The 66,449-nt window shown below is 32.8% G+C and overlaps 1 protein-coding gene and 1 long non-coding RNA gene across 2 annotated transcripts; one reads left to right on the top strand and one right to left on the bottom strand.

Annotated features, from left to right (window-relative positions):
* Positions 1-15,248: 15,248 nt before the first annotated feature.
* LOC25491869 (autophagy-related protein 3) lies at positions 15,249-20,254 on the bottom strand. Its single transcript, XM_013599914.3, has 10 exons — positions 20,006-20,254; positions 19,547-19,617; positions 18,598-18,714; positions 18,339-18,505; positions 17,001-17,074; positions 16,797-16,848; positions 16,345-16,410; positions 16,114-16,241; positions 15,819-15,920; positions 15,249-15,582 (listed from the first exon to the last, which is right to left on the bottom strand). The coding sequence occupies exons 1-9, from the start codon at positions 20,164-20,166 to the stop codon at positions 15,824-15,826; spliced, it is 933 nt and encodes a 310-aa protein (XP_013455368.1). The 5' UTR covers positions 20,167-20,254; the 3' UTR covers positions 15,249-15,582; positions 15,819-15,823.
* A 19,479-nt stretch (positions 20,255-39,733) lies between these two features.
* LOC112421377 (uncharacterized) lies at positions 39,734-41,337 on the top strand. The gene is made up of 2 exons (XR_003011667.2): positions 39,734-39,829; positions 40,420-41,337. It is a non-coding gene; the product is annotated as an uncharacterized lncRNA (long non-coding RNA).
* Positions 41,338-66,449: the final 25,112 nt, after the last annotated feature.

The following is a 66,449-nucleotide window of genomic DNA, read 5'->3' as shown; positions in this document are numbered from 1 at the left end:
AAAAATCAGAGTACGATTTTTGATCAGAATTGACACTTTCCTCACGTAAAAAATCGGAGTCCGATCTGAAAAAATCGGAGCACGATTTTTCGCTGATAGAGAAAAAACAAATCGTATTTTTGGGCTTGATTTTGTTCCTTTTTATGAGGGATGCTTTCCACTATAGATATAAACCTTGTATCAGATGAATATTGTGTAGAAAACAAGGTTTAGAAGCCAACATACAAACTAGGGTTTATAGAGAATTTCTCTTGGCAACAACACTAGGGTTGGGATTGTTTTGATTCACCTTGAACAAAACACTATTAAGATTGAGTCTCTTGGTCACAGGAAGAGGCTGAGAATTGGGTAGAATTAGGTTTGAAGACTGATTCTTGTAACTCAATATCTCTTTGTAAAGAAACTCATATCATTATAGTAGAATGGAGAGCTGCTCTCTCCCCCATATTAGATGAAATGTTGTCTAAAAATTTGTTTATAAATGGAGGAAATCCTCACCTTATAAGCAATGTTATTGATTAATCTTGTGCGTTCTTGCTATTTCTTAACCATAGAGTCGATGAATTTGTTTTTCTATTAAAAAAGACAAGACAACTTCATTGATAACTAATGGTTAAGAATTAATTAACAACATTACTTTTTGATTGTCGGGAGTAATGCATGCTTGAAATTGTAACTAGTATTTTTTCTTCTTCAACACATCAATATAAATATTTTCATCTATGTGGGAAAGTTTAAAGATATCTCTAGAAATTCATCATTTCAACAATTTAATATAAGTATTTGGAAATTTGGTCTCTCATAAAGAGTTAACTGTGGTTTGGAGATTGTGAAAACATTGACTTCCTACTTAGGATAACTTACTAAAATGATATGTGATTGATTCTAATAAAAATTCATTGTGTAAGTGGCTGTGGTGAAGCAGAGTACCAAGCCTTGATATCTCCTATGTTGTAACAGATGCAACATCAACATTCTTATGATGAAAATGAGTTATAAATCCTGGTAAAAAAACTGAACCACCACAATCGTAGACTTTAAGAACCACTGCTTCGTATATATGAAGATTCCAGGTGTTCTGGACTGAAATTGAACCAAAAATCTAAAATCATCAATCGTAATTGTTCTAAAACATTTTAACCCTTGGATTTTGAAAAACATATAAAGCAAAATCGAGCATGGAGCATATTTCACAATAATTTCAAAACCGAGCAGAAATTTGGAGAATTGGAGCATGCTGAAAACGAAAGAATGAATAAGAACATTGATCAACACTGAACATAAATTGCGAGAATCTGATGAAAAAGGAAAATTGGAATAATGAAGGCAAATGGTACATACACAAAATAAGGTCCGGTATGTCACACCTCACATTGATGAGGAAGTGGTGATGGGGAAAGAGAGATGAAGAAAAATGTTCATGGTTGAAGGTTATCAAACAAAAACACATGGATGAATTTGAAGGAAATATATGTGGGGTATTGAAAAGTGGATATAGATGTAGTTCCATAAATTGATTTTCTAGTGGGACGATTAAACAGGTGGGAGGGAAACATAATATATTTTTTTCAAGATTTAGTTCAAAAAAAACATTCAATAGATTATATAACATAGATGCTATAGAAAAATGAGGGTTAATGTTATCTGTCCCACATTGAACAAATATTTATTTGAAGATGTGTTTATATGAATAGGGAATATCTTCATCAATTAATGTTGTGTATTTGTTCTTAGTTACTGAGATATGAAAAATATTTCTTAAGACTTTTAAGAGATATTTCTGAAATCTCATTGATTAAGAACTAATTCATAGTATTTTTTTTTTTTATTGTTTAGTCTAATGAATAGTATTAAACAATTAATCATTTGTTCTTTGTGTTTTTGCTAAAGTTCTTACTCTCACAATTTTCAAAATATATTTGGAATGATATGATTAAATTAAAGTAATAAGTTTTAATTAACAATGTGTTTTGTGAAGGTCAATTTGAACACTTTTGTTTTTATTTTGTTAATTAATTAACGAATAAAAATAAAACGGGAAATGTTAACGAATGTTTTCATGACACTTTTTATAGATTATAAATAGAAAGTTTTTATAACAATAGAGAGTTCAAAAGAGAGTGTTGTTAGTACTCCTTTATAGCATGGTAAATTAAACCTTTTAACTTTTTAAATAATAATTACTTAAATTAGAATGTTTAAAGAGTTCTCTGGAACACTTGTTAACAAGACTTAAATAAAATTAAATATGAAACATTGCACCTTCTAGGATTCAAACTTAGGATCGACCGATGAAAGAGTGAGCCTTGTGACAACTTGGCCATATTAATATTGAGGAGTGCTAGCAACACTCTCTTTTGAACATTTTCTCTAACACTCACTCTTTTATTGAGTAAAATCAATGTAGGACCTACACTTTGAAAATGGAACCCACATAAAGTGGTGGAACATACATTGATTTCACCAATAAAAGAGTGAGTGCTAGAGAGTGTGCTCAAAAGAGAGTATTCCTAGCATTCCTCATTAATATTTGTTGGTTAACTATGAACAAATTGTTAAAGGTTTTGAATGAAATGGACCTGGAAAATATTGGTCCATGTTAGACCACTTTTGTCAACTGTTAGATTAGATTAGACTATTATTTTTCTCATCTTATGTGTTACTCGCGCGCCCTGTTTTATTCTGAAAATACCCTTCGGATATTATAATCCGAATCACGTTTGAATTATCAAATTCGAACACACTCAGTGCCGACAGAACTAGACAAAATTGCATGTCTTTGTGGATTCATCCTTTTTTTTTTTTTTTTTTTTTTTGAAGATATAAAATTATGTAAATGACAATTATGATAAAATTATACCAAAAAATCATTATATATATATATATATATATATATATATATATATATATATATAAAATCTAATCCGCCCAAGATCTATGCCAATATCATCATAATTAAAGCTATCTTCCTTTTCAATCCTCACACCATCACCAGCCTTCTTCTCAGTGACAACCTTATCTTCTTGATCAAGATTTTCAATAATATATAAATCTTGGTTATCTCCTATGACATCAACACCCGCCGCTCGACATAGTTCATTACAGTCAGTCATCCGACTGATATATCTATCAAGCCAGCTTTTGGCATCATCACGAGCATGTTGTCTACATAGCGGGCAAGTGGGAGGAATATGACAACCATCCATCAAATATATTATCATGAAATAGTTGTCGTTCACATGTGGCATACACATCAAGCGCTATGTATGTGGTGGTTCACCGCATAGAGGAAAAAAGGTTTTAGGTCGCCCTTTCTCAATGGATAGTAGAACAACGACGTGATTGTATCTCTGTGCAATGAGGACACCCATATCCGGCATGGTCATCCATTTATCAAGTGGTGCATGACCAATACTGCAAAAGGTTAGAGTGCCTATGACCTCTTTATACCACCTATCATCATTAATCATCCGTCGATATCGAGCATTTTCTTCATAGATAAGTTGACTGAAGAGTGGTCACCAATAAAGCACAACGAAACATAAATGACATGAAGCAGCGATCTAAAAGTATGTTAAAAAAAATCCTCATTGTATTCCAGAATTGTTTCTTGGACCGTAAATATTTTATATTGATAGAGTTGGGATATAACTAGACTCTATGCCATGAATCCAAAACAGCATGTATCTAAGGCCATAGGTTCACAACGATTTTCCGTTGAAGTTCCCGTGTTCAAACCAGGCAAGATGAGTCGACCAAAGATCACACAAGGAAATGCATGGAGAAATCAACATCACTCAACTTCAACATCATCCACGGTCGAACCCAAAACATATATAGCCGCTGAAAGAAAAATGAGTTGTGGTGCTAAGAGTCCCCACATTGGACAATAAAAATTGAAAATGTGTTTATAAATAGATGAAGTATTTACCGGACAAGTAATATTATTGACTAATATTATGTATTTCTTCTCAAGCTCTTAATGTTCCATTATGATTCGCCACAATAATCAAACGTATCAATGATTTTCTTCATCGCTGTTCCATGTCGACATGGATGAATATGCATCCCATGTGGCTGATGGAGGAAGAAAGTTGAGAAAAAGGGTTTATGGGTGAGGGTGTCAAACAAAAACATGTGGAAGAGTTTGGAGAATTTGTGCAAAGATCCCAGATAACTGGTATTGAAAGTGGATATGGAAATAGTCACAGAAATTCATTTTATACTGGTCCGAGTAAGCAAGTAGTAGGTGGAAGGGAAACATAATTTTTAAAGATCGCTGTCAGGAGGATTTAGTTTTAAATATGTTAGTACAATAAAGCTACCAGTTAAAATAAGAAAGGAGAGTTTCCGGTAAAAGTCTCACATTGAATATAATATGCTATGTAAAATGTGTTTATAAATGAGAGCAATTCTTACATAACAAGCAATATTATTTATACATATATAATCGGTGGCGAACCGTGTGTCTTCATAGTGAAGTGGAAGATGGCGGCGAGCAATATTGATTAAAAATTAATCAATAGTATTGTTTTTTATTTTCTTTATCTAGAAATTTGACGCCTTATAGAATTCATTGTGTAAGTGGCTTTGGTGAAGTTGAAACAACAAATCACTTGTTCTTAATATAGTTTCACATTATATGAAAATAATTTCTTTCACAACCCTAGGCATTTTGGACACACCTACGAATTGATCATCTTATCTCATTCGGATTTTATAATCCTAAATGTATTTGATTCTCGAATTATGAACTATGAACCGTGTTCACTCAATTTTGATCAAATTCAACTCAATTTATTAAAATGATATCATTTAAAGTGACATAATAATCACTATTCAACATCAATGTTTCAAGTGCAACAATTGTTTTTTTTTTTTTCTTTTTCTGAATTATTAATTAGTGCTACTCAAATAAGTAATCTCTAATAAGTACTATTGAGGAAAAAATGGATGGTGTTACCAGAAGTTGTGTCTGATAAGAGAATCACACGTACATCCGAACTATCACAAACAAAAGGTTTAGTTGTCAACTTCAAGCTTATCAATATCAACATATATGGATGAATATATGCATGTTTCCCATGGCAAGTAAGGGTGGTCCTTAATTGTTACTGTCCTGCATCATTTTAAGTTCGAAATAACATATTGACACAAATTGTAGCAAACTATATAAGTGTGTCCATAATCAATTGATGTGCCATATCTCACATTGGAAGTGGTGATGGAGGAAGAGAGATGAAAAATGAGTGTCAATGTTAATTATTGACCAATCTTAAGTGATACACTTAAGCTCTTATATTCATGTTATTATAAAGCTTGCTTATTAAATTAAGGAAGCTATATAGTTCAATGAATAAAAGTTAATTAATAATAATACTTTTTATTTTCTTGGTTCAATTATACTTATTTTTTATAGTTCGACGAATAAAAGTTAATTAATAATATTACTTTTTATTTTTTTTTTCAATTATACTGGTTTCTTTCATAAATCGGGATTAGTCCAATCCCCTTGTACTTTCAAGTGATTTCACTATAATCACAAAATATTACAATTGCTCAAGCACACAAGTAAGAGACTTCGAATGCTCAAGCACCTAAGTGATAGAGATTAAAGTGAAATTGACAAGTGCAACAAATTGTATAAAGTAATAAAGTAGTAAGTTAATCGTCTCAACAGAGATTTTCGTTCAACTCCATAATTAGGGTAATATGTTTAGAAAAACAAATAAAGGAAAAGATTTAAGAGTGATTGCAGGGTTTTAATTGTCCTGCCCAATGCGAAATTAGGTTTTGTTGGCTTAGATGTTTAGCAGCGATTAGAGAATCATTCAATCCCTCCTTCGTCTTTGTTGGAAATTAGATAAATAAATCATTCGTCTATAACTTGTCTTATAATGCATTTAAGAAAGTAGAACATAACCTCGTGATGAATTAGTCAAAATTTATTTTAATCCCCGCAATTCGACCGTTCAAATTGTGGGGTTTCCCTTAAGATGAGTTATAGCCCTAAGTTCACTACTGTCTTGTTCGAGTGGAGGCGAGGGTTGTCAATCATAATATTGCTCCATATAAGATATGGTATAGAAACAGACATATACGAATTAAATTAGACTTTAGATTATAAACTGAATAAAAACTTTATTAAAATAGTCCAACAAATAAGAAGAACCGACATCAATACAAAATATTAGAAAAACATACCCTAGAAAGAACAAAACGAGGATGGAGATCCTATGCCTTGAAGATCCTTGATATTTGACTCTTGCCTTATACCGCTAACTTTCTGAATGAATAAAATAGTACGCAAGAGTCTCTATTTATAGTTTATGATTACTTTGGCGGGTAAGAGAGGTAAAATAGAGTTTTTCCACAAGAAAAAAAATTTTAGAGTTCATGATTACTTAGGGGGTTAAAAGAGTTAAAATATTGTGTTTCCACGGAAAACGGATTGGAAAACAATAATGCAACACCTCATGCCCGTGTCCATGCGTAAGGCGCATGGTTTGGTGTGCAGGGGCGCATGAGGCAGTAGAAAATACTTTTCCATAACCAGGGCGCATGACTTCATGTTGTTTTTTGAATTTTCAAACTGTTGTATTTTGATTTCCAAATTCTTTTTTTTAAAAAAAAAGAAAAAAAGAATATCTACCGAAGTTGTTACTAGGTTGAGTCACGACTATGTCGCTCTCTTTAAGACGTTTCATGGCACTGCCCAAAGTTGTGAAAGGGAGACTATCAACCACGCAGCCTCCAAAAAACCATTCGAGATTTACACCCTCAAATATGGTACTAAAACCACTCTTTAATACCGAAACCACTTTAATATGTTATTGTTATCAGTCTGTTATAGTGCTGATACTACTCAAATATGGTGTTACCACCATTCTAACTTTAAGTTCTCAAAATATCAATATAACACTACGACCACTCAAATATGGTGATAACACAATTTCGACTTTTTTAATTTCTTCTCAAGTAGAAAAATATTGAAAGAATATTTATATACTGTTAAAATCATTCTTGATTTCGACGGGACGTTATTGTTCCAAAAGGCACTATGATCTTAAAAGTCATATTTATTTCGAAGGGACATACATTATCGAAGGGGCTATGTTTTTAAGACCTTTCTTAATTCCGAAGGGACATTATGCCGAATAGGGACTAAGGTCTTAAGAACACTCTTATTTTCAAAGGGACAGAAAAAAAGATGAGGAGAAGAATGGCTCATCAACACAAGCTGGAGGGAGAAGAGATAAAGATTTTTCGACAACTCAATAGAAACTCTTTGGTGTGTTTTTTGAACTAAGTGGAGTCCTGTATTTATATAGAGATTTTGTAACTGTATTAGCAAAAAATTTCGCAGTAGTTACTCTAATGGATAAGATCAAAAGGGAACTTATCCATTACACTTGTGGATAAGATCAAAAAAGAAACAAATCCACAAAAGTGGAGGAAACAAACTCATTGATTTGAATGAAGAAAATATAAGAAATTTCAATTGAATTCTTATTCTTATCACAACCACCATAAGCTAAATTATGGGAAGTGATATTCACGAATAAAAATAATAATTACTATTATTTTTATCATTATCAAGTATTTAAAATTAAATACCGCAATTTAAACACTATTGATGTGTGTGTTCTATTTTATGTGGGACCCCCACACTCTATTTTTTCAATTCAAACATTAGATCAAAGTATAATTACTTGGTATTTATTTTTCCAATTTTTCTTCCAACATCACACCAATGTTCCAACACTTCATGAGCAGGGCACATGAGGCAACCCCTCCTGCGTGATTTAGGCAGCTTTCGGTCCTTTTTTGCCCGTTCTTCCGTCTTGTGATGCATTGGAACTTGAAATCAAATTTGTTCACTTTGAATTGTCTTCAAATACCCTCTAAGAACCATTGAACTTCAATCGTCTTATCCTTGATCCTTCACGTGATGTCTTGATTTGCCAATTTACATGATTTCTTACTAAAATGACTCAAAACACCTATAAAATTGCATGATTTATAATAAAAGTGATTTATTATGAATTGAATAAAAACAATAAAAAAAGGCTAAAATATGGTTTTAGTCCCTGCAAATATGCCTCGTTTTGGTTTTAGTCCCTGTAAAAAAAAATTGTATTTCAAAAACAAAAAATTTTGCAGGGACCTTTTTTAAAAACAAAATATTTTGCAGGGACCAAAAACTACAAAATTGGTTCAGTTATAATGTGCCACGTATGCAAATCATCACAAAAGTGGGGTCAGGGACTATTTACAAAAACAAAAAATTTTGCGGGGACCAAAAACAATTTTTTTTTACAGGGACTAAAATCAAAACGAGGCATATTTGCAGGGACTAAAACCATATTTTAGCCTAAAAAAAATCACCAAAACATTGCCTACTCCTCTAATTGGCTTCTAATTTGCCCTAAAATATAGAGAAAATAACTAAAAACATGGCTGAAAACATCATATGTTATTCCATCATCAACAAACAAGAGACTTCTAATGCTCAATCACAACTGAAAAAGACTTCTCACAATCTAACTTAATAAGATAAAACATTGTTTGGTTTTACACTTGATATTAATTTAGATATGTAAACAAAATACAAAATCTTGTGGATGCGAGTTAGTGCGTGCGAGTTTCACTGCTAAGTTTTTTTTTAACCAAAAAATATCTTGTGGGTACATAATGTAACTATTACAAAATCATGGTAATATAATGATGAGGTATGCCCATTTTATTAACAAGAGGTATCGTTGGTGTAACCTGTTTTGTGTTATGTTAGGCTAAGTTTGTCTAGCATGACTGAGGTGTGTTGGCTTATATAATTGCTTTTTTATTTTTTCCTTCTGCGGTTGTAATTTTTCTATCTAATATGGAATATAGTATTACAAAATTAGCAGCTTGTTTTATTTCTTGTATTGAAGGATTATGAGCTTATAAATTAAAGGATTCTCTGTTTTTGAAAGTGTACTTTAAAAAAATCAGTGTGCATTTCAATTGTGTAAATCCGCACTTAGGTTGAGTGTTAAAAAAAATTCCCAAAATTGTGTTCAAATTGAAGACAAAATATATAATAATCTGAATTACCTTAGTAAATTGCTGGAATTACCAAGATCAAAGTCCGTGGTGTAATCATACTCAATTGTTGGAATTCCAGTGGCCATAAATTTCAAGTGAATAATATTAGGAATGTAGTGTCATCATATTAGGTTAAGCCATACTAAGTGGGACTGATTTCAGAAGCATTAAATGTGGATTGAATTCTGAATGAATGAATACTTGCATGTTATTGAGTAAACCAAGTCATTCATATATGGACTGGTTAACCTCTACAATAAAAAATAAACTAAAAATAACTCATGTTTACAAATGATAATGGAGGATGTCAAGTGACCAATAAGGCTGTCAAACTGGTTATCAAATCTAGATTTAAATTGTGAATCAAAAGACCAATGTTCTGAATTGTAATAAAATCTTACTATGAATCGTAAAATGCATTACTACTAAAAATACGATATTTTTAAATAAAATTTTTTGTAATACAAAATATTTTAAGCTCATATTTCATCTACTAACCTCAAAACAATTAAACGAGGGTTTGTGTTATCAGTCCCATATTGAACAAATATTTATTTGAAGATGTGTTTATATGAACAGGGAATATATTATCTTCACCAATTAATGTTGTGTATTTGTTCTTAGTTAGTGGGCCTTTGTTAGTTTGTCTTAGGACTTCTTAAGACAGATTTCTGACGTTCATTGATTAAGAACAAATTCATAATAAATATTTTTTTATTGTTTAGTCTAATGAATTTTAAACTACAAATCATTGTTCTTTGTGTTCTTGCAAAAGTTCTTACTCACCCAATTTTCAAAATATATTTGGAATGATACAATGATTAAATTAAAGTAATAAGTTTTAATTAACAATGTGCTTTGTGAAATTCTCATCCTACAGACATATTGTGTATTCTTGCATAGTTTTTCTTTCTTAATCAAAAATTTGTCAAAATTTCCTCTTTTAGAAGAAAATAGACGAGAAAGTTATGGCAAGGAAGTGATTAAAAGTCAATTTCTTTTAATTGTTGGGTTTAGTGGATTTTAAGCTACAAATCACTTATTCTTCAACATCTCAATCTTTTTGTCTATTCAAAATAGTTTAAAGAATTCTCACCTTAGAAGCAATATTATTGATTAATTTTGTATATTCTTATACATGCTCTTATTCAACCGATTTTCAAAGCTCTCTTCAGGAGATAACTTCGATAAATGAGTGATTAAGATTAAATAATAAATATTGTTTGTATTTTCTCAAATAATAATAATAAATAATAATAATATTGCTCGTAGAAAGTTTTTAGTGAACGGTTGTATTGGAATTTGAAATGAAAAATTTGATATTCTAATGCTATCGAATGAGTATATAGTGAATGAAAGTGACAAATAATATTTGCACGATCATATGTCTCTATGAAGACGACTTGCTCATTTTTTATTTAAAGATTCATATTATGAATTATGTGAAATCATTGTTCATCAACAACATTGATAAGAAAAATCTAGACAAAGGTGAAGTAATTCTTGGTTTCAAGATTACTAGATAAAAAAAAAAAGAGAACCTTTTTGATGAAACTCACAAAGTTGAGAAGATCTCAAGGAAATGTTATTATTTGAGTGTAAACTTGTAAGCATATATTATGATCCAAGTGTAAGAACACCTGAGATGAAGTTAAACAAACAGAATATGCGAGCATCATTGGCAGTCCTTAGGTAAGTCATTGAATGCATTAGACCCGACGTTGCTGATGTCGTGAAACTCTTGTGCAAGTTTATTAGTAGATGAATAAGAAGCATTGCCATGCTATTGAAAGAGTCATGAGGTGCGTTAAGAAGACTATGACTCTAAGATTAAATTATGAAGAGTAAGCTATTGTACTTGAATGGTACAAGATACAAAATAGAACATCCTGCAAATGAGTCTTAAAGCGACCAGTGACTGCACATTGAGCATCCTTGTAGGAATTGTTTGTTGAAACAAATAATATTGACTCGGTCCACTATGAAATGTATCTGGGGTGAGAACACTAGAGAAAACTAGTGAAGAAGCAAGTTGATAAGATGCTTGCTAGCTGAGAACCCTTAGTGGGTGAAACCGTTGTCCGAAGTGTTAATTTATTGTGATAGTCTGCAGCTATTACAAAAATTGAGAATCGCTACCACAATGGTGAGAGACGGTAATTAAGGCACGAACACAAAATAATTAGAGAGCTCTAAAAGGAACAGTTAAAGTATATCATGCATGTACTGATAAAGAATTAGTCAATCCTTTGACGAAAGGAAATAATAGAAAGAAAGTCTAAACACATCCAATAGGATGGGACTAATACCCAAAGGTCACAAGTGATGGTAACCCGACCTACATGACTGGAGATCCCAAGAAATAGGTTCGATGGGTAATAACAAGTCACAAGTGATAGAACATGCTATGACAAGAGTAAGAAACCATGATTCCTGCGGTGATAGAAGGATGAGATAATAGAAACTCTTAATGAGATCTATACTCTATGTTGAGTGGAGTACATAGCTACAGGAGTACTCTTGATAAACTCACCTATACAAATGTGGAATTAAGGCCGGTTCATATGGTATTCGGGGCAGAATACCTAGAGCGTTCGTTAAAACTGGGATAAACATGCAAGCCATAAACGCACCGGCCTTTAGAATACACCTTAAAATAACGTTTGTGTGCGAGTTATATGTCTGAGATAGAGTTCAATGCTGTAAGCAACTCTTGTAAATCGGAATATTATCCACTATACAAAGGTTCAAGTTTTAGGCAACACATTTGTTTATTAGCAACCTTATAGAAACGTTTTGACGTTATTATTGAAACCATTTTTTAAATTCAAGTGGGGGATTGTTGGAACATTAGTGTGATGTTGAAAAATAAATTGGAAGATTAAACCCCAAGTAATTATACTTTGATCTAATATTGTGTGAATTGAAAAAAATAGAGTGTGGTGGTCACACATAAAAAAGAACTCACACATTGGTAGTGTTTAAATTGCGGTATTTAATTTTAAATACTTGATAATGATAACAATAATAGTAATTCTTATTTTTATTTGAGAATATCACTTCCCATAAATTTAGCTTATGGTGGTTGTGATAAAAATAAGAATTTAATTGAATTTCTTATATTTCCTTCATTCAAATCCAATACTTTGTTTCCTCCACTTTTGTTGATTTGTTTCTTTTCATCCTATCCACAAGTGTTGTTGAACTGATTAATGGATAAACTCTATTTTAATCTTATCTATCAGAGTGACTTTTGTCGCAATTTTTGCTAAAACAGTTACAAAATCTCTATATAAATAGAGGACTCCACTGAGTTCAAAAAACCACAAAAAAGAGTTTCATTTAATTGTCGGGAACTCTTTCTCTCTTCTCCCTTTCTTGACTTGTGTTGACGACTCTTTCTTCTCTTCTTCTCCTTTTTCTGTCCCTTCGGAATTAAGAGTGATCTTAAGACCATAGTCCCTTTTCGGTTTACGTCCCTTCAGAATTAAAAGTGTTCTTAAGACCATAGTCCCTTTTCGGTTTAACACCCCTTGGGAATTAAGAATGGTCTTAAAAACATAATCCATTCAATAATATGTCCCTTTGAAATAAAGAGTACTTTTAAGATCATAGTCCCTATTTAGAATAACAATGTCCCGTCGGAATTAAGAATGATCTTAACGGTATATAAAAATTATTTCAATATTTTTCTATTTGAGGAGAAATGGTGGTATCATCATATTTGAGTGGTCGTAGTGCCATATTGATACTTTGGAGAAATTAAAGTTAGAATGGTGACAACACCATATTTGAGCGGTCTCAGCACCATAATAGAGTGGTAACAATACCATATTAAAGTGGTTTCAATATTAAAGAGTGGTCTTAGAACCATATTTGAAGGTGTAATCTCGAACGGTTTTCTACAATGCAGTAGTTAACCACACAGTTGTAGCTGAGCTTGTTTTATTCTAGAGGCGGAGTGGTTGATAGTCTGTCTTGCACAATTTTATGCAGTGCCACGAAACGTCTTAAAGAGAGCGATCTGGTCATGACTCAACCTAGTAATAACTTCGGTAGATAATAGAATTTGAAAATCCAAATACAACAGTTTATCAAACAAATAAATTTGGAGACATGCAGCCTTTTATGCACAAGCATTTGAAATGTAATGTCAAATATCTCTCCTCCCATAACATTCTAACCACCGATGTGTGTCCTCTAGTCGCATGCTACTTATCCTTCCATCACCGGTTCCTACACTATATTTATCAAACAATTGTGCACCAAATGACCAAAGATTGTCAAGATAAAATGACAAAAGTTGTTCATTTCCTTAAAGGTGTCACCGTTTTAGTTATGTCTAATACTTGCCTTATACGAATCAAAATGGTCCTAGGATTTAATTAATCATATTGCTTTTGATTGTTGGGTGTGGGGTTGTTGAATTTGCGGAGAGTTTTGTGAAGTGGTTGTGGTGAATTTGAAACAACAAATCACATATTCTTCAACGCCTCAATATTTTTGTCTTTTTTTGTTTTTTAATTGAAACCGAAACTCTTAGTAAGACGCAAAGAGGCGGAGAAAAAAGAATACAAGGATGCCGCATATAGATGTAACATCTACAAAATTCCACAAAGCAACAACAGCCAAGCCTATGACAGCAATAGCTATGATATTGAAATCCAATTCAAGGCATCGGAATTCAGTCCCATAGCCCTGCCCCCACCAAACCGAAACACGCAGCAACAGGGAAACCCACAGGAAAAGTGACAGCAGAAAAACCAGCACGGGGCTGTTGCCACCTGCAACAACAACCGCGCCTCACAGAAGCAGGTAACACAGATGCTGAAGGTCCGTGCCAGAAACGCTGCTAGAACCACGCTTGGGATAGTTTCAAGAATTGGTTGCGGCTACTTACCGTGTTGGCGTATGATGGTATATGTCATTTTTACAGTTTGAAGACTGCTGTATTTTTTAAGGATAGTCTCAATGTGTCACATGACAATTTGGTTTGCGAGTGTTTGGTGTATATGAAAAATAAGAAATAAATAAAAGGCTTAAATATGTATTTGATCCTTGCAATAAGGGGTCGTTTAAAAATTGGTCCCTGTATTCGCTAATCCTTGCAAACTAGCCTTGCAATCATTAATCATTTAAAATTTAGTCCTTTGACCAACTTAATCACTGCCACGTCACTAATTTGATGAAATTCCAATTTTGCCCTTAAGAAGAGGACAAAATATTGAAGAAAGAATTGGAAACCCAGGGGTAAAATTGAAATTTCATGTGGCGTGGCAGTGATTAAGTGGGGAGAGGGACGAAATTTTAAATGATTAAACAATGCAGGGGTAAATTACCAGGATTAGCGATTACAGAGACCAATTTTTAAACGACCCCTAATTGCAAGGATCAAATACATATTTAAGCCTAAATAAAATTATTTTCAAAGGAGACGGTCTTGACAACGTAAAGGTGGTTGAATAAGTTACACTTTTGGCGTAGAGTTTGTTACAGTCGTAATATTAAAGGTCTCCATCATAGTTGGCTTATGGTGTTTTGACTAGTCGTAAATTGTTACGGGTACATCTTGAAGTATGTTTCAAACAGTAGCTATGAGAATATTTTATATGCAGAGCACAGATTCGAACCAGAGATTACCCACTTCTCAACACATAGTATGTGTAAGTTTTATTGTCGGACTCTTTAAAACCAAAAAGAAACTTGTGGTGGAGAATGTAACTTTACAAAATCATGCTAACTAAAGTCATGTAGGAGACATAGGTTATTAGTTTTGGTGTAACCTGTTAGGGAAGGTTGAGGCTGCTAGCATGGTTACGGTGGTGTTGGCATGAGAAATTGTTGTACTGTTTTTCTACAATAGTAGAAACAATATACTATAATTTTTTGTTCTAATCCTTTCACATCTTGTGCTTGGATAGTCATATTTTGTAGTTTAAATTGAAGGATTATGTTTTTCTTGTGCTGTCTATTGCCCAGACCCAAACAAAAAGTTTCGGTTTTAAATTGAGATGGCACTTTTCACCTCCTAAATTATGTTCCGAAAGTGTGCTTTCAAACAACACAAAATCAGTGTTGATTATAATTGTGCAGATCCGAAATCAAGCTGAGTGTAAAAAGAAGTTCCGAAAGTGTTATTTGAAGACCGAAATCAAGTTGAGTATTGGTCAAATTCAAGAAAAATTATTAGAAAGATCAGAGAGAAAACATAGTTTTTGGTTTTTGAGCAACAGTCTTAAGAATGTGGTATTTCAAATATGTACATAACTCCAATGAAATTTGCCCAAATTCTAGACAGTTACACTTCAAATGACCATACTTTACATATACAATTACTGTGTAAACGATCAGGGATTATACACAGTTTTAATGTGCGCAGAAACAAAGAAAGTGTTGGTGAGAGATATATTTTGCCCGTGTAATACTAGAACAAGCAGATACTTCTGAGAAGATGCATCATGATTCATGAATCCCCAATTTAGTGCCATGCTGAGCCTAATTGAAACAACAAAATAAATGGCATCTGAGAGAACACATGTAATATTATTTAAGAGAACATTGCTGATAATAGCCGAGAGATATGATAGCACCAAATAGATAGAATCCGCTGACTTTTGCATGACTTACAGCATGTAGCACCATCACTTCCAAAGCATTAAAAATTTAAATAATCGGAATAAATAAAGATTTGAAAAGTGATAACGAAATATATAAATAATATTCTGAATTACCTTAGTCAATTGCTGGAGCTACCAAGATCAAAGTCCATGGTGTAATCATACTCAATTGTTGGAATAACAGAGGCCATAAATTTCAAGAACAAAAACAAGTACCTACAGAAATAAGTATATGAAATTATATACCATGTATAGAAGTTATTAAGAACAGAAAATGCACTATAGACTCAAGCCATAACATTTTTCTTCAGAGGGTGTGTAATATTTAAGAGCACATTGACAATGACAGTATATATTAATCACTGTATATCCGAAATGAAAGCAATGATATTAGAAACAAAGGCTTTACTTGTCAACTTCAGGCTCAACTCCACGTGACATCAACACATCAATGATTTTCTTCATCACTGCTCCATGTCGACATGGATGAATAGATGCATGCTTCCCAGGCAAATGAGGGTGGTCCTCAATTGTTACCTGTAACATTTTAAGTTAGAAAATAATATATTAACATAAATTGTCGCATATTCTGTAAGTGTGTGTGTGTACTTCTATAATCAATTGATATGCTATATCTCACCGTTTTGCGTGCATGATCTTGACTAACATCTTCAAGGACAAGTTCTGGTTGCAATAGCATTCTTGACTGCCATAATAGAAGAGATGAAATCACTGAACCAGTACAGTTTCAAATAACTGAAGGGTTTATGTTTCTCAAAACCATTTAACCTAAATTACAAAAGCATCTAGTCATAAAAAAATTCTCAATTTTTATGTTTGGCATTAATGTCAGACACTAATTTTTTTTTTTTTGAGTCCCTGTGCTTTTCATTAATGGGTCCGGTATTCATCAAAATAGGAAGAATAATGCATATGTTACGAATCCGGTATTTTTCCAGCTAGATACATTGGGTTATGTTAATAAGTTAAAATTCATAATGCAAATCCTAGTTCTACCAGCTTTGCCATAGTCATATAAGTGAGTCAAAAAAGACTGATTATGATTACAAGGATAAAGTGAATAAAACAAACCTCATCATACCCGGTAAGCCACACACGGGGTGTTTGATAATACTTATCATATCTGCATAAAAAGCAAGGTCCACCTTTTAAATTCATTGCCAGAGAAATAATTGTTTATCAAATGAAGTAAATTTATGTTTAAAATATATACAGAAGCTTCACCAGCAATTGTATATCAATTTCAGAGAAAATTTATATTGAAGCTCGTCTTACGTGATGCTGATGTCATAGGTGCGGGTCCGTAGAATATTATCATCATCAGGTTCATGAGCTACTAGATATGTAGACTGAGGAGCGGCCACCAATAAGAACATGAAAATAAATTACATAAATCAAATTTCTCAAATTAGTATCAAACAAAAGCAACAATCTAAAAGTATGTTCTACAAAACCTACATATATTGAAAAGCTAATGAAATTAGGGCTATAATTCAAATGAAATATGACCATCATACTTTTAAGTGTGAATCTGTGAATGAGGTGTTGATGACAAACATCATTAACATGTGGTTCTATGGTCATTCAAGGGTTCATCATAGAGTCTTAATCAAGATATACAAGTCTCAAGTTCAAAATTGCCAAGTTAGCAAACAAACCTAAGAGCTCGTGTTCACAGAATCAGTTGTTATGGATACTTCACAGTAAATGGCAACTGACTTCGAATAAATGATTTCAGCCATGAGAAAGATTTGGAATTAAATGGTCTATCTTTGGATAGGACTCGTGACAGAAGTATAGGATAGTATGTAAAATGTCTGATCCATGTTGATTTCAACTATTAGAGTATATATATACATCCTTCTAAAAGGACAAGGGAAGGAAAAAGCATGCCATAGTAATAAACAGATAAAAAAATGTTTGAAATTTGGGTTTCCCCTTTGGTCATATACATGAAAAGTTTCCATTAATATTCATCGCCATTTGGGTCATTCTCAGAAAATGATACCTCTAAATTTCACATTTATCTCAAAAGACACTAATATCCAGCAGCATAACTGCTACTCTCTTCCCAACTTCTTTACTTAGATATCTATTTCATTCTAGAATCTCTTTTCTTTTCGTCCAAATATTATTTTGCTATTAAAGATAGGTTCAAAAAGACTATGGCTCTGTTTGGGAAGGCCAAACTGCTAGCTTATAGTGGATAGCTTACACCTATAAGCTTGTATAATTAAACTAGCATTGTTTGGTATTGCTAACAGTTTTTTCTCAAGTAGCTTTTGAGCTTATAACTTATCATATTTTCTCTCATTTTTACCCTCCTTATTAATTGAAAGATTTAAATGTTGATTAAGAATATCTTTTTGTATCATTGTATATTTATGTTAGTTAGTTCAACCGTTAATTTCACCAAACCCTTCAAATTCAATCTGCTAGTTTATCCTCTATTATCTATCAGCTAGCTTATATGTCATCTGCTACTATTTACCAAACAGATCTAACTATACATATAGATGAAAATATATATTCCCTTTTATTTGATTCAATAAGACTGAAACTTTTACTCCGGCAATTGATTTAGTTTAATGTGTATATCTACTATCAACTTACAGGATCTGTCTCAATAATGTTGTCATATTCTTTAAACTCTTCCATATCAGGAATATCTTCATCGTCCTCACCTCCCGTGTGAGAAGATGTTTGCTTAACAGAACTCTTTTCGCTGATTTCTAGACTTTCCATGGAAGGTAAATTCTCTTCTTCATCAGATTTAGTTTCTGAAATACAAATTACAAGGGTATAAGATCAAAGGATTAAAATTGCAGCACAATATCTTATATTTGTGCCTCCAGTGCAATTGAATGCACACCTTTTGGCTTTCCATGAGTTGCTAGCCAACCATCATTTTCTTCATCATCAAGTAAAACTTCCCCCCCGGCAGCTTCATATTCTTCTTCAATGGATGCAGCTCTCCGCAGACAAGGCACTGTGGTTTGAAAAACAACATCAAAAATCGGTCAAGAAATAGGATAGGTCTTGAGACACATAACAAAAGCATGAATACAATCAGGGGAAATTGCACACACCTGACATCAATTGAGGTATGCTTATAAAACACGTACACAATCTGTTTTAAAGAGACAAATATGCTATTTTTGGATACACGTTTCCCTTATCTTTCTCACCTCACAAAGCAATTGTACTATGAACTTAAGGCAGCTAGAAATATGAGCTTCAATTGACCATTCAGTGGCAACATATATTTTAATTTTTCCAAACACAGGCTTTAAACCAAGGGGTGTAGTTAAGGTGATTAAACAGTGCTTAGTTTGTAGGAGAAGAACACAGTTCATTCCCCACAAAACACACTTTTGACGAGGGGCAAAGAACCTTAAGTTTCAATCTAAGCACCCAAGCAAACCATGGGGTCAATAGGGCATAAACTTGTGGGGATACATTGTGCAACCACTGCAATGCCAAAGACTTTAATTACATGCGTTTACATTTTACAAGTACCAACAACAACAAAAAACTTTGGTTTATTATGTAATAAAATAAAATGGTGTGTCGTTTCCACATTTAAGTATACCTCAAGAATGTGCAAAAAAATTCCTAGCACAATTATAACAAAAAATAGCAGAAACAATGAACACTCAATAATGTAAATATCACTCGCAAATCCTTAATCTTTTTCAAGGATACTTCAAGAAGGTGAATCAAAATTCCTAGTACAACAATGATCACAAAAAATAACATCAACAAAGAACACTCAATCACTCATCATAACATAAAAAGCAATCAGAAATCCATAATCTTACCATTTCTAGTAATCAAGAATTGTTTCTCAGATGGTAAATATGACTTCCTCTTGCTTGGCTCACCTGATTCCCTATCATCCAAAATCGAAAACAGAACCAATGAATCAAAAACTACTTCAATATTCTCATTCTCACAACTCACTAACAAACTAATAAAAATTCTATATCAACTAATAGATATAATAATAAACATAAATCCACCAAATTCGAAACCCCTTTTAAAAAATTTCAAATTTTCAGCAAAAAATCTCACCTTTAATTAAAATAACCAATACCCAATTATATTTTTCAACCAAAAAAATACCCAATTCGAAACCCCTTTTGAAAAAAATCAATTTTTCACCAAAAAATGTCAACTTTGATCAAAATACACAATACCTAATTAAATTTTTCAAGAAAAAAACCCAATTCGAAAAACGATGAACCCTAATTACGAAAAAGGGGGAAAATTGAAATTACCAAGACCAAGTGGGGCATTTAGCAACGAGATTATCACCGGCGATTATGAACTCGGAGACACTAAGAACACCTTTCTCTTTGAAGGCGGAAACGGTTCTATGGCCTGTGATTCTCTCTACAGTGCCTTTGAATGCTTCGTGAAGCTTTTGAGAAAGCACCATTTTCTTTTTGTGAGAGTTTTTGCAATGAATAGAAAAGAGGTTGCTGATTCGATTAGATGATCATGAAGATGTATAATGGAAGGGACAATTAGACGTCACAAGGGTATAATCAATAAGTTTAATAGACATGCACTGACGGTGTATAATATTTTTACACCAACATCCGATTAAAGATCACAATATTTAAAGAAAAAAAAAAAAAATGGTGATGGATGGTGTAAAACAATTTTGTACATGTAACCAATTAAAACATTCACAATAATGTTTTTAAAATTAATGTTTTTAATTTACGTTGCAATTCAGAATGTTTTGATTGGTTGTGTGTTAAAAGTTGTTTTAGACCGTCAACTCACCACCATTAAACTCTGTAAACAAACATTCAAGCTACACATACAAATATACAATAGTGAGTTTGATGTGGCAAAAATAGTGGATTTTGATCGGATGTCGGTGTAAACAAGTTTTAAACCAGTGCACATTCTTAAATCCATAATAATATTACTCTTTCCGATATCATTTATAAGAGAAAATTTACTTTTTAAATTCATTAAATAAATGATGAATCTAATTTCTAATATAGAATAAATACATAGTTATTGCATGAAACCTGAAAAGTTAATTTTCTCTTATAAATAAGACCGGAGTAGACATGACAATGGGTGAGGACTAGAGCCGTCAAAAATGGGTCGGACTAATGGGCCGGCCTATTAACCTATATTTTGGGTCGGGCCTAAAAAGCTAGCCTAAAAATGCAATAGGGCTTTTTTGGCCCATACAAAATTGGGTAGGGCGGGGCTGGCCCATCGGGCTTTGGACCGGCCCATTATCGACATTTCATTTGATTTTTGTTAAAAAACAATATTTTTTTAAAAAAATTATCAACTAATTTGAAATTTAATAATAGAAAAATATTTAAATCAATAAACTTAAAAAATATGAATGAATTTAGCTTAAAGTTTTAAAATTTTAAAGTTTATAAATTATTAATTTGATTTAACTAAAGGAATAATTTAGAGTTTAATTATTATTCAATGTTAATGTAAAAATTATTTACAATTTTATGTTCATCCAAACATATTTTAGCAAAAAAAATAGTGGTGAGTATCTAATACATAGAAAAGAATGAATAAATTTAAAAAATAAAGCATAAACATATCGGGTTGGCCCATGGCCCACATGGATCGGACTAGACTCTATAATTTGCGGCCTAATTATAAATGGGTTGAACCAGGCTGATCCATTTATATAGTCGGACCTCTCAAGTTGGGTCAGGTTGGGCCGGATCAGTCCATTTGACACCTCTAGTGGGGACTCAAGTTCATTTTTTTTTTATTAGATGAAAATGTTACATGACTCATTTATTTATTTTATTTTTTTTACAAACATGACTCATATTTATATTGTCACTAATATTGAAACTTTTTTTAAGGAACAAATATTGTAACTTATATATGAATATATGAAGGCCCTGGTATAATAATGAGTTAAGAGGAATGCACTAATGATCGGAAAACATTTACTCATAAACATTATGGATCATCCATAGAATATAGAAAACTTAAGGACAACCCATCACCAGCAATTAGATGGGTACTAACATGCACATCTTTCTGCTTTTATCGATAAAAATAATATAAGTTGTAAAACTTCATTAGATTATCTAAAAATTAAGTTATTTGATTAGCAAGGAACGATACAATGGTAAAATAAAATTTTAACTCAGGATAAAATTGAAAGAAAAAATATTACATTAAAACTCAAATCTTTTAAAAAAAGTATGGATATTTGAAAAATTTGTTTAAATTTAATTAGGTAAAGAAGGATTATAAATACATAACAAAGTACAAAATACAAACCGCCCAATTTTCTTATTTCATTACTTGTAGAGTCTTCCTGTAACGTGTAACGCTCCTATTTCTATTAAAGCAATTAAACATGCGAATAATACATTTATTCAAGAAATAGAGATTACGTCTTCTTCAAAATTCAAAAACTGATAGACATGTATGTAAACCTCAACAGTTACATCGGAATACAAATCAGAGTGATCAAATATATACATGCCATGAGCAAATAAATTATGTCTCAAAGATAAATCTCAAAACCCAAACATACGGGTAGTCATCAACAAAGCAATAATCCAAACGGAAAATATAAACAACCTAATCTAGACCGACACGACAAGCCTAGATCACAGTCGACGCGACACCGATATCGGAGGAAGCTCCCGATATCCCAAGCAAAGACTCACCGAGACTACTCCTGCACAATGTCTACTCACCCATACAGGCAAGTAGGCGGTTAAAACCACTTGGGGTAAGTATTACATTATCATAATCTAGATAATAATCAAATTCAATAATATCATGTACTTGAATAATAATGTTCATACATAAATACTTATATCACAACTAGATAGTTCGTATCCACATATATCAATCACATGAATAATTATCCAATCATAAATATTCATTCTCAACATCATTCATAAACAATCATTAGCAACATTCATTCATCTCAATTCATCACCAATCACATAATTCACATAGGACTCATGCTATGATATGCACTTATGGACATATAAATGCATGCGGTACCAAATCTCAACAAGGTCGTCACCTTTCGATGCCACTTGCACATCGATTGTAAGGGCTCACACCTGCCTTACAATAATCTCGAAGTAAAAGAGTCATCCCTTTTACAGCAACAACGACTATGATGCATGGACATGTGTAATGACTCGATAATGCGACAACAATTCTCAATCTCAACTCAATATATAGGACAACACCCAATTATATTGATTATCTCCACAACATTGCATTACCAAGAAAACATGCCCACACACAATTAAATCATAGTATTCATCATCACACAAACAACTTGATTATCAACAATCAATAATATCATTCATACAATCCACTTAATCATATGAACATTTCACCATACTCACTTGAAACAAACAACATGTACAAGTTGAACACTATTAACCAATCTTGATCAATAATACGTGCATTAAGTTAAATCGTCTTCGGACTAACACGTTAACCCAAGCACAACTTAAGTTCATAAAGAATCCCTTTTTCACAACCTTTCATTTCCCACTCAAAATATCATTTTACTTCGAATGAGGTATTGACCACCCTTGCAAGCATCAACTAAGTCTATATGAGCTGTAGGTTCACTTGCAAGCCTCATTGGATTACAAAATTTGTTTTCCGACAAAGTTTGGAACTCTCAAAATTTCACAAGTTAAGACTCATTTTAAAAATCCCAAGTATATGCAAGCAATCATTGTTCCAGTAGGTTTTGGAGGATTAACAGTGGTTAAACATGTTTAAGACATCATTTAAGAAAACTCGGATTGGCCCCCAAAGACTCGGAACAAAAGATCAAAGTGGCTGAAATTGGGAGCTGTTCGCTTAAGCGACCACCTGGTTCGCTTAAGCGAACAAGTTATAGTAGCAACTCACTTTGTCCGCTTACTGGTCGCTGGCTGGTCGCTCACCAGTTCGCTTAAGCGACGACATGTTCGCTTAAGCGAACGAGTTCCAGTAGCAACCAGAAAACTTCGCTTACCCGTTCACCCACAGTTCGATTAAGCGAACTGAATCCAGAAAATACTATGAATGTTCGCTTACCAGGTCGCTTAAGCGAACCTCTAAGCGAACCTTCACAGGTTTGCAGAAAAGTTACGGGTTTGGAACCCCTTTCACTCAAAATCCTCCAATTTGATTCCCCAATCCCAAAATACGTTTTCAGGACATGTTTATAGGTCACTATGATTAAAAAGACTCACAGAGACACATTCAATTTTAAAAACACTTGACATTTGAGCTAACTCTTCATTTTCACCAAAACACCAACACAACTCAAATTCTCATCAACAATCCATGAATATGCAAACCCAAGCAATTATTCATTAATCATAATATCAAATAACATTCATAACATCATTTGAACAAGCATCACATCTCAAACTAACAACAACTTAGGAGAAATTCATCAATTGAGCACAATATTCATAACTTATCCTTTTTACATATTTAAACATGTAATTTCACCAACAATCATACAATCATCATCAAATCATGCATACAAACATATCATTGAAGTTGGAGCATGAATTTAGCAACAATTATCCATTCATTCATTTCAACCCATTTCATACAAATCATGAAAAATTGCAAAGAATGAACATGATGGTGATAAAGACTAACCCCCTTAACTTAGATGAAGATTAGACCAAACCTAGGCTTCAATTTAACTCCTAAGCTTACCCAATTGGATTCTTCAAGTTCTTTTCTCCAAACCCTTATCTTCTCTTCCCACTTTCTCTCTCTAAAATGTTTGTGAAATGAAATGAATAATGTTTTCTCTAAGACAATTGTTTTGTGGTATATCCTGCTAATGGGCCTAACTTAGTCTCTAGTGGGCTCAACCCATTTCTATTCAAACCAAAAATATTACTACACCCAAACGATATTTTAATTAATAACGGTAAAATGTCACTAACGGTAAAACCTCGACTTTCCCTAGTAACTTAATGAAATAACCATTCTCACTAATTACTAAAAGCAATTCCCACTAAAAATTATAATTTTACCCATCCTCACAAAATTACCAAAATACCCTTCTAATACGAAAACTCATGAAAGTGCACCCAATGATGATCAATCACACATAAACATATAAAACACATAATAAAAATAATTAAAATAAATCTAGCTAAAAATCGGGCTGTTACATAACGTCTTACTTCTATTAACGCGATAAAACACGCGAATAATATAAATATTCAACGAATAGATGTATGGTCTTCAATAGTTCTCAGAAACATGCATACTAAAAAAATTATCAAAAACGTCGCAGCGGATAATTAGCATACATCTCCAAATAGCCATGTCATAAGCATCATAAATACATCGTCAAATAAATCTCCAATCTCAACAACATAGTCAACACCAAAATAAAAGAAAGACCGACACCCTAAATCAGAGCCCTATACTAAGACTCCAAAGCAGATAAACGAGGTAGCTCCAAAGCTAGCCTCTAGCAACTCACCAAGCAAAGTTACGCTAATCATGCACGCCGTCTACACCATATTTAAATATAGTGAGGCGGTCAACCAAACGACCACTGGGGTTAGTTCACATTTCATAAATAAGCATAATCAATTGAAAAGGTGTTCATCAATTTAAACTTCAAATATTCAACTTCCACATTATTCATCAACACATAAATTCACATTATCACAATTATACAATTTACCAATCACCAATCAAATAAGCAATTAGGACTCATGCTAAGTCATGCAATGCGCCTAGACACAACTCCTACATGCATGTGATACCATTCTTCACAAAGGTCATCACCTCATGATGCAACAAAAACATCATAGTCAACGGATATAATCAACGGCTATATGGATACAAGTATCCGGTCAACGGCTATATGGATACAAGTATCTGACACGACATATGATGCATGAACATATGACTCAATCACCATGCATATGTTCACGACGATTCAACGGCTATAATCAACGGTTATATGTGTATTCATGCATTCATTACCAATTACATTAAATTAGCATGTATGAATTCACCAACACCAATCAACATTTAGCATGTTCATTTATCAACATCATCACTATCAAATTATCATTTAATAGTCATTACTACAAAACAACGAGTTCACCTATTTTCTCACAATTCAAATAAAAGAATTATATATCATATCATGATAAACATCATATTCAACACCTATAAACCATCAATTCATCCTCATTTCATTCTACTTTAATCATATAAACACGATTACAAGACACATTCCTTAAGTTGTCATACCATTAGGACACAATTCGACAAAGTTCGACTATGATTCACAACTTTAAAACAATTGTAGCAATTCAACCAAAATTAAGAAAATATGTTCAATTGCCTCAAAAAAGCATATACACTACTCACATATGTTCATAGTAGCTTAGGCATACGAGTATCCTAGGCCAATTCCAAAAAATCACATAAGCACGCCAAGTTCGTCTAATTTTAATCATATTGCAAAACCAATTCATATCAAAAGAAACTAAGCTTGATCCATCATTTCATAGGTGAACACCCTAATTAAACTCCTAGTACTCAATTTTTGAGGATTGGAAACAAACCATAACTTTTGGGTTGATTTAGAAATGGTTATGTTGAATTTTCGTAAAATTTTACCAAGACCTACTTGGAGTATTTTCATCATAAATAAAAATATAAAAATCATTTTCAAGTCAAACCAAAGGCATTGGAAAGCTAACAAATTTATATAAAACTTTCATGTTTACACCTAAAGCCAATTCAAAACAGAAATGGGTGAAAAAGGCTCAAAAACGCAAAAACCGAAATTCTGACAGCATTCAATAGCGAATGACACGCACGGTCCGTGCCTGTAGGACGCACGGTGTAACACCCCGTTATCCCAACAACTAATTTTTAAAGAAAAATAACCAAATATAAATCAGAGTTCATCGCAAACGGGAATGTCACACTACTTTTCAAAATTTTCTTAAATAGAATATAAAACTATTTAATGAACATCCTTCATAAAACAACAATAATTTGCAGCGGAAATATTTTTCAACATTAAACTTCATCAGCAACATTAATAATTCCCGGCACAAAGGCCTCAACATAAAAAGTCATCAATAATTTGTTTCAACGATAATAAAAGCTCCAACAACATGTTCCAAGATTGATACATAAAGGAATTATAAACATAGCAACAATTTCCCATCCCGTTACGTATCAGAGCCCTAAGACACTTGAGCCACCACTCCTACTAATCTTCATTACCTGCAAGTTACCCATACGAATGACAACATTTCCAAGCAGAAGGGGTGAGATTCACAAACAATAATAATAGATATATATAATCATCAACTGCATTTAACAACTTAATTAAATAATATAATTAACAACATATGTTCAACATTAATATTCATACTTCTTCAACTTTAATAAAACTTACTAAATCAACCAACGACGACAACAACAACTCAATCGACAACTACGTCAACGACACAATCAACTACAACAACAATAACTCCAGCAACGACCACTACAACGGCATAACCAACAACAACGACAACATCTAAAGGCTTGTGGTACCATTTTCAACGGGTTGAATGACTAAGCATTCCGGGGCATAAGCCCCCAACAATTTGAATGATGATCATTCCAGGGCATGAGCCCTCAACAGATTGAATGACAAGGCATTCCAGGGCATAAGCCCTCAACGGTTGAATGATTAACATTCCAGGGCATGAGCCCTCAACAGATTGAATGACAAAGCATTCCAGGGCATGAGCCCTCACCGCTTTGAACGACAAGGCGTTCCAGGGCATGAGCCCTCACCACTTAATGTTTATGTAATGAACTCGACTTTGTGTATATCAGCATACAACTCAACTACGACAACGACAACAACTGTGCATAATAACTATGACTTACTCCCCAACTTGGTCAACATCAACAACCTATGACTCCGTTACTTAGAACGACAACTTGCAACTTTTACAACTCGAACCTACACCTTGTGTATTCTAATGGAATGTAGTTAAACATAAACCAGCAATCAGCAACAATCATACTCAATCAACAGCAACACAAACAATATACAGACAGCGTGATATAACAATATCTTTGCAATTCAACACTATCTAACATTCCCACATAATCCAAGTAATGCGTATGCAATTATATCATATTAAAAATAACCTCAATTCATCACAATCAGCTTCACAGATCATCCTTAATATCCTATACAACTTTCATTGCTATCCCAAAGTTCAACTCACAACATGGATTAAATACTCTTAAACACCTTAATTGAACTCATAGTACTTCTAGTTTTGAGCTTTGGAATTATCCCATAAGTTTTGGATTAACTTAGAAACGGTTATGCTGAATTTTCATAAGAGTTCACTAAGACCTCCTTGGAGTATTTTCATCATATCTTAAAAACTAAAAATCATTTTTAAGTCAAACCAAATCCATTGGAAAGCTAACAAAATTATCTACAACTTTCATGTTTACACCAAAACCCAGTTCGAAACGGAAACGGGTGAAAAATGTGAATTTTTCCAGATTTGCCTGACAGAAAATCGGGGGCCGATTTTGACAAATCGGGGGCCGATTTTCGTCGAACCAAAGCTAGAAAATCAGCTCAGAAATCGGTGGCCAATTTTGGAAACTCAGTGGCCGATTTTGAGCTTCACAGCAGTTCAAAAATCAGTTTAACAATGCGTTTTTCACCTAAGAATCACTCTTAAATCACTAAACTCAAACACAAACTCCCAAATTTGATAAGGAACATCACCTATTGTTATTCTACAACCTGAACATCAATTCTTAACACAATTACTATGGTTTCTACACTTTTCTAATCAAACTCAACAATGGAAAACCTAATTCCCAATTCCCAAAATCAAGAACAACTACATGTTAAATCAATTTCAGAGTTTACATACACTATGATTATTGAGAGTTAGCATCACCCTTACCTTAGATAATTGAAATCGCAGCCCTTCTAGGTCCTCTTCCCTTTTCTTGTCTTTTCTCCCTTTTCTCTGTTGTACGTGAAAACTGCTTCTGACTTCTATTTTCTAATTCTTTAATAAATATAACCTCCCAATATTCCTTAACTCCTCTTAATTCTATTAATTCTAATTTAACCCCAAACTCCAAAATAATTCCTAATTCTCACTTATTCCATTAAATAATAAAAATAGCCATTTAATAAAATACACCACACCACAAAATCAACATAAATTATTTAAAAATCATATAAAAGACTTTAAATCAACTAAAAATAATTAAATAAAATTGGGGTGTTACACACGGTCATGCTCGTCTGACAGCACAGATTTTTCGATTTTTGTCGTTTCACCATTTCGTGCGTAAAATCCAAACTATTAATCCGTTTTCGATGCCGTTTTTGCCTACGCGCTCTTAACACTTAACTCTATCATAATCTACAGAGAATTTCAAGTTTCAGCTATCCTAAAATAATTTTCCAGAACTTCACATAATCACTGATTTTCAAAAACGCTTAAACATCGATTGTTCACACAAAAATCCCGTTTTCTCCCAAACAACTCGACTAACATAACCTTAACATAAAAACAGAAATTCCACAAGGTTTAACTCATCCAACAACATCAAAATCTCAGTCAACGACTTCATATATCAAAAGTTCATTTTGGTCCTTCACACTTAAAACTTAACACAACTTCACAATTCAAACCACGACCTCACATATTGGAATACCCATGGTATAATTCAACAACAACAACATCTCACAACAACCACAACTTCATTTAAACATGAACTTATCAACAATCAACAACAACAACAACACAATTTTATACAAATTTGAGCATAAATCAACAAAGGTTTATATAACCACAATTCAAACATAAAAATTCAACAACAACATGTTTAGCATCAATTTCACATACCCAAATTTAGTATCAAAGTAGGAATGCGAAATTCATCATTTAAATCCACAAAAAGCACAAGTCATAAAATAAGTGTAACACCCCGTTTCCCAACTTTGAAATTTCAGATATAAATCAGAGTATTTCAACATAAATGGAATGTCACACTTCTTTTCATAAAATCATAAACGGAATAAATTCACTATTTATTGTCCAACTTAAACATCATATCATTTATTACTTTGCAGCGGAAATTATTTCAACATTTAAAACAACCTTGGCACAAAGGTCTCAATGTAAAATCTCATAAAATTATTCCAACAACATGTTCATAAAACTTCATAGAATAATACGTAAGGAACAGAAAGCAACAACAAAATTCTCACCCCGTTACGTATCAGAGCACCTAAGACACATGTGAGAGAATCGACTCACTTCACAGCTAATCTATATTACCTGCAAGTTACCCAATTGTGAGGGCAACATTTCCAAGCAGAAGGGGTGAGATTTCACATTCAATAATAATAAGCATATAAATCATCAAAAACATTGAACAACTTAAACTTCATCAATTAATAACATTAACTCTTCTTATAATACTTTATTATTAACTCAATCAACTTTTAATCATTATTAATTTCATATTCATCGCATTATATACATCATCATATAGCACATAATAATCAAATCATAACCATCATCATATAACATCATAAATCATCACATCATAAACATCATCTTATAACAACATAAACAACACAACATAACATCATCTCATAACGACATAAACAACACATCATAGTTGAGAACAAGGTTTTCTGGTGCTGAATAACTTGAGAGATTAGCTCTCAGCCTTTTGTATTTATAATAAGAATATGTACAAAGTAAATCCCATGATCATAGGGAGTAAATCTGTCCTAATTATATAAGAGATATTTACAAGGAAATAAAGATAATATAAATAAGGAGATAATATATCAGTCAATGATACTATTATTACGCATATCTCAACACTCCCCCTCAAGCTGGAGCATACAAAATCATATGCATCAAGCTTGTCACATATGTAAGTGATCCTTGGTCCTCGAAGAGACTTCGTGAAGATATCGGCTAGTTGATCATTAGAACCAACAAAAGAAGTAGCAATTTCACCAGACATAATTTTCTCACGAATAAAATGACAATCGATCTCAATATGCTTAGTTCGCTCATGAAAGACTGGATTAGAGGCAATGTGTAGGGCTGCTTGATTGTCACAAATGATACTCATAGTGCCTATTTTACTGAAATGAAGCTCTTGGAGAAGATGCTTGAGCCATATGAGCTCACATGTAATAAGTGCCATAGCTCTATATTCTGCCTCTGCACTTGATCTAGCAACGACATTTTGCTTCTTACTTTTCCATGAAATCAAATTGCCTCAGATGAGAACACAATATCCAGATGTGGACCTTCTATCAGACGGACTTCCAGCCCAATCTGCGTCTGTATACGCAACAATATCTGAATGACCTCTGTCTGCATAAACAAGACCTTTTCCAAGGGCCCTCTTGATATATCTTAGAATTCTAACCACAACATCCCAATGAATATCACAAGGGGAATTCAAGAATTGACTAACAACAGTGACTGCATATGAAATATCAGGTCTTGTCATGGTCAAATAATTCAGCTTCCCAACTAACCTCCGGTACCTTCCTGGATCTGAAAAGGTCTCCCTTTGATCAGGTAGCAGCTTGACATTTGGGTCCATAGGAGTATCAATCAGCTTGCAATCAAGCATAACTGTTTCCTCCAAGATATCTAGAGCATACTTTCTCTGGGAAATAGAAACTCCTGCCTTAGATTGAGCCACCTCAATACTGAGAAAATAACGCAACCGACCTAGATCTTTAACTTGAAAGTGTTGGACTAGATGTTGTTTAAGTCCTGCAATCCCATCATGATCATCACCTGTAATAACAATATCATCAACATACACGACCAAATAGATATATTTGTTGGATGAGCATTTATAAAACATAGAGTGATCGGCTTCACTTTGAATCATGCCATATTGTTGAACAACATTACTGAATCTCCCAAACCATGCTCGAGGGGATTGTTTGAGACCATACAAGGCATTATGAAGACGACAAACATACCCACGACATTCCCCTTGAGCAACAAAACCAGGAGGTTGCTCTAGATATACTTCTTCCTCTAAATCTCCATGAAGAAATGCATTTTTGATATCCAACTGATATAATGGCCAATGTCGCATGGCAGCCATAGAAAGAAAGAGGCGAACAGAAGCCATTTTAGCCGCAGGAGAGAAGGTATCGCTATAATCTAGGCCAAACACCTGAGTGTATCCTTTAGCCACCAAGCGAGCTTTCAAGCGGTCAATCTTCCCATCTGGACCAACTTTAACAGTATAAACCCAACGACACCCAACAATAGATTTTCCAGAAGGAGGACGCACAAGAGTCCATGTCTGATTAGATTCCAAGGCTGTCATCTCATCAATCATAGCCTGTCGCCAACCTGGATGTGAAAGAGCTTCCTGTGGAGACTTAGGAATAGTGACAGAAGACAGAGAAGATATGAAAGTGCAGTATGTAGGTGATAAACGATGATGACTTAGGAAATTATAAATGGGATGAGGATTACGGGTGGAACGTGTACCTTTATGTAAAGTAACAGGAAGGTCATCTGACAATGTCAGCGGATCTGAAGTAGAAGAGGAGATTGGGGCAGGAGATGAGTCACTTGGACTTTCTGTAGATTGTGGATCGGCAGGAGGGAGACGTGGACGACGCTGATAAATTTGCAGTGGAGGAGGTGGAGGTGGAGGAGGAGGAGGACTAGGGGGTTCCGTAGAAGAGGATGGAGTTGACTGATCAGGCGTGGGTGGAATTACCGGAACAAGGAAAGGAATTGGTAATACTTGAGAGATAGACTCAGACTCAATGGAAGACGCAAAGAAAGATGTATCCTCAAAGAATGTGACATCAGCAGACATGTAGAAGCGATGTGTGGAGGGACAATAGCACCGATATCCTTTTTGAACTCTTGAATAGCCTAGAAAGACACATTTAATTAAACGAGCACACAATTTATCTAAACCTGGAGTAAGATCATGAACAAAGCAAGTGGATCCAAAAACCCGAGGAGCAATACGAAACAAAGGTTCATCAGGGAACAATATGGAATGGGGAACCTTGTTTTGGATTACAGATGATGGCATTCTATTAATCAAGTATCCTGTAGTGAGGACAGCATCACCCCAAAATTTCAAAGGAACATTGGCATTAATAAGCAAAGTACGTGTTGTTTCAATTATATGACGATGTTTACGTTCAACAATGCCATTTTGTTTTGGAGTATGGGGATAAGATGACTGATGTATCACTCCGTTTTCAGACATAAAAGAATTAAAAGATGTTGAAAAATACTCTTTTGAATTATCACTGCGCAAAATGCGAATAGAACAACCAAACTGGTTTTGAATTTCCTTAAAGAAATTTTGAAATACACTTAATAGTTCTGATCTATCGTTAAGTAGGAAGATCCATGTTCATCTAGAAAACTCATCAATAAAAGTAACAAAATATCTATGTCCTACAAGTGAAGTGACTCGACTTGGTCCCCATACATCAGAATGAACGACATGAAAAGGAGAGCTGGCGTGTGACTGAGTACTGCTAGGGAAGGAAGACCAGACATGTTTCCCAAGCTGACAGGATTCACAATCCAATGATTGCAACTGAGACAAATTAGAAACCATAACTCTGAGCTCTTTGAGACTTGGATGACCTAAACGACGATGAAGAAGACTTGGAGACTCTGTAGTAGAAGAGGATGCAATTGTAGATGAAGACTGAAGGTAGTAAAGTCCATGTGACTCATAGCCTGTACCAATCATCTACTTCGTACTCCGATCCTGTATAACAAAAGAATCAGAAATGAAAGTTATAGAGCAATTAAGACTCTTGGTCAAACGGCTAACAGAAATTAAATTGAATAGACAGTTGGAAACAAAAAGAACATTGTCAATATTTAAAGATGGGAGAGGAGTGGCTTGACCGACACCACTTGCTTTAGCTTTAGAGCCATATGCAACAGTGATATGATGTGGAATTTTAGGTTGGGTTATTTTTGATAAAAGAGATGGATTACCAGCCACATGATTAGAAGCTCCAGATTCCAAAATCCAAGGGCCAACAGATGATGATTGGGAGAGACAGACTGTAGAATTACCAGTGTGAGCAACCGTTGCCGATGATGAGGCTTGTGAAGCCTTAAACTGCAGGTATGACTTGTACTCCTCATCAGATATGACATTGTTTTTGGAGTTTCCATTATCAATAGACTGAGTCACATTCACCGATTTTTCTGGGAAGCCAATAATGGAGTAACACTGATCTTCATAATGACCAAAGCGTTTACAATAAGTACATTGAGGATGGCCACCACCACAACCTCCTCGGCCTCCCCTACGACCACGGCCGCGTCCTCCACGACCTTCAAAATTTGAAACAAAAGCAGAAGATTCCAAGTCAGTTTGAGACCCGTTCCCTCCTGATTCTTTCGGTCCAGGAAGGCGTGTGAGGCGCCTGATGAGATCCTCTGCCGAGGGAATATCTGATGCAGAAAGAATGTTGCTCCTAACTGACTCATATTTTTCATGAAGACCATGTAGGACATAAACCATGCAAACATTATCCAATTTCTCAAGCATCTTCTTTGGGTCGTTGTCGGTCACAAGGAGCTTGAACTCAGTTACGGCTGACTGAGCTTTGTTAGCATAAGTTTTGATGTCATCTTCTGTCATCTGCAGGGTGGCTAGATTATGAATCACACCATAAAGACGTTGGATATCATTAGAATATACATTCTTAGCTTTTTGCCAAATATCATAACAAGTGGTGTACGAGCGATAATGGACCAGCAAGAAGGGCTCAATGGTTTGCCACAAAAGAGAGACTAATTGACAATCAGCTTGCTCCCATTCATCACGCAGATCTTTTTCAATTTCAGAGGACTGCTTAGTGAGGTGATTTGCGAGCTTCTGTCCAAGAAACCACATGTTAACAGTAGCTGATCAATTGAGATAATTATCACCATTTAGTTTCTCAGACGTTATAGAGGGATTGCCGGAGAAAACATAGGACACAAGACTCTTAACAAAGGATCCAGCCTTATCTGGTGTTGAAGTCATCTTTGACAGCACTTGGGTGTAAGTGGGACCAAGGACAAATTCGGAACAGTGCAAAAAACTGTTCACAGATCACCAAAAAACAGCAGAAAAGTGGAACCTACCGACCAAACTGAGCGAAAGAAGGATTTAATATCAGAGGCGGTGGTGATACCTAGACCCGACGGTATAGATCAACCGACGGGACAACTAGGTTTGTAACTTGACGGCTAGGGTTTTGAGATTTTAGACTTTTGCTCTCAGGCCCACTGATCGTGAGCTCTGATGCCAAGTTGAGAACAAGGTTTTCTGGTGCTGAATAACTTGAGAGATTAGCTCTCAGCCTTTTGTATTTATAATAAGAATATGTACAAAGTAAATCTCATGATCTTAGGGAGTAAATCTGTCCTAATTATATAAGAGATATTTACAAGGAAATAAAGATAATATAAATAAGGAGATAATATATCAGTCAATAATACTATTATTACGCATATCTCAACAATAAACATCATCTCGTAACGACATAAACAACAACGATTAATAAATATTAATACTTCACTTAGTTCTTTATTAACAACTCATTGACAAATGACAACTTAACGACAACGACAATGCAACTTCTACAACTTAAACTCAACATATGCAACTTCAACTTCTTAATCATGCATGTGGTACCAACCAGGGCATCAAGCCCTCAACATAAAGAGCATAAATACACTCACAGGGCATCAAGCCCTCAACATAAGAGCAAAAGCTCACAGAACATCAAGCCCTCAACGTAAAAGCAAAAGCTCACAGGGCATCAAGCCCTCAACTTCAAACGAGTATGCATGGACTCAACAACTTACAACTTGGACAACATCAACAAATTATATGACTCCAATACTTTGGAACAACATCTTACAACTTTGTAACTTAGACCAACACTTGCAACTTAATTAATATTCAACAACAACAGAGGCAGCACATAAACAGCTCACAACATAACAACGTTAATGAATAAAATAATAACAACTTCAACATAACAACATCAAAAACAACAACTTGAATGATATGAACAACAATATTTCTACAACATTCAACATTCACATAATATATGTATTTTAAATTATCCAACAAAGATATTCACGTCAAACTAAATTAGATCCATCACAATATAGGTTAAATACTCTTAAACATCCTAATTGAACTCATAGTACTTCTAGTTTTGAGGTTTGGAATTATTCCATAAAATATCATAACTACACGAAGTCTCATCAATGCAAAAAATAACATTAAAATATTTCCTCCCAAAAAAACATTAAAATATTCATTATGATAGTTCTTTGCGATCAATATTATTCGTTAAGATTAGTCTTTATTTTATTTTATTTCTATTTATATAAATAATTTTCAAATATTTGTCCGTCCTTTGCAAGGATGAGAACGATGAAAATGAGTTTAGATTTGTTCTATTATCCATAATCTATTTAATGTCTATTTATGAGCTAGGTCGATAGAAGTTGTAGATTAGTAGAACTCATTTAATAAGTGGACCATATATTTAAGTCTCACTAATTTTTCACTTGTGTCTATCTTTCTCATGACATTAGATAAAGGGTGAATAAATAGAGCAAACACGAATTGAATGACAATCTTGACAATTGATCGCTGCATTGTCAATGTTGAAGAACTATTATTGATTTTGACGACTAATGATAGATGAATGATTAAAATCTTCACATTATTTTCTTGAAGTTTTTTTTTCTTCAATGGAGAGAATCTTAATTTGCAGGGACAGATGTTGCTCAATATTTAGAAACCATTTTAAGTAGTATAATGTAGGAATAGTTGACATTTTGACCACAAGACCCACACTTATCACAAATCATTTATCTCTTGGCCCACACCTATAATCATATATATGAAATCCTTTCTTGATAATATGAATATTATCAAGAATCGGATGTCAAATCGAGTGGGAGATGACCGGTTAAATAATTGTTTATTTATATAGAGAAAAATATTTTTATTGATATCGAAAATGATTCAAAGTTTTCATAATATGAAAAAACGTAGAGGATAATTATTAATACTTAAATTTTTTATATATGGTATCCTCACTATTCAAAAATCTTGGATCGGTCACGGTAAATTTGTGCTGATTTTATCAATGTTTTAAAAATCGCAGTTCAACCGATTGGCCCATGAACCGAGCTGGTTTTGATATGAATAATTGAACAAATAACCAAAAAGCTTGGTTTCAATTTCTGCAAACCGACATGTTATAACCAAATTATCATATTGAACTAGTTCAACGTGTAAATTTAATCGGTTCAACCTCTGATCTAGTTTTTAAAACATTAAATTGTACACCAAATCCCTCTTCTCACGTTGAGATCTCTAGTTCAACCGTCTATCTCTATCCACAAGACAAAAAATACCAGTTAGAAATTAGGAAAGTTGTTGTTTCCCTCTTTACCATCAATGTGCAAAAAAAGTAACCACAACATAACCAAACTCATCTCAAGAACAAACCAAAACCAAAACCTTGTTACACCGACAAAAACATAAGAAACACAACAACATTAACTAAATCAAATCTAAAAAAACATAACAAAATCCAATGAAACGAAACCATAGTTCCCACCACCACCAAAACCATCACAACAACCACCATAGATCCATAACCCACGAAGAAAATGGCTTATAATCTCAACCTTAATAATCTCACTCCTTCTCTTCTTCCTCATCATCATTCTTCTCCCTTATTCAAAACCATCTTCTTCATCTCTTTCTTTAGAGAATCTAAGTTTCACAACTCATTTAATTCTTCTAAAACTAGCAAAATATGCATACTTGTTAACAGGAACAAAAGGTGAAGTGGCACAGCTCAAAAGGGTTCTTCAAGCAATATATCATTCAAGAAACTATTACCTTCTTCACCTTGATCTTGAAGCTTCTAGTGCAGAGAGGCTTGAGTTGGCAAAGTATGTGAAATATGAGAAGGTGTTTGGTGATTTTGGAAATGTTATAGTTGTTGGTAAAGGTGATTTGGTTACTTATAACGGTCCTACTATGATTGCTTCAACGCTACATTTTGTTGCTTTGTTTATTTTTTTAAGAAGCTAAGACCTTGGATAGGGACACTTTAAGGTCTCAAGTCAATATCATGAGATTAATTCAATTAGGTTTATGTATAGATAAAGTAAAAGTCAAATATAGTAGAAAAGAACAAAAACTTGTCAATACTTTATTCATCGGAAAAGTAAGACAATGAGCCAGACAATAAATATAGATTTACAAGTAAAGCATAAAGACCGCCTTGGGCATCGCCTTCATCCTCAGAGCTTGAAGAAGATGAGGACCAAGATCCTTTTGGATTTGAATTGTCAGCCACCTCTTCGGGTCGTGGGGGACCAAAAGGTGGCTACTCCTGTGTTGGAACCACTGGATGGGTGCTCGTTGGAGTAGTTCCCCTCCCTGGGCTGGTTACAGGAGAAGGAGAGGTCGTTGTCCGTCGCGGTTGGGGCGTTGGACTAGGCTCTGGAGACGTGGTGCAGCACCGTTGGCAGCCATGATTTTATGTATGAAAGCTTTGGTTTTTTGTATGTAAAAAACGGGGATAGCTTGTTATTTCCCACAGATGACGCCACTGATCGTACCTGATCAAAAGGTGGCTGCCGGTGCTTTCTTTAATGCAGTGGTTCGTAGTTGTGAATCTACTTCAATGAGCGTTGGACCGAATGAGGGGTGTGTACCTGCAGACACTCTGACGCTCAAGTCAGTAGAGGTTCAGAATGTGGGGTTTCAGAGTGAAAGAGATTCTACCTTGGAGGCTGCGAAAAGCCTCCTATTTATAAAGGTGGCTGAAAGCAGAGCCATTGTAATGGCACACGTGTGTCCGGCGGTTACGAAATCGGGGGAAGTGTAACCGTCAGTGAGATATTCGCGGGAACGTGAGAAATAGACGTTACTGTTCGTTTGAATAGGTCTCAGTTGCTACGAGCACCCCCCCTCACGGAGAAGGGGTGTGTTGCGAGTAAATTTCCAAATGCAGCGTTTGGGCTTAGTTTGTTATTAGGCGCAAGCAATTGGGCCTAGGCCTTTGACCGTCCAGAACAATTCCTATTTATTAATAGTTAAAAATTAAATTGTACCAAAAAAAAAAAAAAGTTAAAAATTAAAGAGAAAATGAAACTTTGAAATGGTGTTTGAAGAGTTGGTAACATGACTTTCCTAAGAAAAACCATATAGAAGACAAATGAACATATAAAAATAGATGTTTCGCTGGAAATTCGAGATTAGTCTCAAAACGGCCCTAAAGTGTGGCATATCTTGGGGCACCTAGATATTAAAGACTAATTATGACGGGTCAATAGCACAATATTTTTTAGGGTTAATGGTGCTTTACCCCCTGTAATATAGGTCATTTTTTGTTTTTCCCCCTGTAATTTTTTTTTTTTGATTTACCCCGCTGTAATTTTATTTTTTTTTGGAATACCCCCCTAATAGGTTATAAAAAAAACGACTTTATTTTTTTTTTTTTGCAGAATTTTTTCGTTTTTTTATGACCTATTAGGGGGGTATTTCAAAAAAAATATATTTTACAGGGGGTAAATAAAAAAAAATATTTTACAGGGAGGAAAACCAAAAATGACCTATATTACAGGGGGTAAAACACCATTAACCCTATTTTTTAAAACAGAATATAAGTAAGGAAAGAAAGAGACAAAGAACATTAAATAAAATGACATACGATGATGAGGTGGGAAACTAAGAAAAAACAAAACATAAAGTAAATTAAAAAGATAAGAACAGTGATGCAATGAATAAGTTCACAAAAATGAATAAGTAACTGTCATCATGGGTTTGACCAAAATAGTGTGTTTATTATTATTTTTGCACTATAAATAATAACATGAGTATATATATATATATACTCAAGAGAGCAAAGAAGCTGTAGATATAGAACTAACTTTGTAGTTTTAATTCAAATAATTCACTGTTCCAAATCTGTAAGTTTTTCTTCTTGTTCTCTCATTTATTTTGATTTTATTCTTTCTACTTGGGCTTATTATTCGACCTGATCATCATTTCCCCCAATATCTTGGTAGAAATGATTGTGTAAAAAAAGGTTAATGGTTTCATGCAAATTCAAATTATATGGGATGTTGCAGATCTTGAATTTGGATATGCATGCATTTCATTATTTTGACTAAATTCAACGTGAAAAAAAAAGGATTAAATTTTTATTTGTTTGATTAACTCTCGAAAAATCCTCACTTTTTTAATTTGAATTTCTACTCTCTCGTAACATACGAGTATCAGTTTGAAATTATATTTTTTAGGAAATTGATTCTTGATTTTTTATTATCTTTCTTGATACGATGATATTAACAATTGGATTTTTTCATTATTATGTTTTGTGATCTTTGTGTTGACGTGGTGTATCCATAAAATTATTATGTATGTGATTTTGCATCAAATTTCCTTCTCATATAAAATTTGTTAATTGACCGAAACTGTTCAATATTTTTTCTTCATTTTTTTATATTTTTTTTTCCACATGCACGTCTGATTATGATTTGATTGTTATATTTAACAGGAGTTTTGGAAAACTAATTCAAACAGGGGAACTGCATCAAATCAATCAAAAAATGGGCAGATTTATGGGTTTACATGTGGTGATGAGTTTGAAATAAAGGAGATTGGGAGTAGCCTTTTGGGCATATGGATATCAACGTGTATTTCTTGGAGGTTCTACTCTTCATGATGGAAGCATGATGAAAATTAATATTTGGGTTCTATATGATGGCGCACCATAGTGGAACGGCTTGCGAGAAAGCAATTAGCAAGCTTTGTGCATAATTGCACCGTGCTGGGATGTTGACGTTGTTCTATATTGTATGACTTTTATTTATTAATGCTATAATTTTTGTCCAAAATTTGTTGTTCGGTAACTTTATGATTTGTGGATGTGAATGTTGCTTTTACAATATTGAATTTCTTTTGTTAATGTAAAAGCAACATTCACATTAGCAAATTAAAAAGTCATTGTACATCAATATTTTAGGGTAAAATGAAAGCATTAAAATAAATAATAGTCCAACAACATAGAACAACATCAACATCCCATCACAGTGCAGTTATGCACAAAGCTCCCTGATTGCTTTCTCGCAAGTTGATTCCAATGTGTTGCACCTTCATCTAGGACCTCAAACATTAACTTTCATCATGCTTCCACCATGAAGAGTGGAACCTCAAAGAACTAACTAATAGTTGATCTCCACATGCCCAAACAGCTAGTCCTTATTCGTGTATTTAGGTGACTTGCTCAGGAAGTCTTCCAATGGTAAATAGAATTGTTCTCTAATGAGAATGGTGGGTGAACTAGTTCTCCTCTTTGAGTTCGTGGATTAAAATTCCTTTGAATTTTATCAATGACTTTATTACTATTGTATTGATTCCTCATAGACTTATCAATCATCTTCTCTACCTAATTCATATTTATTTTTTTCTTTTCCATGTTATACTTTTTGAATTAATGTGATCCTATAAATGTGTTAAAAATCTTATCTTATTTTAATTATATATAAATAGAGCTCAAAAAAATAGAATATTTTAATAAGTGTCAGAAGCACTTGCAATCACATCAACACGAAAGCAATATAAAATGTTAGGGTAAATATATTTTTGATCCCTATAAAAGTTCCAACATTTCGTTTTAATCTCCTTAAAATTTTGCTTCCACTTTTAGTTCACCAAAAGTTTTTCATCATCACCTTGATCCATATTTATTAGTCAAACTCATAAGTATCATTCGAAATTTTGTAGCAATGTTTCTAATATTATAAAAATATCTCCACAACAAAAATTGAATTTTTTAACAAATTAAACATCAACTAAATATAAATTTTTAAGCTCCAAAAACATAAAAATTCATATTTAATTCATGTTTTGTTAAAAAAAACTATATTTTTTTATGGAGAGATTATTATAATATGCTTAATGTTCATGCAAAAACTTCTCCAAAAAAAAACGTTCATGGAAAAACTCATTCAAAATTTTAAAAGGTACACATGACCTAACTTAAAAGCAGAGACAAAAAATGTGGACGGAAAATTTTGAATGACTGAAGAAATTTTTTCGGAGGGCTAAATCAAAAAGTAGTGATATTTATAGAAAAAAGAACATATTTAACACAAAATTATATTAATATTTTTCTTACTTTTAATGGATTTGTCTAATAAACTAATACAAGAGTTTGTTTTATCTTAATTTAAATCATATCTTGATCTTAATTACTGCCAAATAGATATCTTAATCTTATTTTAATTATAATAAATATACAAATTGAACCCATTCCAATGAGTGCCAACCTAGTTAGGATGTCGTTACTTCTCCTTGATGCCTGTCCTCTCTCCTGGTTTAGCGAGGAAAAAAAAAATAGGTGTGAACTTTGGGCACCAACATAGTTGAGGTGTCTTAGATTTTGATGTGATGATTTACACTCTATTTTTTGGCTTAATTTTTTTAGCAAACTCAAAATCAACATTGAAATATTAATATTTTAATCTTAACCATATACAAATATCTTATCTTAATCTTAATCATGTAGAAGTAGAGCTCACAAAAATCCAATCTCAATCTTTTCTTAATCTAATTACATGCAAATCGAGCTCACACTAAAAACTGTTACTATCATCACAATTTTTTGACATAAATTATATCTTATTCTTATACAATCGAGCTAAAATAATAAAATCTTAAGTTTTTTTTTTTGAAATATCATAAATTCTTAATCTTAATCACATCTTATTTTAACAATATCTTAATCTTAATAATAATAATACATATTAACCTCACAAATGAAAATTTGAATCAAATATCATAACTACACGAAGTCTCATCAAAGCAAAAAATGACATTAAAATATTTCCACTCAAACCACCATTAAAATATTTCCACTCAAACCACCATTAAAATATTCATTATGGATGTTCTTTGTGATCAATATTATTCGTTAAGATTAGTCTTTTTTTTTAATCTCTATTTAAATAAATAATTTTCAAATATTTGTCCGTGCTTTGCAAGGATGAGAACGATGAAAATAAGTTTAGATTTGTTCTATTTATCCATAATATGAGCTAGGTGGATACAAGTTGTAGATTAGTAGAACTCATTTAATAAGTGGACCACATATTTAAGTCTCACTAATTTTTCACTTGCATCTATCTTTCTCATGACATTAGATAAAGGGTGAATAAATAGAGCAAACACGAATTTGATGACAATCTTGACAATTGATCTCCGCATTGTAAATGTTGAAGAACTATTATTCATTTTGACAATTAATAAATTATAGATCAATGACTAAAATCTTCACATTATTTTCTTGAAGTTTTTTTTTCTTCAATGGAGAGAATCTTATTTTTTTGGAACTGATGTTATTCTATGTGTGGGCTTGTGCCTACACAAAAATTTTAGAAACTTATTTTAGTAGTATAATGTACGAATAGTTGACATTTTGACCACATGATCCACACTTATCACAAATCATTTATCTCTTGGTCCACATCTATAATCATATATCTGAAATCTTTTCTTGATAATATCACTACTAAAAAAACTAAATTTAGTGAGGGAAAACGTAAAATCCCTCTCTAATTCCGTCACTAAATTTTGCGACCAAGAAATTTGTGAGGAATTGCATTTTTTCCGTCACTAATTTTCCTCGCTAAGTTTGCTTTTTCTAGTAGTGTATGAATATTATCAAGAATCGGATATGAAATCGACTGGTAGATGACCAGTTAAATAATTGTTTATATATATAGAGATAAATATATTTATTAATTTCGAAAATGAGAAAATGATTCAAAATTTTCATAATATTAAAAAACGTAGAGGATAATTATTAATGCTTAAATTTTTTATATATGGTATCCTCACTATTCAAAAATCTTGGATCCGTCATGGGTAATTTGTGTTGATTTTATCAATGTTTTAAAAATTCGATCATTCAGTTCGACCGATTGGCCCATGAACCGAGATGGTTTTGATCTGAATAAGCTTAAATAATTGGCAATCACTAAAATTGAAAAAATAACCAAAAAACTCGGTCTCGATTTCTGCAAACCGACATGTTATAACCAAATTATCATATTGAAATAGTTCAACGTGTAACTTTAACCAGTTCGACCTCTGATCTAGTTTTTAAAAGATTAGATTGTACACCAAATCCCTCTTCTCACGTTGAGATCTCTACTTCAACTGTTTATCTCTATCCACAAGACAAAATATACCAGTTAGAAATAAGGAAAGTTGTTGTTTCCCTCTTCACCTTCAATGTGCAAAAAAAGTGACCACAACATAACCAAACCCATGTGTAAAAAAAAAAAAAACATAACCAAACCCATCTCAAGAACAAACCAAAACCAAAAGTTTGTTCCACCGAAAAATGAGAGCAATGGAATTGTCAAAGGAAGATTGTGTTGCATGAATGAAGACAGAGTCTGAAGACAAAGAGCGTCTAAAGACCATCAGAAGTTGTCTACCACAAGCTGACGTCATCAGAGAGTCTGGAAGAACCATCAGAAGCTGGAGTTCATCAGAGTCTGAAGACGGGAAGCTGAAGTTAGTTAAATGTTTTTATTCTGAATGCATATCATTGCAGAAGGAATGGAAGCCTGGAGCAACGGCTATTTCAGAGGAATTAGAAGGCATTGGATGCTTATCCACTGAAGAGCGCAGGAAAATGACATATTACAATTGTACAGCCACTACCTCCACTACTCCACTCCCCATGTCTACAGTAGTACAAGATAACAGCTGTGACTACGCATGTTATTCTCTATTCAAGGAATGAAATTGAAATTTTTCCCTCCTAGGACAATAACCAAATCAAGCAATAGATCATTGGTGATTATCAAGCTTCAACAACGAATCTTTTGATGTGTTGGCAATCAACAACGTCTCTTTCACACCTCTATATAAAGGAGTGAAGACTTGAAAATTGTAAGAGACTCACAACAATTTTACTAGTGCCAAAACTCTACTGAAATTGTTTTCACATCAATTTCACTTAGAATTTCTTAACAACTTTCATAACTTAGAAATTCTAGAGTCTTAAGAGTCTGTATCTGATTTGTATTGTGAACACCACTGACTGTGTATCAAGTGTTCAAACCTAAAACATTTTCAGTGTAATTGTTCTTGTTTATAAGACTCTTGATTTTGCGTTGAGCATAGGAAGACTCTTGTGTTTGTGCTTAAGCATAGGAAACCTCTTATTTTTGTACTTGAGTAGTTTGAAGTCTCTTGCTTTTGTGTTTGAGCAATTGTAATCAGATATTGATTTTAGTGAACTCTCCTTGGAAGTACAAAGGGGACAAGACTACTTCTAGATTGTGGAAGGAACCTGCATAATTTCTTTGTGTCTTTCTCTTCTCTCTATCTATTTACTTTATCCGCTGCATCAGACTCTGAACTTTGTTCAAGACTCCGAACTCTATCAGACTCAGAACATTGGACTTAGTTTTTTAAAAAAAAAAGCCAACACAATTCAACCCCCCTTCTTGTGTTTTTCTCACCTTTAGGGGGTAGAAGGTGAGGCGTGGAAGTGGCGGAGGAGGTTACTTGCATGGGAGGAGGGGCTGGTTAGGGAGTGTGTGGAGCGATTGTCTTCTTGTGTTTTGTAGGACGGCACAATCGACAGGTGGGTGTGGAAACTCCATTCATCGCAGTGTTACACAGTTAAATCGGCATATTCTTATTTGACAGTGATTGATATCAATCTTAATGAAGGTTTTGATCGTTTTTTGTGGCTTAAAGCGGTTCCTCTAAAGGTGAATATATTTGTATGGCGCCTTTTTCTGAATAGGCTACCTACTAAGGATAATCTGCATAGGAGAGATGCTATTGCGGCTACTCAGCTTTCATGTGCGGCCATGTGTGGTGACTTAAAAGACAGAGATCATTTGTTCTTCCGTTGTGATATTTATGGTCGCATATGGCCTTGGGTTTCAAAGTGTTTAGGTATCGATTCAGCGTTTAACGGAAACACTTGTTCTCATTCTTATCAGTTTCGTGGTCATGGATGCTTTTCCAAAAACTCAAGGAATGCGTTTACCATTATCTGGATTTCGGTGATTTTTGTTATATGGAAAGATCGTAATAATAGGATTTTCCACAACAAGTCGGACCAGCTTGAGACTCTTGCAGAAAAGGTTAAACTCCAAACGTATTGGTGGCTGAAATCACACAACGTCTTGTTCGATTTTGATTACCCCTATTGGAGGCTAAATCCTTTATGTTGTCTTCAAGCGATTGTGTAATTGTTTTTTTTTCCCTTTTCTGGCTAGTTGTGCCTTAACATTTTGTGTAATTGCTACTCTTCAGTTATCTTAAGCACATCTTGTGCTTGAGGAGCTGTCTGTTTCTTTAATAAATTTTTCTCAGTTTTCTCCAAAAAAATTAATCTTAAATCAAAATCATCTTTTATGGCTGGGTTAAAAAATGTACAATTGAGGTATAGGGTTTCTTCTTTTGTGTAGTCGTTTGGAGAAAAAGAAAATTATTTTTGAAAGCTATTTGTCTAATCTTCTACTAACTTTGAAGTTCGAGAACACGCTCTTAAAAGTAACAAGAAAAAATATTGGTATAGAATATTTTTATTGGATAACAGTGGTATAGAATATGGAATGAAAACGGTTATTATTAATGTGATTATTACGGTTACCACTTATAAAAGCCAAGTTTGGAACCGTTTTCACAAACACAACACCCACTTTTGAAATCCAAAACACACACACAAAGTAACCGAAACCTCAAAAAACCAAACCTTTTGTGTCACTCAAAAAAATGGCTAACTTACAAATTTTGAAGACAAAACTCAAAGAAGTGGAATCAATGCTTGAAGATGGAATAATACGTGGTCCACATTCACATGAAGACATAGAACAAAAACTTGCATTCATGACAAACCTTGCAGCCACTGAATTTAAATCATCTAACCCATCATCAAATCCACAACATATGCATCAAATTTTACAAAGGTTAGAATCAGCAAGGAATTCTTTTAATGAAAGGGACAAGGATTCTATATCACATTTCACAACATTTTCGAATCCGGAGTTCGACAAGGATTCTTTATCCAATTCTAATTCTACATCTTCTTTCAATGAGTCTTGTTTGAATGATGCTGGTGAGACACTTGATGAGAGTGGTATGATTGTATTCGATGAACCGGATAAGCTTTTCCCCGAATTTATTGGTGAGAAGGCTATTGTGAAATTTAGAGGAAATGGGGTGGAGAAAGTTGGTGGTGGGAAAATTGGAAAATTTTATTTTCAAGATGCTGAGGATTCTTTTGAAGATTTTGGTATGGAAAAGCAAGTTGTGGAAAACAAGTATAAGAAATTGAAAAGAGAAGGAAGAGGAAAAAATGGATTTGGGAAGAATTGTTGTGCATTGGTTAGTGGAGTTTGCATTGGCATGATTTTGATGGGGTTTATTATGGTGAATCTTTCTGGTTGCTTTGAATATGGGGAACAAACAAGGTTTGTTATTCCAACATAGAAAGAAAGTATTGGTAAACTTTGCATTTCAATATCTATTGTATAGTTTTTATTTACTTCTATGATTTTTGCATTTCTTGTTGTAGTTATATGATTTGATTTGTAATTTGGATTTAGATCAGTTCATTCTATTATTTTATTAACCAATAAGCATAACCAAATTGATCATGGCTTGATGGAAGAAATTTTTCTATGCTTTTTTATTCTTCCCAAATACATGTTTATGGATGGATATATTGTAATAGTAATTGTTTTGAAATTAATTTTGGGTAATGATATTACTAAAAGAAAACTAACAAAAAAAAACTAAAAATGTGGGTTGATAATTGTAGGATCATGCTAACTTGTGCCGGTGTATGTCAAGAAATCCATAAATAGTAATTATATATATTTTGAAGACGGTTAATGGTTTGTTTAACGAAATGACTAAATTGAAAAAAAATAAAATTGTTTAAGGATTTTTTTTTTACAAGAGTTATAGTTTAAGGACTTGAATAATGAATATTATAACTTAATTTTTTTTAGTTCAAAGACCTATTTAAAAATTCCTGAATGATTTAGAGACCTACAAATTAATGCATTTAAAAATAATGTTGTGTATCTTGATTATTGTTGGTTTTTACATAATCTGTTTGTATAGTAAAAGACGTCACTCTTTAATTATAAACTATTTTCATACCTTACCACTTTTTAAATAAGGTTTGCATTTGCATTTTTTTTTCAATACACCTCTTTTTTTTTTTTTTTTTGAGGGAATGCACCTCTTGTTATGTTACATAGTAAATTCGAGTAACTCAACCTTACAAAATTATTTCAATTTGATGAATATAATTCTTTATAAATCACTCATTATATAATAGTACACTCATTTTTCAATCCTCTATCAATATGAAAATTGAGTGTTTTCCAATATTGTTCAAGAATTCTTCCAATATTGTTCAAGAATTCATCTCTTTTATTTATACATTGCCTTTCTCGTCCCCACTTACAATCTCACACAAACAAAGCACTCTCTGCCAACAGTCCAAGAAGAACATGCTCAGTCGGGTAATTCTCAATCAAGGGAGTAGACTGTCTTTGCTTCCACCCAAGATCGTTAAAATTGGGACTTTACTTCAAGTCGAAAGAGAATAGCAAAATCGGAACTCGTAAAATCACAATCAAGATAGAATGATTTTACCCAAGGAATTTTGTAAAATCGATATAGGAAATTTTAAAATCGTAACCTACCGAAAAAAAAAATTAATACTAAATATATGTTATAAATGGTATATAGTCATAAATGACTTAGTTTATAAAAAATCGTAAAATCGCAATCAAAATCGATTGATTTTATCTATTTTTTGGGATTCTACTATGGATTTGAGTCATTGAAGGTGAAGAAAGTCGCAAAATCCTAAATTTTTAGGATTTAAGTTGGGATTTTGACAACAATGCTTCCGCCTATCTCTCCAGCATTCACATATTCACTTGTGCCGGTGTCAGTTGATGCAGAGACATTAACTGCCAAAGAACCTGCATTGTTGAATTTAAATTTAATAGCATGATCAGAATCAAATGTGTAAAATATGTGAATAAAGAAAAATAAAAAATAAATGAATGTAATCCAAGAATTTGGTGTAAATATCTGAGACATGCCTTAAACCTTTCTCTACACTAAAAAGTACCAGATTTCACAAAGAAAATGACATGTAATGTTAATTACAAGAAAAGTTTTCTTTCTTTGTTTGAATCCTGCTAATGCACTCAACTAAACAGAGAGATTGCAAGGATAATAAAGGAAATCTTAACCAAATAATATGCAGTATCCTATGCCTTAATAAATGATTCGTTCAATAAAATAAGTCATCATGTAAAATGTTTACAGAAAGGTACATTAGGCAGCTTTAGAAACAAAGTAAAATCATAATCAGATTAATAGATTAGACAACGACTCTTCTATAACTGCCAACTGCAACTCACTCTGACTTAAAATTAACATCTTTGGAAATCACAAAATCCAAACCAATCCTCAGAAAAATTGAAGCTTGAATTCTTTGGATAATCTACTTTGTTGGTGGTTGAGATCCACCACCAGCAAAGTTCAGACTTACTTGAGGAAATATCTCAGTGATACTAAGCACAGTAATGGATGTTCAAATATTATTTCTAAAAGAAAAACAGTTATCTAAAAACTTAAAATTTTGATTACGCTCTTAGTCCTAAGAACAAACACACAGGTCTCCCATTGCTAGCTACGTTTGATAAAGAATTGAAATTTCCCTCATCACGGATACTGAAGTTAACAAAAACAAGGTTTAATTAACAGAAAGATATTAAAATGTAGTAGCAATTTTATTTTCAACAAGCGGAAAGACGGACATTATTGTGTCCGTCTGTCCGCTCTTTCTACTGCGCTAATGTATGTGTTTATTTTACTATTTTTGTTTGTATAATTTTGATTAAAATTTTAAAATTTTAAAATATCAATGGAAATTATTGATATATTAATTTATAAACAAAATATTGTCAAGACATATAATAAAATTATTTTTGAACTCAAAATATTTTAGTTTGCATGCATATAAAATTAAGATAAAATAATAATCATTTATTGTTTATTCTAATAGTAATTAGTAACATCATAATATATATGTATAAATGACATGTTATGTAAAAGAAACATGGTTATTATTAGGATAAAAGAATATCTTCAAAAACTACATTTTTTGTAAAGTCTCCATCTTCTCCTTCTATTTTCCCTTTTTTAATGAGAACTTTTGTTGAATTTTGAGAAACTCCTCTTGATAAAGCTACATATAATTGACCATGGCTGAAAGCATGTCGTGGAAGATAGATTCCGACATTGGGAATGGTCTGCCCTTGTGACTTATTTATGGCAATATAAAAAACTTAGTCTACAGGAAACTGTTTTCTACTAAGCACAAATAAAGTCCGGAACTCACATTTATTGTTAATTTAATTTTGGGCAAGAATGCTCTTTTTCTAGCATTACTTCCTGTTAGGAATTCCACATCCAACATATTCTTAAATAAACCACGACATAACAATCGTGTCTCATTACACAGACCATATCTAGAGTCTATGTTTCGCAACAACATCAAAGGTGCATCTTTTTTACCTTTAAAATATGTGGTGGGATACTTCCTTGAACAATTGAGTTTAGGAATTCATGTTGATATAAGTTATGAGGATCTCCTTCAACCTCGTCAAATGACAACAAATTATATTCTTCTCTTGGAAACTGATTGATAATTAATATTTAATATAGTGCTAACAAAAATTTTTCTAAAATATTCTGAGTCCTAATTTTTTTTTTTTAGAGGATTTAAAGTCTAATATTAAACATTGTTTTTTGTTCATATTTGTTACTAATATTTTTTTTTTAGAGAATTTAAAGTTCAATCGTTAACATTATATTTTGCTCACGTTTGTTACCAATTTTTTTTTTCTTCAGAAGATTTAAAGTCCAATCATTAACATTATTTTTTACTCGCGTTTGTTACTAATCTTTTTTTAGATTATTTAAAATCCAATCTTTAACATTATTATTTTTTGTTCACGTTTGTTACTAATATTTTTTTAAAGGATTTAAAGTTCAATATTTAACCTTATTTTTTGCTCACGTTTGTTACTAATATTTTTTTTAGAGGATTTAAAGTCCAATCTTTAACAATATTTTTTACTCACATTTGTTACTAATCTTTTAGGCTTAATTGCACTTTTGGACCCCTATCTTTCCAAAAGTTGCGGTTATGGCCCCCTAACTAATTTAAATACAAAACAGCCCCCTATGTTTTGATTCTTTGGCAGTTTTGGACCCACAGTCCATTAGTGAGGTGCCACATGTATTATTTAGGGGGCCACGTGTAACACCCCGTTTTCCCAATATACAAATTTCTTAAAACATTTATCAGAGTAATCATCATAAAACAACGGGATATCACATATAACATGATCCAAAACAGTTAAATAATAATTTACCAAAAGTCGTAAACATTGCAGCGAAAATTATATCATATTCGTAAAACATTTTGGCACGCAGGCCCCATCAAAATAATCTCAAAAGAGTTAGTTCAATAAACAAATAACATATTGTTCACGCAATAGAATGAAGCATGCAAAACATATAGCCCCATCCCGTTACATATCAGAGCGACCTAGACGACACAGTGAAGGCAAGGCCACTCACGACGGCAACTGCACACTAAGCACGATCACCTGCAAGTTACCCATACGAAGGGCAACATTTTCAAGGAGAAGGGGTGAGATTTCATAACAAAATAATGTTAATCAAAGTAATTCGAATTATAATTAACATTAACATCATAATCATTCTTACATAACTTTGCACATTCAAATAACAAGTATCACGTATTCACATGTTTATTCGTCATCAACAACATAGCATTATGGACATGACAATGTGACAATGCTCTTAGACTCCTTATATGCATGTGGTACCAAACGTCATCATAAGTATTAATATACTTTAATCGTGCGGAGGACAAAGCTCCTATAAATCGTGCGGAGGACAAAGCTCCTAATAATCGTGGTGAGGACTAAGCTCAATGAAATGCTATGCATGGACTCTTATGAACAAATCACCGTAATCAACATGCATCCAATAATTTGGAGCTAAACGTCATCATTTCATCATATAAATACACTATGCACTTAGTTAAATAACAGCAGCAGCATAAACAAGTCACATATCAGGATGATATCATTATATCAATAGCACATCAATTGTATCATAGTTAAACTTTCATATCTTACATAATTGCAAAATACATTAATCATATTCAATTAATACCAACATATCTTAAACAGCTTTACAGGCTGCATTAAACGTCATCATTAGGTCTCATTAACATAAGGGGGTTCACTCTTGATCCAAACGTGCGACACAGATCGCACAAACGCTCAAGACACTCAAACCTAGAATTGCTCGCGAGGCGAGAGTTCTTACTCGCCATGGCGAGTACCAAACAATTCCCAAACTAAAGTTGTTCTGGGTCCAGTCTTGCCCTACATTCATAATCTAAGGTCCAGGAACACTTTCTACACAGTTTAATCAATTCCTACCGTTTAATCATCAATTTTAGGGTTTTGACCTAATTCTAAAACTTTTCTAAATCAATCCTAACTTTGTCAATTAATCATCAAAATTACAACAACTAACATTATTGAATTATTAGTCTCACCCTTACCTTGTATTGAAGAAATCGCAGCACTCTAAGGTGGTTCTCCCTTCTCTTGGCTTTTTCTCCCTTTTTCTCCAAAAACGTACGTACAACAATGTTTTTCTAAAACTAGGTCTAACCTTTTTATATCTCCTCTTAATTACTTATCTTATCTCACTTTCTCCCCCAAAACTATCTAAAATATCAAAACAGCCCTCAACTAAATATTTTTATATTATTTTCAAATCTTTATTTGATTTAACAATAAAATAAATCCCTTAATCTTATCAAATCTTCCAAAACTCATAACTTATCACAATATCAACTAAATCATCAATATAAACGTAAATCATTCAAATCATACCATAATCATGCATATATTATATAAATATAATATAATCGCCTAAACTCGATTTAAATAAACAATTAACGAAAGTGGACGTTACACCACGTGGCACCTCACTAATGGACTAAGGGTCCAAAACTGCCAAAAAATCAAAACATAGGGGCTGTTTTGTATTTAAATTAGTTAGAGGGCCATAACCACAACTTTTGAAAAGATAGGGGTCCAAAAGTGCAATTAAGCCAATAAACAAAAACAAAATAGAGGCTACCAAATGAGTGCAGCTTATTAAAAAATTCTTCCAAAACCTCATCTTTGTCATGGCCTTGGCTTTGACTATCTTTGAAGAAATGCATCCTAGGTAGCATCATACAATTTTGCATAAAAAATTTAGCTAAACGCAGCTCAAGCTCGTCTCCATCAACGCCTGAAAAAGTCACATCATGGAGAGATGCGAAACACTTTGGCACAACAGCAGAATTCAAACGCTCTTCCGTATATCCATATATATCCTGATGATAAAGATAAACATCAAACAAAGTATAAATAAGACGCTAAACGAGCATAAAGAAAAGTGGATAAAAAACTAATTATCAACCTTGAGAACTAGTGTCTGAAGAGCTGGTGATTTTTGAAGTAAACCTCGAATTTCGTCAACATTGAAAATTCACATAGTTGTAGTGGTGGTACCAGATGCTGGGTAACACAAAGAAACTAATTCATATTGCAATAGAGGAATAAACTTAGATTATAGATTATAACAAACTTATGAAATGCATGAAAGTAATTTGGGACAAGTATTTTATGAATACATCAAATTACCAAGGTGTAACCCCCTTAGGTAGTGCAACTATTACATGACATCAAGATAAACATTAGCATCTTTATTGAACAACATAAATCTTTGTATGCCAACGACATACAAATAACTTCAGATTTACTCCCGTAAGTGAATTCTTGCAGATGCGAAGAACTTACAAAATTGATAGCAGAGTTGTCCTCTCCATACAACATGTGCATGCCATTTAGAATGAGAATGCTTTGAAGTAGAGGTGCATGTACAAAGACCGTTCTAGAATCAAGAAACCAAGAGCAGTTTTTAGCCTCAAAATTTATTAGGTGTGGGAATGTAAGGTCAATATGGTTGCAGGATGTGGGTGAGTCGGTGTTAAAGTTGATGCTACACAGCTTGAGATCGTTTTAGGTTTCCGAAATGAATATCAGGTTTTGAGGGAACTTTAATGAGGGAAATCGACTCAGCCTGCAATTCCAATTCCAATTCCAATCGTTTTAGGTTTCCGCTTTGTGTGCTGCCGGCGGTGATAGTTAAACCAGACTCCATGTTTCCTTCCAGCACAAGTCAGTCACAACCACTTGCAAACTTGATCTGAGACAGACAGACAAAAAATTCAACATTTAGTTTGAATGACAAGTCAACAACTCACACAGTTACAGCAAGCAGTGGTATGCAAATAAATAAAAATATCAATCGAGGTCTTGTGCAAAAGATGGAGATAAGAGAGCTACTATGATCACAAAAGCAACAGTTCTTCCTAATTAACATTCACAAAGAAATTTTATAATGATCCAATATTATTATTTTTTTGAAAACTCGGTATCGATCCAAGGACCGACTAATCCGAGTGGACCAATCCCACTGCCCACTTGCGGGGGTCCCGTTCTAAGTATGAACTTGCCCACCAAAATTGGCAACAGAGGGAATGGAACCTGAGACCTTGAGAGGAACACACTTCAAGATTCCAAGCCAACCATTATCCAAACTTAAAAACCATTCCTTACTCACATATCAAAATCCTAATTAACATTAACTTGTTAAAAATCACAAACAAACTAATCATAGATTTTGTAACTTTCTCAAAAACCCCTACATTGTACAATAACAATCCAGAGAACTTGCTGTCACAAAAAACTAATGTAATCTAAATTGATGATTACGCTGAATTGTTCACGCTTGCCTCTGCACCCACAAAACCCACGATGTATAAATTGGAAAACCCAGAAACACACAACAATGGCATGAATTGAGATGAGGGGAAAAAACACAAATCAAGAACACAATTTTCTAGCCTTGTTGTCTCAAAATTGCTTCCAGAAGAGCTGTTTTGGAAGAGGAGATAATAATGAAGGAAGGTTTTGCAGGAATTGGGAATTAAATTGTATTTAAGTGGGTTTTTGGTTTTATGGCTACGGATTAAAATAAAGGTCGTATAATCTTATGTAAAATTAAAATCTAATTTGTGTTATTTACCTTAATAAAAACATTTTTTTTAAGAAAATAATTTAAAAATTAGTTTAATCTTTTAATCAATATTTTATCACTCTATTAAAAAAATCTATTTTTCGAGAAGCTACTATTAACAACTTTTCATTTGAACCTGTTTGATTCTGATTTTTTTTTGAAAAGTTATAACAAACGAATGCAACATTCTTAAAAGTGATTGTTTTTTTTTTTTAAGTCATTTTTCTTAATAAAAAAAACTATAACAAATGTGTTCTTTGTCATTTTTTGGTGTGAGAGTTATAATGGGTGTGACTAGAAACATTATTTATTTATTAGGCTAAAATGAACTTACTTTTTCACCCTTAACTTTGGAAATTGTACTTATAACCCCCAACTTTCACCCCTTCACAATTTGGCAGCTCATATGGACACTACTCTAACACTATTCCCTCCGTCTCATTTTAATAGTTTTTAACATTTTTTTTCTTGTTTTAAAATAATTGTCACTTTCGAATATATCTTCACAATTTGAATTTCACTCAACTCAACTACCTCCACTAACTACATTACTATGGATATTATAGCAAATGATATTAATTTTATCATTGAAATCAAGTCAAATAATCATTTTCTTAAGAACCGCGCATAACCTTAAAGCGACAATTAAAATGAGACGGAGACAAAAATAATATTAATTAGAGGCAAATATTGAAAACAAGTAATCAATAATATTTTGAAAATCACTCTCTAATTTCATGTGGCTAACAAAACTACACACATGGACAACATATTTGTACCCACTCCGTCTCAGAATAATAGTTGTTTAAGGTTTGAGCACAGTTTTTAAGGAAATGATTAATTTGGTTGATTTTTAAGGTTTGTGACAGAAAAAAATGTTAAAAGATAATTATTTTGAAACGGGTGGAATAATTAATTTTAATGATGATTACGATTTTGGGTTTATCCCGCAAATTTATGAAATAGTAATTTAGTCCCTTAGGTTGAATAGTGTTAGTAAGTTTGGTCATTTCATCAATTTAGTCTTGATGCAACAAGAGACTATTTAAATCAATACACAAGACTTTCATTAGTTTTGATGGAGGGACTAAATTGATTGACCTTCTTTAGTTATCAACATTCATCGTAGTTAAATCATCATTTGGAGTCCACACTTAAGTACACCTTTCAGTGTTAGGGGTGCAATGTGGTCAAATAACGTCCACATCAACGCTAAAGTGTAGAATTTGAATTAATGACTATTGTTCTATGATATGCTATTTAGTGATCTGCGATTGACATCATTGTGATTATATACTTACATATTACCTTACCCATATCTAACGAGGATGAGATATGTATTATTGCTTCTTAGTGCCATTGACTCTCCCTATAAGTGTGGTTGCTGAATACTTTCATTTAGGCATGGCAATAGGGCGGGGTGAAGACTGGTTTTACATTTTCCGTTCTTATATACTTACATATTACCTTACCCATATCTAACGAGGATGAGAAATTGAATTTCATCCCCGTCCCCAACGGGTTCGGGTATCCCTGCCCCATACCTATTCCCGTATTGAATAATTTTTTCCATAAAAAAATAGAAGTTTTTTTGCAACCCCAAGAGTAATGTTTTTTTAACAAGCCCCAAGAGCAATGTTGTAATACATTATCCAATAATATGTTCACTTTAACATCTGTTAGACCGAATAATTTAGTTGCTCCTTTTTTTTTTTAATAAGCTAAATTAACCCACCTAAATTGACACCTGAGAGAATCGAACATGAGACTTCGAGGAGGAGCACACTCCCAAGTCCCAAGCCAATACCACTAGTTGCTCCTTTAAATATCAATGGTAGTTTTTATAACATGAAAATGAAAATTATCAAACAAAATAACATGACATATCAACATAAAATAATTTTTTACATTCGAGACGGGTTTGAGTATGGGTTTGAGGCGGGTTAGAAAAAACTCAAACTAGTCAAAACGGAAAAATCCCGTCAAATTGAGTTTGGTCTGAACAGATAACCGCGGGTATGAGTTTTGTTGCCGTGCCTACTTCTATTGGCTCATCATGAAGATGTTCAAGCATGCATGCTTAACTTATCTTCATCACATTTTGAAAGAATTTCCATTAAGGCCTCCGAGGAAGATTTTCCATTAAGGCCTTCTACATAAAAATGTGCCTAGAAATCTTTTATGGTAACGTCTTTGTAGATTGGTGGGTTTTCTTTCATTAATAGGACCATAAACCTTTGACGTACCTTCAATTGGGTCACGTGAATTCATAAAGAAGCTTGCTACAGAAATGTTCGAACATATGTTTTGTGATAATACTCGGTGAAAAACACTTACAAACTTGTCATTTGCGATAAGTTGTAAGAATATACAAAATGATAAAATTATTACCACAAACTTTCAATGATGAAGAAATCAATGATTTTGTTTTTGAATGGTTTCTAGCCAACAATTGCAGTTTTTGATACGCATAGTTATTACTTTTCCATAAAGTGGAGGTTAAAAGAATTATGTAACAACTCATCAGAAAGATAACAAGCATAGTTATTACTTTTTCATGGTTGATTTTAGCATTTTAAAAAACCGCCGAAATGGAGGTTAAGAGAATTTCCTTGTAAATTTACGGATTTTACTCATTTTTTTTACTCTTTTTTACGAAGAAGACCATAAAGTGACATAGTCTTTTCGAATCGAAGCATGTGACCATTTGATGAAAGCTACAAGCATAGCTACGACATCCATGGTTGATTTTAGCTTCTTCTAAAAATTCGGCTGGAATGGAGGTTAAGTGAATTTCCTTGTTAGTTTACGAATTTTTCTCGTTTTAGACCCGTTTTATTTCACTAAAAAGGTCATAGAGTGGCCGAGCCTTATTGAATCGAAGAATGTAACAATTCGTTCGAAAGCTAACAAAGCATGTCTACGACTTTCATGATAGAATTATTATTATTATTTAATAGAAAAAAACATCACACCAATCCAACTAATTGAGTTTTAATTAGTTACAAGTTAAATTTACAATTTGGTTTGAAAGCTCGAAGTTTGATAACATGTTGGAGTGTTTGAAGGAAAAAAGACATTTAATTTTTAAAAATATAAACAAAGCAATGTAATCTGACAAACTTTGAAGGTCCACTTTGCCTGCTGCATACATCCAGAAGATCAATATTTCATAATATTATCTTATTATAATAATTTCAAATCAAGTAGTTAATTGATTATATAATCACTTATTCATTTTAGAGATTAATGAGAATCAATATTATCTTAGTTCATTTCCTCAGGATAAATACTTTTTGTTATAACCAGATGACAAGTCATTTAACATAGAAATTACTAATTCGTGTATATAGCAAATATAGCATGCAAACTATATTATTTTTATTGTTTTGTTTTAATAATATATTATTTTCATTGTTAAAATGTTAATAATTGTATGAATGAGCAAAAGTAATGTAACATTGCATGACTTTTGTGTCTTCTCTATAAGAGGAGTATTTTTAAATTTTCTTTTGTTAAACTCACACAAAATCTAATCACATGAACAAAAGATGAGGTTGTGTAAAAAAATGTATAAATTATGAGATACTTCATATTTTTAGAAAAAGCATGAGCAATTTGTACTATATAAATATTTCCTTACATTTAGTACTTTGTGTTGAGTTTCCTATTCTAACATTATTTTTACAATATAATTGTCTGCAAGTATTTTTCTTTTTTCTTTCAAAAAAAAATTATTTTTCTTTTTGTCTCATTTCTATTTTATATATTTTTTTTGTATGCATATACTTTTTCACTGTTTTTCTTTCTGTTTCTTTTATGTTTTTGTTTGAATTTTATATGATCAAGTGTTGTTGAGTACAGTGGCGGAGCCAGGAAATTTATGGAGCCTGGGCGAAAAATTAATCGTAAATTCACATGTGATATAATATATAAACAGTCATAAATCGATTTTTTTTTTTTTTTTACCTAAAAAAAATCAAAATAAATGAAGTTTATCATTTTATCAACAAAAGTACAATTTAAAATAGGGTTATTAATTTAAATTAACCACGTAATATACGTGAAGTCTGAAAATTGACCCTGTAATTAAATAACATGTATTCTGACCATGTAATTCGAGATTTTTATTATTTATAACCTGTAATATACGCGAAGTCCAAAAAAGCAACTGAGAGATTGAATTTTTTCATGATTTTCCAGCGACGAGTTAAGAACGTTAAAATATGGCTTTAACAAAAAAATTATAAATTTTCGACAAACGACAAATTAATTATGAATTTTTAAAGTGTCAAAAGCTCAAAAAACAAAACAACAGAAATCTCGATCTATAAATCAAATTTTAAGCTCATTATTTGCAAAGACATCTATAAAAATACATAAAAGGGATTTGTAAAGTTTCATAGCATTTCGAAATCGTTTAAATTTATTTTGATTTTTCAACTGAAACGTGCAAAATTGAAATTTTGTTCCGCGTAAGCGTATACTCACAAGTCAAATTTAGTTCCCTAATTTTGTAGGCATGACTAGAACATGATAAGAAACATTCACAATGAAATTTTGTAAATTTTAAACGAGATACAAATTAATTATAAATTATTTAAGAAATTCATAATTATGAGGGAATAAAAATTCATAATTAATTTATCCCTGGTCGAAGAAATTTAATTTTATGTAAAGCTATATTTTAACGTGCTAAACATGTAAGAAAAAAATAGTGAAAAAATTCAACATTTAGGTCACATGTTTAGACTACACGTATATTATAGGGTGATCAAAATTAAATAAGAAAAAATTCAAGTTACAATGTTAGAGTATATATTTTGTATTTTATTGGGTCATTTTTCAAACATAAAGTATATTAAAGAGTCAATTTGAACAATTAACCCATTAAAATAAGAGAGATGAAACTGTCAATAGTGTGCCAAATAAAATTCCAAGACCTATTTACGTGTGACAATTTTCAAATTGCCCAAATTTTTCTTTTTATAAATGTGTTAATGAGCTTTTTGGTTGAATCTAATGTGCAAAAATTATCGATCGAGCCCGGGCGACCGCCCGGGGTCGCTACACGGTGGAACCGCCCATGGTTGAGTACAATGTTACATGGTTTGAATTGGTGGTTGATAATGTTGTAACATATTCTCTTTATAGTCACTTATTATGAATATAGGATTTTAATGTTCTGTTTTTTAAAACTTATTTGTTTTAAGTTTCTTAATGTCTTGTAACCAAAAAAAAAGTTTCTTAATGTCCTGTTTTTCAATTGGTGTCAAGCCTGCTAAACTTCAAGGATCATGCCATGTTAATGTAAATTGATATTGTGGGTTAGGTTATACAATAGGAGAAGCAAAATTGATTTTTATAATTTTGAATGATGTCGATTGTAATTGATTTTGCTTATCAAATTGATATTATGATTTGTAGTTTTTGAATATAAACTTAATTTTTTACATAGGAGTTTATTGTTCAAATCACTTTTAACTTAATGTATTTAAATATAAATTACTTTACATTCAACACATTTTTTTTTCTAAAATTAATTTATCAAGATTATTTTTCGTCAATGCAGAACCAAATACAGACTAATTTATTTTGATACAAACACACTAAATTTATCGGTCTAATATTCAAGCATTTACCCCCAATATAATTCCATTGTCATGTCAATGTTCAAAATATTAAAATATGTTGATTTTAACTTTTAATAGATTGAACTCTTTAATATCTTATACTTTTCTTCGATCTCTCTTTTTGTCATAAATTCTCTAATTAAATAAGTTTTTCTCCTCTTGTGTTTGGATGAGGACAAAAATGAAAACACAGATTTTTAATGTCAAAAGGACTCTACCTATCTCACAAAAACTAGTGAGAAGGACTCCATGTGGTAGAAATTTGGAGAAGAATCAACTTGGTGGGGTCATATTTGGATGCACAAGGAGTACAATGAATGAATGTTTATCAAAACAACTCTTTGGTTAGTCTTTGCATTTTATTTATAGAAACTTCTTCATCATAGCATGAACCTCAGTCGATGATTTAAAGCTGATCAACATCAGCAACTTGAGATATTTTATCTAGGGGAACCAAGGCTGGCACCACCGAATTCATCTATGAAACCCTCCGCTTCCACCACCACCAGGAAAACTCTCAGCTTCTCATCCCTTCCTCCACCTCACTCTATCTCATTGTTGTAATTTTTGTCTTATTAAATATTTCAAAAGTTTTCTTATTACTAGAAAACAATTTAAATTAAAATTGTTAATTTATTTCTATTTATTGACAGGTTCCAATATCCCCTTAAATATCTCCATGACTCATCATTATTAAGAGATCCTTATTTCATTCTTTGTAACCACATGTTCCTATTATTATGGTTAGTCAAAGGTTAGTGCCTACTTTACTAACTGGTTTTGTTAACCTATGAGATTTGATAGTTCCTTCCATATATATATTCACATACGTATGGAACAAATGAAAAAAAGCAGTACAGAAAACATCAACCACATATATACTCTCTCATTTTCATATTTCTCTTGTTCTTTTCTCTCAACAAAATATTGAGTTTTTGGGTTACATCTTCTGATATCTCTGAGATATATTTGAGTTGTTCTGTCACATCCGTTATGATTCGTAACGGAGAAGAACTGTTATATCCTAGGAGGATATGCGCTTATGAGGCGGATAAAATCCTCAAGGACAGTGACTATGTCACGCCTCAGGTTATATAAATGTGGCTTACTATGTTGCAGGTCATGAATTCTTGTTTGCTTACTTCACCGTTACCGACTTCAAATCACCGCAATTTCAAGAACAGATAAGTTTACTTATATCCTTCTAGTTTATTCTCTTTAATATTTAATTGATGTTTTTATTTATATGAAGATTATTATTTAGAGATAATTTATTCCTAATTATACAACAATCCGATTCGTTTCTGAACCACTCCGCTTACACCACCACGAAAAAAATCTCCGGCAAAAAACGCAATCTCATTCGCACCATCGTCTTCTCCTGGCCACAAAACCTCGCCCGTGACAGCGCATACTCCTTCCCACCGCCACCGATTACATGTGCTAGTGACGGTGTCGGCGTCGCTTCGTTCTTCTCCGACTTCGACCTTCCGAAAACGACGTCGTAACACAATACTGTAATTCTTTTCATCAAAAACAAGAATCGGAATCAAATAACCTACATCAATTTAATTCATCCTACATAAATGTTTATGAGTATCTCCCTTGGGAATATCTCTCGGTAGTTGATTATTCTATTTATTAAATCTATAATATATTTGTCTAACATGTGCAACATTGCATATGTTTTTTTTTTTTGTTACAACAACATTGCATATGTTAAAACAACTAAAAGTATTAAGTTTTTATTGAAAACTAATAATTATTTACTAAAAAGCTATATATTTAATACAAAATATACAAGTTCCAATGTGAAGTTGCTATTTAAAACTTCTTAACACTATGTACTATTTAAGTGTTTCAGCTCATTTTTGAAGGGGGTGGAGAGAGAACTTCAAGAGAGGAAAACTTGGGAAATCAAATGAGGTAACTTTAGGGTTAAGGGTCTTTGATTAGAGTTCTCTTGGGTTGGGAAACATTGTAAACACCTTGGGTGAGTGAAAATCATTGAGTGTCTTGTTCATTTGTGAGATTGAGAAAATGGGTAGAAATTAGGTTTGTTCTTCGTGAGCTTTCTTGTAAAACATTTGTATCCCTTTGTAAGAACTCATTGATAGTGGATTGGAGAGATCGATCTCTCCTCCAAATTAGGTCAAGTTAGACCGAACTGTGTCAACAATCTTTGGCGTGTTTTGTTTCTCTTCTCCCTTTATCAATCTCTCCACCACTTTTTGTCTTTTTTCATGCATGGTGAGATTGCTCTTTAAGATGTTCTTGTGTGTTTCGTCCTTATTTTGGGCAAGTATATAGGCAGATAGCTTGCAAGTGTTAGGCACAGTTCAACTGTTCCCTGCTGCATCTTATGCACTAGCCAAGTCATCACCCCCAACTAGAAAAATATCATACGCACTTTTGAAAAACAAAATAAAAAGTAACGTTTTTACATAGTCTTATTAAGAGTTTAAAATTTAAGGCTATAAATAAATAACGTGTATTCTCACCTTTGAATAAAATAGAATATATTAACTACCATTAATTCTTATTAAGAGTATTTTGCTCTAATGTGTCAAGTCTAAGTTAAAACCTTATTGAATGGAAAAGTTGAGGTTGATCAACCTATAATGAATAATTTTTTAACTTGAAATCCTTAAAGAGTGTTTTTAAGCATTTGTTAGCATGACCCGTTTTTAATTATAATAATCTGATAGACATATATCATATATGTATAGGAAACACTGATATGGTTGTTTTATTGGGATCATGCCAAATACTACTCAACAGATTTGTTAACTTAACCATATATAAGACCGTGTAGGATTGATCAAAAAGTTTTTGTTCAACCGATAAAATTATTGAAATTACTAAATTGAATATCGTAATCAAAATTCGAACCATGGCTCTACACTTACGTGTATGAGTTTTAAAGTGGCTATTGAAATTTCGTCTATATACTAAAAAAAACGTGCATGATTGTAAATAGAGATATGGTGTATTCAATTTTACTTACGTGTATTCTATCCAGCCTTATTGCGATACTAACCTCACTCATGCAAATGTGCTCTATTATTATTACACCAAAGGTGGTATTCTAGCTATAGAGATAAATTATATTTCCTGTAGCTTGCTTTTTTCTTTGGTAGTTAAACATAAGATTGAGAAATCAAAAGCAAAATAACATTACATTTTAACAATAATAGATTCAAATACACCAACTCATAAATATGTTATATCATAAAGAATTAGTTTGATTTCTTGTGAGTGTAAAAAATCCCACACTGCCAATGGGTAAAAACTTCAAATTTAGTCCTTTCAACTAGTTTTTTTCTTTAAATTTAGTCCTTTCTTTAAATTTAGTCCTTTCTTCAAATTTAGTCATTTAAACTCAATACAAGTTTTTTTCTTTAAATGTTTGTTTTTTTAGAAAATGACATTTGTAATTCAAAATATGACATAATATTTACATCGTTTCTTCCAAGTTATTTTTATTAACTGTGTGTATATTGAGATAGTTCATGAATTAAACGAGTCGAACTACACATAGCTCAATTTCAACTCATTTAACGGATTTAATTTTTAACTAAAGTTCGACTCATTTGGTTCATGATCTGTAAGACCTATAATTTAGCTATGACTAAATCCAGGGCTTTGTACTGGTTGCGATGTTTTCTTTGTTAACAAATAATTTAGCTATAATTTTATGATCCGTGCCGGTGGAGTCAAGATAGCTATTGCTGGAAACAAAATCATCGTTTCCGAGAATGACGGATTCCCAGAAACGATCTTGTTTTCAGAAACACAGATCTCGTTTCCTACAGCAACAATCTTGTTTCCACCAGCACGAGACCAAACTGGATTCTCTTCTCCGGCCTTTTCTTCGTCGTCGGACAAAACCTCTTCTCCGACCGGAGGAGTCCGATCCATGAGGCCTCTTCATCAAGAGAGAAGAATACACGTGATTTCACTGTTTACTTATAATTGATTATTTTACTAAATTGGTAGATTTATATATTGTATATTTTTCATTTGATATATCGGATTGGCGAAGAGGATTTCTGGACGGGTGAGATTTAATAAGAAAGTTAAGTATGATCGATGACGGGTGAGATTTAAGTTTGAATTGAAGTTCACGAACAACTCAGTTCGGCTCGATAACTCGAAACAAAATGAACCAAAAAATTAACTATCAAACTAACAAAAATAAGTGTATACTTCTAATTAATTGTAAAAAATTTGTTAGCTTAAAATATTTATTTTACTCCCATTTTTTTTTTTTAAACCAATTAAATAAAGAGGAAATATTATTAGTGCCCCCTCAAAAAATAATATTAGTGAGATCTATGTTGGATAATATTTTATAAAATGTCCACCACAAATTAACTCTTTTACGTTTCTATTCATCAACCCATGAAACACATAAATTGAAATGTATGATCAATTTAATTAGTGAAGCTTGCAAGAGGTGATGTAGCACCTTTTATTTTGGTGTTGGATATTTTTGATAGTTTATGTGAAAATATATGGGGGATTGAAATGATATATTGTTCAAGGCCTTTACTTCATTTTAAACTATCATCATAATTTAAGGCTACTTTTGCATGAAAATGGAAAAATAGGGAGCCTATAATAAAAAGGTTCATTAGTTTCATAACAAAAACACTTTGTCAACTTTTTTTTTTTCTGTCTTTTTTAAGATGTTCTTGTGTGTTTCCTTTTTTGGGCAAGAATATAGCTTGCAAGTGTTAGACACAGTTCAACTACTGTTCCCTGCTGCATCTTATGCACTAGCCAAGTCATCACCCCCAACTAGAAAAATACCATCCACACTTTTGAAAAACAAAATAAAAAGTAACGTTTTTACATAATTTTATTGAACTTGAAAGTTTAATTGAGTTATTGATGTAATCTTAAACTTATTGAGTACTATGTGAAAGGAATTCTATCGAAGAATAATGCATTAGGATGAAGGGACTTAATGACAAATTAGTTCAAGACAAAGCAAGTGAAGAAGCGTCGAACAAAGAATTCTTTCACTCAAATCAAATCCAATCATGAAGAGCCTATTGTAGGAACGTGTATTCTCACCTTTGAATAAAATAAAATAGAAGAACTACCGTTAATTCTTATCAAGAGTATTTAGTTAAAATCTTATTGAATGAAAATGTTGAGGTTGATCAACCTATAAGTGATATGACGCACATGCCTAATATTTTAATATTTTTGGTGAATATATGGTGTCCAACTCACTTATGTGGTTGTTCTTAATCCAATGTGATGATCCAACTTAGTGAAGCTTCCCTTCATGATCCAACAATAGTATCAAAGCTCTGTTTCGACTTGATGGGGAGCATGAAAAATTCGTAGTATTGGATCATGGACAATGAAAACTTTAAACTTGAAGAGAGATGTTGTGATGTGTTAGTTAAAGTCTCACATTGAATAGAAGAATTTTTTTTTTTGACAGAACATTGAATAGAAGAGTTGAAGCTGAAAAACATTTCATATACCAAATGTCTTAGATTTTGGGTGAATATGTATTTTTTCCAACTAACTTGTGTAATTACTCTTAGTCCAATATAATGATCTAACTCGATGAGGCTCTCTAAGAATGTGGCGTCTTCTTTTATTTCTATATTTTATT

The sequence above is a fragment of the Medicago truncatula genome, chromosome 4 (genome assembly GCF_003473485.1).
Source record: "Medicago truncatula cultivar Jemalong A17 chromosome 4, MtrunA17r5.0-ANR, whole genome shotgun sequence".
Classification (NCBI taxonomy): domain Eukaryota; kingdom Viridiplantae; phylum Streptophyta; class Magnoliopsida; order Fabales; family Fabaceae; genus Medicago; species Medicago truncatula.
The sequence above is the reverse complement of the archived record's forward strand: the minus strand, read 5'-3'. Positions and strand labels throughout refer to the sequence as shown.

Bases quoted from the DNA above. Each gene is read 5' to 3' on its own strand.
- LOC25491869 (XM_013599914.3), bottom strand. From the start codon at position 20,166: ATGGTGCTTTCTCAAAAGCTTCACGAAGCATTCAAAGGCACTGTAGAG. The intron at 17,075-18,338 runs GTAAGTTGATAG...GCCGCTCCTCAG, and splicing joins ACATTATTGAGACAGATCCT to TCTACATATCTAGTAGCTCA. The intron at 16,849-17,000 runs GTAAGACGAGCT...CTTTTTATGCAG, and splicing joins ACCTATGACATCAGCATCAC to ATATGATAAGTATTATCAAA.